Genomic DNA, 68,947 nt, shown 5'->3' with positions numbered 1-68,947 from the left:
CTCTGTCTGTCTCTCCCCCTGTCTGTCCCTCTGTCTTTCCCCCTCTCTGTCTCTCTGCTGTGCCCCAGGTCGTGGTGCATTTCTGAAGCCAGGTGGTTCCTCTCCTCAGGGAAGCCACCAGGCTGGGCAGGAGCCCCCTCCCTCCCCACCTGTGCCCACCTGAGCCTCCAGTTCTGCCTCCCAGGGCTTCTGGTGCTGAGTGTGAGGTGTGCCCTCCCTGAGGGCAGGATCACCCCCCTGTGCTGCTCTGGGTCCCCACACCAGCTCGGCTGCTCACCAGGGGGCCCTCGGACCCAGGCTCAGCCACGTGGCTGCCCAGGAGCACACAGCCCTCTCTGTCCCGGAAGCCACACACCCATGCCCTATGACCTCCCTTTGCTGAGCTCCGGAGCTCCAGGTGGGGGCCAGGCAGGGCCTGGAGGGAAGCAGGCCCACTTCTCTGGGGGGAGCCCGGGCCCTTGTAAAGGAGCCACCATGCAGGGCACTGTGCACCCAGCTGAGCCCCTGTACCCCTGGCCTGGGCCACCTGACTATTCCCAGTGACCGGCCCAGGTGCACTGTGGGCACCAGGCACCCGGATCAGCAGGTTCTGGGCAAGGAGGACCATCCCTGCACCCGTGCGCACGTGTGTGCGTGTCTGTTTATGTGTGTGCATGCATCTCCATGACCTTGGCCCAACCTGAGCCCGCCTGGAAAAGGCAGCTATTATGTGTGTGTGTGTGTCTCTTCCCAAACATGCATGAACTTGGCCCTGAGCCCACCTGGAAATGTCAGCTATGGAAGCCTGTGTGTATGTGTGTCTGACTGTGTGTGTGCCCGCACCTGCATGACCTTGGCCCTGAGCCTGGCTAGAAAGGACAGCTATTCTGCCTGATAGAAGGGGCATAAGGAGGAGGAGGGGAAGAGAAACAGCCACAGGCAGCTGCCAGCCCCGGCTCCCGGATGGCTCCCGGATGGCTCCCGCCCCATAAATACCCACACGCAGAGGCAGGGCCCCCGATCAGGCACACGCACCATGGGGCGCCCTGAGCTGGCTGTCCTAGGCCTCGCCTGCTGCTTGGCAGGAGTGAGCGCAGCAGCAAAGGTAAGTGAGAGCCCAGCGGAAGCGGCAGGAGACCTTCCGCACCCCTAACCCGGCCTGGGACCTGGGATGGCTCCGCGGAGGGGCAGGCAGGTGGGCGCTGGCACAGAGAGCCCCCGAGAGCCCACAGCCAGCCCAGCGCTTCCCTGGCCCTTCCCCTGCACTCCTGCCTTCGCGCTCACAGGCTGGCGCCGCGCAGCTGACAGCCAGGACGCCCAGGAACTCGAATGTCAGGACCACGAGGAAGGGCTGGCCAGGCGCTCCAGGGCACACAGGGTCCCTTACCCAACACAAACAAGGCGCCTGTCCCACAGTCCCAGAGTCACTGGGCCCTCAGGGCTGATCTGCGCATCTGCCTGGGCCTCCAGGGCCCTCGGCTCGCCCTCTGCCCGGGGGTGGCCATGGCCCGGCTCAGAAGGGCGCTGGGCCCTGAGCAGGCCGGCATTTTCCCCATCACAGCCCCAGCGTCGGAACAGGAGTCTGGACCTCGGTCTGGTTCAACCCGGAGCTGCACCTTGGTCTGGCCCCTCGAGGGGGAGTCGGGAGGCTCAGGGCACCTACAGGATCCCGTCCTTCAGGGCCCTGCCAGGGGTGAGGGTGAGGCTTCCACAGGAACCCACAGCTCCAGGCAGGCGTGACTAGGGCCCCTCTTGGAGGCTGTCTGGACCCCTAGAGCCTGCTGGGGTCGCCACCCCCCGCTGGCCCACCTCGCCTGCGCCCCTGAGCCTGCCCTCTCCCCAGCTGGGCGTGGTGCACACGGAAGGGGGCTTCGTGGAGGGCGTCAACAAGAAGCTCGGCCTCTTGGGCATCGGCGGCCGCTCTGTGGACGTCTTCAAGGGCATCCCCTACGCCGCCCCGCCCAAGGCCCTGGAGAACCCCCAGCGGCACCCCGGCTGGCAAGGTGGGAGTAGGTGGGTGGGGGCTGAGCTGGCCCTGTGCCTGGGGTGGCAATGGGGTCACCATTCTCACGTCCGCCCCTCTGGTCACCCACAGGGACCCTCAAGGCCAAGGACTTCAAGCAGAAATGCCTGCAAGTCACTCTCACCCAACTGAACACCCAGGGCTCTGAGGACTGCCTCTACCTCAACATCTGGGTCCCCCAGGGCCGGAAGGAAGGTGCATCCCACCAAATGCCCTCCAGGTCCCCAAACCTGCAGAAAGCCACTGTTAGCTAGACGTCCGGCCCTTCCCACCCCTTGGGTGTGTGGGGGCTCCAGAGCTGAAATTCCCTGAAACAAGCACCCAGAGGGGATGGGGGGGGCAGCTGGGGTCACCAGGCCTGCTTCCTGCCTCAGTTTCCCAGAACCTGCCTGTCATGATCTGGATCTTCGGAGGAGCCTTCATCTTTGGGTCCGGCCAAGGGTTAAACTTCTTCAGTGACTACCAGTATGAAGGAGAGGAGATGGCCACGCGAGGCAATGTCATCGTGGTCACCTTCAACTACCGCATCGGGCCTCTGGGCTTCCTCAGCACTGGGGACGCCCACCTGCCAGGTGTGCCTGGTGTCTGGGGCCGGGGGTGAGGGAGCTGCTGGGAGGGCCCTTCAGCAATGCTTTCTCGCAACAACTCTTGACAGTTTCCCAGAAAGACCCAGAATTCTACTGGCAGTGCAGGAAGCTGGGGATGGACAGTGAGACACAGGAGCCCATCGGCAGGTGTAGGGAGAGAAGAGGCTGCCTGCCAGCCAGGCAGGGACCCAGAAAGACCAGGGAGCAGGGAAAGAGACCCAGGGAGACCAGGGAGCAGGGACAGGGACCAGGGAGACCAAGGAGCAGGGACAGGGACCAGGGAGACCAGGGAGCGGGATAGGGACCCAGGGAGACCAGGGAGCAGGGACAGGGACCAGGGAGACCAGGTAGCGGGATAGGGACCCAGGGAGACCAGGGAGCAGGGACAGGGACCAGGGAGACCAGGTAGCTGGGACAGGGACCAGGGAGATGGGACAGGGACCAGGGAGACCAGGGAGCAGGGACAGGGATCCAGGGACCAGGGAGCGGGGAGAGGGGCCCAAGGAGACCAGGGAGCGGGGAGAGGGGCCCCGAAAGAGGCAGAAGATGAGACACTGAAGTGGTGACTTGGAGGACTCAGAGCCGTAGGACAGACAGACAACAAGAGGGACGGTGTCAACGAGAGGGATGAGCAGCCTGGCCCTCCTGCAGCTGGTCCCCTGCCTGAGCCCCACACCCCCTCCAGCACCTCATTCCACAGCCTCCTGGGACCCGAGTATGTGCCATCCTGGGGCTTGACAGGGGTCTCCACATGGAGGAAGCTCTCCCCCCACCCCAGTCCCTCATGGGCTCCCCCACCCGCCCCAGGTAACTACGGCCTTCGGGACCAGCACATGGCCATCGCGTGGGTGAAGAGGAACATAGCGGCCTTCGGGGGGGACCCCAACAACATCAGCATCTTTGGGGAATCAGCTGGAGGTGCCAGTGTCTCTCTGCAGGTCCGGGGACCCCAGGAGGGTGGGCCTTCATCCCACGGTGATGGGGGGATCAAAGGAGGGGGGGGCTGACAGGAACTGGGGGAGCTGATGGGAAGTGGGGGGAGCTGACGGGGTGCTGGGGTAGCTTTTTGGTGCTGGGGGACCTGATGGGGGCTGTGGGGACAGCATGAAGCTAACAGACTGGCTATCGCTACTCGAGCCCGGGTAGGCAGGTGAGGCGAGGCCATGGTGACAGGACCTCTGTGTGTCGCAGATCCTCTCTCCCTACAACAAGGGCCTCATCCGGCGAGCCATCAGCCAGAGTGGCGTGGCGCTGGCCCCCTGGGGCATCCAGGAGGACCCTCTGTCCTGGGCCAAGCAGGTAAAGGGGCGTTGTGGACGGCGGGGGAGGAACGGGAGGGTTATATCCTTTCCATGCCCTGTCCCAGTCCCCATGGCCATTGGCATTGCTCTGGCCTCACCCACCTGTCTCCTCCCCAAATCCCTAGATCGCCAAGAAGGTGGGCTGCCCCCTGGACGATACCGCCAGGATGGCCGAGTGTCTGAAGGTCACCGACCCCCGGGCTCTGACCCTGGCCTATAAGATACCCCTGGTGGGCTTGGAGTGTGAGTCGGGGCTCCACATGGGGGGATGGCCATGCTCCCAAAGAAGTGAGGATTGAGGGGCTGCTGCCGGGCCCGTCACCTGCTCATGGCGTCCCTGGGAGCCCGGTGCCGCCAGGGCCCTTGTTGCCTCCGTGGCCTCGACTGGCTGTGCCGCAGGCGCCATCCCTCCCTCTGATCCTCCCTGGGTCCTGACCCCTTTGGGAAGCTGGTTCACCTTGTCCCCCAACAATGGGCAGAAACAGTCATTTGCACCCACTCTTAGGGAGCTCAGGTGCAGTGGCTGTCAGCGGGACGGTGTGGCCCAGGGAGCCCGTGGCAGTCTGCACACAGTCCAGGCTGCCACCCTGGGGAGAGGGGACATCGGGCGGGCGGGGCCAGGGAAGCTGCTCCACACGCGCAGGGCAGCCCAGGACATGGAATGATCCAGGCCCCATGTCAGGGGACAGGCTGAGGACCCTGGTCTGGATCAGAGGAGAAAGGGGCTGCCCCTGTTTTTGGGGCCTGGGCAGAGGCTCTGGAAGGTGCGAGGACCCCTGTTCTGCATGCAGACCCCTTCCTGTTCTACCTGGGCCTCCTGCCTGTCGTGGATGGAGACTTCATGCCCGACGACCCCATCAACCTTTTCGCCAACGCGGCCGACATCGACTACATCGCTGGCACCAACAACATGGACGGCCACCTCTTTGCCAGCATTGACCTGCCGGCCATCAACGTGGACATACTGACGGTCACCGGGTGAGTAGTGCGCAGGCCAGGGCAGTCCTCGAAGGCCTCTTGGGGAGGCATCAGCTGAGGGAGGAGGCCAGGAGGTGTAGCGGGCCATGTGCCAGGGTGGAAGGATGCTTCCTGCTCGCTTGTTCAGTGCTGGCTTATCCCTGCAGGGAGGACATATTCAAGCTGGTCAGCCAAGTCACCATGGGCAAGGGACCCAGAGGTGCCAACGCCACCTTTGACTTCTACACGGCGTCCTGGGCCCAGGACTCCTCCCAGGAGGCCAAGAAGAAGACGGTGGTGGACTTGGAGACCGACCTTGGCTTCCTGATGCCCACGAAGATGGCCGTGGCCCAGCACAGAGCCAACGCTAAGTGAGGACCGGGAAAGGGGAGGCCCACCTGGGTCACCCACCTACCCAGCAAGGCCTCTTGAGGGGCGGCTCAGGGAGTCAGGGAGCCCCAGGAAAGCCATTATAGGGTCCCAGTGGTGCCTGCACCATCTGCCTTGCCCAGGCCTGATGAGACTGGAGAAGGCCCCTCCTCACCTCCCAGCTCAGGGGCCTTTACAGAACCCTCCTCCTGTTATTGGGAAACCCCTGGTGGGGCTCAGGCTGCCTGTCCCTGTGTCCTATAAGGAAGGCCGGTGGAATCCTATGAGGCCTTTATTGAGAAGGCCAGCCAACCAAGAAGACAGGGCGCTTACAAGCATTCAAATCCTGTCTTCCGGAAAGATGCAGGGGACAGGACTATAAAGGGGAGGGGGCTGGGGAGCTACATGAAGCCCTAAGTGTCCACAGACTTCAGTGATTATAGTCATCACACGAGATTATGTGGATGAGATGATGTGGATGACATGATGTTTTCACTCCTGGTGTGTCTGTCTGTCCCTGCTTATCGGGTCTGCTTGCTGGATTCACACCCAAGTAACCTCCTCATTGCTTTGCACAGGCCTTCAAAGGAAATTTAAGAAAACTTAACCCCTATTCACATCAGTGTACGTGTTCTAAGACTGAAAATGATAGGGTTACTTTTCAGATTAAGTCAGGTGCTCTATCCACCGGGTTGTAAGTCCCCCATTCACTCAGCCCACAGGCCTCCCCTGCAGTGTCTGCAGCCTCCCCGCAGCCCCCAGGCTGAGGGGGACAGAACATGGGGTGATGCTCTCTGTTGTGGTTTTGGAGTTGGCCAACATTCAAAACAACTCTGGCCTGCGGCCACCTGGTCAACCTCCAGTGAAAATGAAAAGGAAGTTAGGGATGCTTCCTCGGAAGGGAGAGAAAATGATGCCAGGAAGTATAGGCAGAAAGCTTGTCGCAACTACAGGCACTTGAGCTCTTCATGGGGCGGCACAGCTCTGTTCCCGACGAAGACACAAATTCATCTGCAGAGAAAAGGAGGGAAGACGCCTTGATAGGCTTTGTGGAGGGAAGAGTGAATGCACCTGAAATCCCAGAACCACAACCCCACGGCCTTCCCTCCCGGGTGCAGGCACCCAGGTCCCTCCTGAGTCCGGGGATTTCCTGGCCCCGCCCTGCTCTCCCCATGGCCTCCCTCCAGGGCCCAGCTCTGGGTGGGCAGCCCAGGTGAGCTCCCTGCCAACCTGGGCCATGTCCGTCCTCAGGAGTGCCCGAACCTACACCTACCTGTTCTCCCACCCTACTCGCATTCCGTTGTTACCCAACTGGGTGGGCGCGGACCACACCACTGACCTCCAGTACGTGTTTGGAAAGCCCTTCGACAACCCCCTGATCTACCGGCCCCAAGACAGGACTGTCTCCCAGACCATGATCGCCTACTGGACCAACTTTGCCAGGACTGGGTAAGGCGGGTGAGGCTGGGCTGGGCCTCCTGCCACCTGGGCCCCACATGCCTGTCACCTGTCCTACCCTTGATTTCCCTGAGCTTCAGTACCCCCCTCTGTGTGTGAGGATAGAGCTACTGGTTGGGCGCAGAACACGTACATGCCCAGCCAGTGCCCAGGACACAGTGAGGTGCCCTGGTGGTTCGGGTCAGCACGGAGGCCTCCCGTGAGCCCTCAGACCCCACACAACCTTTCTCTCATGTGCAGGGACCCCAACAAGGGCCACTCGGCTGTGCCCACCCAGTGGGATCCCTACACCGAGGAAAATGGCAACTACCTGGAGATTAACAAGAAGATGGACGGCCAGTCCCTGAAACAGCACCTGAGGAGCAGCTACCTACAGTACTGGACCCACACCTACCAGGCCCTGCCCACCGTGACCGGAGACGGGGTTGCCCCCCTGCTTCCCTCCAACGACTCTAATGCCCTTCCCGTGCCTCCCATGGACGACTCTGTGACCGCCCCATGAGCCCCCCACAAGTGACTCTGAGGGGGTTCAGATGCCCCCAGCCATTGGCGTCTAACTTACTTGCCCAACAGGCCACAGGTGAACCCCAGGGAACCCACCTCCCGCACCAGCTCTTCCTGAATAAAGCCGTTCTCTCTCTGGCAACCAGCCTGCCCTCATGGACGATCCACCCGCCTGGTCTCTGACCCTTTCTGGATCCAGAAGTGGGTTGCCCCCCTCATTTAAGAGGAGGAGAGAGGGTCAGCTCTGAGTGGGGAGCGGGCCCCATGAGCAGTTGCCTCTGGACCAGTGGGCACAGCCTTGGCCACGTCCTCGGGGTGTGGGGAGCGGGCTCTGTGTAATGGGATCTGGGATTGGCTTGGGAGAGACACTGATTCGTCTTGAGCTGGATCCCAGGCAGAGACAGTAACGCATCCCACTGGGCTCAGAGCAGAGGGTACCAGGGCTGGGCCGTGGGTGCCCCCCGCTGGGCCAGAGTGCTGCCCGCTGGCACTGGCAGAGGACGGAGGGGAGCGGGAGGCAGAGGTGAGACGCAGGGCCATGGCCATCCCAGCAAGGTCTGGGACTGGGCACCGCCTGCACCGAGGCTCCCCCTCCTGACCTCACATGGCCCGGGCGGTGGGCATTGTGGACACCCCGTTGTAGACAGTGACTGTGAGAAATGCTCACCTGTCCCAACTCTAATACACTCCGGGCTCACCGGTTTCCTGACACGTCCACTAGGTCCTCCCATTGGGCCCTTTAAGAAAATTGGGCTGAGCCTTTTCTAGTTGCCCCCCCTCCCCCTGTCTAGCTGAGGCCGGTGCCTAGAGAGTCTCCACCATGATGCTGACCCACGCCCACGGGTCCTTGGTCTCACATCCTATCCCTCCCCCTCCCTTCTCTGTGCCTGGGGAGATTCAGCCACCGCTCCCATCAGAAGCTGACCATGCTGGCCATTTCCTACAGTGCCAGGGCTCCAGGAGGGGCCACGTGCCCAGGCCCTCACAGTGAGGACTCACGCCCAGGTCTGAGACTCCAAAGCTCACCGAGTCAGCTCAGAGCGGGCGTGAGGGCTCAGAGGAGAGAAGGTTCCTCTTTAGGGGCGGGGTGTATGGCGGGGGCAGCTTCATGGGATCAACCATCCATCCTTATTGATGCACACGGTCCAGTGTTTCCCTGGCCGGGCGGTGGGTACAGCGGGCAGTGTTGGTGCTATTCCTCCCCACCCTCCCTGCCCCTTCCTTCCGCCTCCCCCACCAGAGGTTCGATCGCCCACCTCCCCATGGCAGGACCACAGCACAGACCTGGACAACGAGGGCAGCCAGCCAGGGGCTGCGGGCTCTCAGGGCTCCAACCCATCTACCCTCAGGACAGTGAGTCTAAACTGGTGACTGCCCGAGACGGGTCCTCAGACCTCACAGCCCTGGGTTCATCTAGGCCAGAGGGGAGCCAGGGGGCAGGAATCAGCACGTTTATCCTGCAAACCCACACTCACCTGGGACTCCTCAGACCACGTGCCGGCAGAGCGAGGGGGGTGGTCCAGGGCCTGGTCCTGGGAGAAATGAAGCCTGAGAAGAGCTGCAGCTCCTGGTTCCCAGGGCCCAGCTGTCGCCTTCAATAAGCTGCATCACAAATCCTTCCCTGTGGCTGGCTCTGCACGGCCAGGGGTGAACCTGAGGGGGGTGGGAGCAGGGAAGGATTAAAGAAAACAAACAAGAGAATTAAGCTGGGGCTAGGTGGGACACTGCTCTCTGATGGAGAGACAGTGCCACAGCCTGCAAGCCGAGTCTTTATATTATACTCAGCCTAGATGCCCAGTGCACAAAATTCGTGCTCGGGGTGTGTGTGGGAGTGTCCCTCAGCCCAGCCTGCACCCTCTCCAAACTGGGATCAGGCCTAAATGGGCAGTCTGACATCCCTCTCACAATCCAGGACTGCTGACTCCCAACTGCTCGCCTGCCAGCCTTCCTGATTGCCACTAACCACTTCTGCCTGCCAGCCTGATCACCCCCTAACCACTCCCCTGCCAGCCTGATTGATGCCTAACTGCTCCCCTGCCAGCCTGTTTGCCCCTAACTGCCGTCCCCTGCAGGCCTGGTCACCCCTAAGTGCCATTCCCTGCAGACCTGGTCCCCCCCAACTGCTCTCCAATGCAGGCCTGGGTCCCCCCCCCCCATCTGCCCTTCCCTGCATGCTCGATCACCCCCAACTTCCCTCCTCTGCCGGCCTGGTCCCTCCCAACTGCCCTACCCTGCTGGCCATCTTGTGGTGGCCATCTTATGTCCACATGGGGGCAGGATCTTTGACCACATGGGGGCAGACATCTTGTGTGTTGGAGTGATGGTCAATCTGCATATTACTCTTTTATTAAATAGGATAGAGGCCTGGTGCATGGGTGGGGGCCTGCCGGTTTGCCCTGAAGGATGTCCCTGATCAGGGTGGGGGTTCCCTTGGGGCATGGGGCGGCCTGGGTGAGGGGCCTGTGCTGGTTTGCTGGCCAGACACGACCCCTGGCAACCCAAGCGGAGGCGCTGGTATCTCGGGTTTATTTATCTTCTACAATTGAAACTTTGTAGCCTGAAGAGGAGCCAAGCCTTCTGCTTGCTCCGTGGCAGCAGCCATTTCTGTTGGGGTTTATGTGTCTTCTATAATTGAAACTTAGTAGCCTTAAGCGGAGTCCTGGGCAGGCCATGGTGTGCGGAAAGCTTGGCTTCCTCCATTGCCAGGGGCAACCCTAGCTTCCTGCTCTTTCCAGCTCCGTGGCTGCCGCCATTTCTGTTTGGATTTGTTTACCTTGTATAATTGAAACATTGTAGCCTTTAGTGGAGGCCTAGGCCAGCAAGGGCAGGTGGAAAGCTTGGCTTCCTCCATTGCCTGGGAAACCCAAGCCTCCTTCCTGCTCTCTGTGGCTGTAGCCATCTTGGTTGGGTTTATTTGCATATTCACTCCTGATTGGCTTGTGGGTGTGGCTTATAGATGTAGCAGAGTGATGGTTAATTTGCATATTACTCTTTTATTAGGATAGGTTCCATGAGGAAAAGTGTTCAAGATGCTTACATTGTTCTCTCGGATTTCAAATCTACTGAATTACATGAACCTGAACTCCAGCAAGCTTTGTTTTTTTGTTTTGTTTTTTAAATATATTTTATTGATTTTTTACAGAGAGAAAGGGAAAGAGATAGAGAGTCAGAAACATCGATAGGCTGCCTCCTGCACACCCCCCACTGAGGATGTGCCCGAAATCAAGGTACATGCCCTTAACCAGAATCGAACCTGGGACCCTTCAGTCCGCAGGCCGATGCTCTATCCACCGAGCCAAACCGGTTTCGGCCAGCAAGCTTTGTTTTTACAGCACTTGCTGCACCTCTTGCAGCCTACCTCTCTTAGGCACATGGGAACACAGGTTCGGACCATGAAATCAAGCTTACAACCATAAACTTTGGCTATAATTGTGCTGGGAGGGCTTTGCCCTCCAAGATTGGACTTGCACGTGGCTTTGCCATGAGAGAACCTACCCTCTCATTAGTCTGAGGCTGGAACCTATCCAAATCCTGTAGCCACTCTCCACACTTCCCCAGACACAACGCCACCTGAGAGGCCTTCCCAGGACAGGGTTCCCGGGGGAGTCCAATCTGTAAAGGAAGGCCCAGCCCCTGGATCACAGAATTTGAAGTCCCCCGATAGAGGCCACTGGCCAGGACTTCCCACCTCGCCTTCCCAGTGGCAGACTCTGATCTGTCCACAATCCCCCACTTAGTGCTGGTGGGTTTCCATCTGAAGTTGAAATCCACGAATTCCTCCTTGTGGGGAGCAGAAACCACAAGCCCAGCCACACTCCCCTCTTCCTCCAAAGGCAGGCAGCCCGTCCTGGGTCAGGAGTTGGTCCTTCCAGCTGTTTTTAAAAATCAGGGTAAAATTTAAATCACATAAAACACGACAGTTTAACGATGCATGAGCTCAATTCAGTGATATTTATTGCAGTCACACTGTTGTGCAACCATCACCACTATCTGGTTCCAAATCATTGCACCACTCCAGACACTGTGTAAGCACTCCTCAGTATCTCCCCTCCCCCAATGCTGCTATTCTATTCAACCTCCTGCCTCAGTCAATTTGCCTATTCTAAACATTTTTTCTTTATTATTGATTTTCTTTTTTAGAGAGGGAGGGAGAGAGTGAAACATGGATCTGATAATTACATAGAACGGCTGCCTCCTGCACGCCCCCCACTGGGGACTGAGGCTCCACGTGCAGTATTGGGAATGGAAAGGGTGACCTGTTGGTGCAGGGAAGACGCTCAACCTATTGAACCACCCCAGCCAGGCTGTTTTCTTTACTTTGAACTTGTATTGCTGAGAGTATTGCAGACTTCTGCCATTTCCCCTCTCTGCCCCTCTCCACCCACCTCCCACCCCAGCCCTGTCTCTCCCCTGTCTATTGTCTAAGATTATATGCCTATAAGTTCTGATTCATCTCTTCCTTCCCTCCACCTTCACTCCCAGATCTGTCCTTCTGTTCCATGCTCCATATCTATAGATCTGTTTATTCGTCAGTTTATTTGGTTCATTGGATTCCACATGAGTGAGATCATGTGATACTTGTCTTTCTCCCACTGGCTTATTTCGCTCAGCATGGTACTCTCCAGGTCCCTCCCGGCTGTCTCAATGGGTCAGCGTTCCTTCTTTTTACTGCTATTTAGTAATCCCTGGTGGAAATGTACCATAGCTTTCTATCCACTCGTCTACTGATGGGCACTCAGGCTGTTTCCAGATCGTGGCTATTGTACACAACGCTGCTAGGAACACAGGGGCGCACACATTCATTCTGATTGGTGCCTAAGGATTCTTAGGATAGTCCCAGAAGGGGGATCGCTGGGTCAAAGAGCAGTTGGGTATTCAATTTGTTGAGGCAGCTCCGTACTGTTCCCCACAGTGGTCGCACCAGCCCCCATCCCACCAGCAGGGCACGAGGGTTTCCTCTTCTCCACACCCCGTCACCCTTGTTCTTTGTTGATTTGCTGACGGTGGCCCTCCAGGCGGTGCGAGCTGATTGACATGTGGTTGTCATTGGCATCTCTCTGCTCATCGGTGGCCTCATTGGCCATGTGCACAACCTCAGGATTGCTTCCTGCAGAACAGGCTCTCAGAACGGGACTAGCTGCCAGAGGCCTGTTAACAAACGCACCCTCAAGGCCTTTGCTCCCCGGTCCTCACCCTCACGGCCCGGCCTGCCCGGCTCCTACTGCTCACTGTCCTGCCGCCTCCCCACACCATCCCAGGAGACCTTGGCTCGGGGTCAGTGGGCAGCCAGCTTGGCTGGTGTCTGTGGGTCCATGTGGTGCTAGGGCGGCCCCCTGCCGTGACGTCAGCCGGGCTGTGGCCTCCTGGTAGCGAAGGGCTGAGGGGCCCAGATGAGGGGGTGCTGGCCGGGGAGGGCTCTGCTGTCCCCGGGACTTGAACGCACCCCCAGCCCTGGAGAGGGCAATGCTGCCAACGCCACAAAGGCAGGAACCCCGGGCTTTGTCCCTGGAGCTTCCTCCGGTTCCCGAGTGAGACACGCTCCCCGAGCCACACGCGCCCTCTGCTCTCACACACTCCGCTCAGCTCTCCCTCCCTCTGCCTCTCCGCGTCCCCATTATCTCTGTCTCTCCTCTGTCTCTCCCCATCCCCATTATCTCTGTCTCTCGGCGTCCCCATTATCTCTGTCTCTCCTCTGTCTGTCTCTCCCTCTGTCAGTCCCTCCCTCTGTCTGTCTGTCCCTCTGTCTGTCCCCCTCTCTATCTCTCTGCTGTGCCCCAGGTCGTGGTGCTTTTCTGAAGCCAGGCGCTTCCTCTTCCTCAGCGAAGCCACCAGGCTGGGTGGGAGCCCCCTCCCCCCCCCCACCTGTGCCCACCTGAGCCTCCAGTCCTGCCTCCCAGGGCTGCTGGTGCTGAGTGTGAGGTGTGCCCTCCCTGAGGGCAGGATCACCCCCCTGTGCTGCTCTGGGACCCCACACCCAGCTCGGCCGCTCACCAGTGGGCCCTCGGACCCAGGCTCGGCCACGTGGCTGCCCAGGAGCACACAGCCCTCTCTGTCCCGGAAGCCACACGCCCATGCCCTATGACCTCCCTTTGCTGAGCTCCGGAGCTCCAGGTGGGGGCCAGGCAGGGCCTGGAGGGAAGCAGGCCCACTTCTCTGGGGGGAGCCCGGGCCCTTGTAAAGGAGCCACCATGCAGGGCACTGTGCACCCAGCTGAGCCCCTGTACCCCTGGCCTGGGCCACCTGACTATTCCCAGTGACCGGCCCAGGTGCACTGTGGGCACCAGGCACCCGGATCAGCAGGTCCTGGGAAAGGCAGTCCATCCCAGCACCCATGCACACGTGTGTATGCGTGTGTGTATGTGCGTGTGTGTGTGTGTGTGTGTGTGTGTGTGTGTGCACATCTGTGACCTTGGCCCAGCCTGAGCCCACCTAGAAACAGCGCTATGCATGCGTGTTGTGTGTGAGTGTGTGTGCCCACCCATGCATGACCTTGGCTCTGAGCCTGGCTGGGAACAGCAGTTATCCTGGCTCCGGGAATACTGCCTGGAGGAAGGGGTAGAGGGAGGAGGAGGGGAAGGGACCCAGCCACAGGCAGCTGCCAGCCCTGGCTTACGGATGGCTCCAACCCCATAAATACCCATGGGCTGGAGGCAGGGCCACCCCGAGGCAGGGCCACCCCGAGGCAGGCCACGCACCATGGGGCACCCAGAGCTGGCTGTCCTAGGCCTCGCCTGCTGCTTGGCAGGAGTGAGCGCAGCAAAGGTAAGCGAGAGCCCAGCGGACACGGCAGGGGCCCCTCTGCTCCCCTAACCGGCCTGGGACCTGGGAAGGCTCCGCGGAGGGGCAGGCAGGTGGGCGCTGGCACAGAGAGCCCCCGAGAGCCCACAGCCAGCCCAGCGCTTCCCTGGCCCTTCCCCTGCGCTCCTGCCTTCGCGCTCACAGGCTGGCGCCGCGCAGCTGACAGCCAGGACGCCCAGGAACGAGAATGTCAGGACCACGAGGAAGGGCTGGCCAGGCGCTCCAGGGCACAAAGGTGCCCTTACCCCAACACAAACAAGGCCCCTGTCCCCGCAGCCCCAGAGTCACTGGGCCCTCAGGGCTGATCTGCGCATCTGCCTGGGCTCCAGGGCCCTCGGCTCGCCCTCTGCCCGGGGGTGGCCATGGCCCGGCTCAGGAGGGCGCTGGGCTCTGAGCAGGCCGGCAGTTTGCCCATCACAGCCCCAGCGTCGGAACAGGAGTCTCGACCTCGGTTAGTTAAACTCTGAGAACGGCCCCGGAGAGGAGGCGACACTCACCTGCTTGCCAGTGGCTGGGCCCCTCCAGGGGGAGTCGGGAGCCTCGGGGCACCTACAGGATCCCTTCCCTCAGGGCCCTGCCAGGGGTGAGGCAGGGCTTCCACAGGAACCCACAGCTCCTGGCAGGCGTGACTAGGGCCCCACCTGGAGGCTGTCTGGACCCCTAGAGCCTGCTGGGGTCTCCGCACCCCCAGGGCCCGCCCCGCCTGCGCCCCTGAGCCTGCCCTCTCCCCAGCTGGGCGTGGTGCACACGGAAGGGGGCCTCGTGGAGGGCGTCAACAAGAAGCTCGGCCTCTTGGGCATCGGCGGCCGCTCTGTGGACGTCTTCAAGGGCATCCCCTTCGCCGCCCCGCCCAAGGCCCTGGAGAACCCCCAGCGGCACCCCGGCTGGTAAGGTGGGAGTGGGTGGGTGGGGGCTGGGCTGGCCCTGTGCCTGGGGTGGTGGGTGGGGCCACCATCCTGGTGCTGTTGCAGAATTTACAACATGAAAAAATATGCAGGAGTACCAGAGGCTCAGGAAAAACCCATTTATTTCCAGACGTTTCACATGGACCAGTGTAGTGACTCAGGGGCGTCTGTTTCTCTCCAAATCCTGAGGCCTGCCCCCCCAATATGGAGAAAGCTTTCCTTTAAACCCCTTTGGTTTCTTTGTGCCCCAAATATGGATCATACATCTGGACCTTTTGCAGACTTTACAAAAAGCCCCATGTGCTGGGATGGGGGCAGTGGGACCACATCCAAGGCCAGGCCTGGTGCCAGCACTGATAACTCCGTCTGGGATGGTTTATGGCCTAAGATGGGAGTAGTATTTTGGGTAAACAGGTCTTGCAGGACCAGATAATTAAAGGGGCAGTGACTAGATTGAGATTGCTAGCCCCCCAAAAATCTCATTTTCCCCATCAACGCCAGCCCCTCTGGTCACCCACAGGGACCTTGAAGGCCAAGGACTTCAAGAAGCAATGCCTGCAAATCACTGACACCCAGGACGACACCGAGGGTTCCGAGGACTGCCTCTATCTCAACATCTGGGTCCCCCAGGGCCAGAAGGAAGGTGCATCCCCAGCCCCGTGCCCTCCAGGTCCCTGAACCTGCAGAAAGCAGGGTGTGTGGGCTCCAGAGCTGAAATTCCCTGAAATCAGCACCCAGAGGGGATCAGAAGGTGAGAGCTGGCATCACCGGGCCTGTCTCCTGCCTCAGTTTCCCAGAACCTGCCTGTCATGATCTGGATCTTCGGAGGAGCCTTCCTCATGGGCTCTGCCCAGGAATTCAGCTTCTTCAATAGCTACAAGTATGACGGGGGGGAGATCACCACGCGGGGCAACGTCATCGTGGTCACCTTCAACTACCGCCTCGGGCCGCTGGGCTTCCTCAGCACTGGGGACGCCCACCTGCCAGGTGTGCCGGGCGCCTGGAGCCGGGGGTGAGGGAGCTGGTGGGGGGGCCCTTCAGGACCGCTTTCTCCCAACAACTCCTGACAGTCTCCCAGAAAGACCCAGAATTCTACTGGCAGCGCAGAAAGCTGGGGATGGACAGTGAGACACAGGAGCCCATCGGCAGGTGCAGCGAGAGAAGAGGCTGCCTGCCAGCCAGGCAGGGACCCAGGGAGACCAGGGAGCAGGGACAGGGACCCAGGGAGAGCAGGGAGCGGGGACAGGGACCCATGGAGACAAAGAAGTGGAAATAGGGACCCAGGGAGATGAGGGAGCGGGGACAGGGACCCGGGGAGACCAGGAAGTGGGGACAGGGACCCAGAGAGACCAGGGAGCAGGGACAGGGACCCAAGGAGACCAGGGAGCAGGGACAGGGACCCAGGGAGAGCAGGGACAGGGTCCCAGGGAGCAGGGACAGGGACCCAGGGAGACCAGAGAGCAGGGACAGGGACCCAGGGAGATCAGGGAGCAGGGACAAGGTCCCAGGGAGCAGGGACAGGGACCCAGGGAGACCAGGGAGTGGGGACAGGGTCCCAGGGAGCAGGGACAGGGACCCAGGGAGACCAGGGAGCGAGGACAGGGACCCAGGGAGACCAGGGAGTGGGGTCAGGGACCCAGGGAGATCACAGAGCGGGGACAGGGACCCAGGGAGATGAGGGAGCGGGGACAGGTTCCCAGGGATACCAGGGAGCGAGGTTAGGAACCCAAGGATACCAGGGAGCAGGAACAGGGACCCAGGGAGACGAGGGAGCAGGGACAGGGTCCCAGGGAGCAGGGACAGGGACCCAGGGAGACCAGGGAGTGGGGACAGGACCCAGGGAGACCAGAGAGCAGGGACAGGGTCCCAGGGAGCAGGGACAGGGACCCAGGGAGACCAGGGAGCAGGGACAGGGACCCAGGGAGATCAGGGAGCAGGGACAAGGTCCCAGGGAGCGGGGACAGGGACCCAGGGAGACCAGGGATCAGGGACAGGGACCCAGAGAGACCAGGGAGCGGGGACAGGGACCAGGGAGACCAGGGAGTGGGGACAGGGACCAGGGAGACCAGGGAGCGGGGAGAGGGGCCCAGAAAGAGACAGAAGATGAGACACTGAAGTGGTGACTTGGAGGACTCAGAGCCGTAGGACAGACAGACAACAAGAGGGACGGTGTTAGAGAGAGAGATGAGCAGCCTGGCCCTCCTGCTGCTGGTCCCCTGCCTGAGCCCACACCCCCTCCAGCACCTCATTCCACAGCCTCCTGGGACCCACCATGAGCCATCCTGGGGCTTGACAGGGGTCTCCACATGGAGGAAGCTCTCCCCCCACCCCAGTCCCTCATGGGCTCCCCCATCCGCCCCAGGTAACTACGGCCTTCGGGACCAGCACATGGCCATCGCGTGGGTGAAGAGGAACATTGCGGCCTTTGGGGGGGACCCCAACAACATCACCATCTTTGGGGAATCAGCCGGAGGTGCCAGCGTCTCTCTGCAGGTCTGGGGACTCTGGGAGGGCAGGCCTTCCTCCCATGGTGTTGGGGAGAACAAAGCAAGGAGATGATGGCGGCTGGGGGTGCTAAGCTGATGGGAATTGGGCAAAGCTGATAGGGGTGAGGGGGAGCTGATGGAGGCTGGGGGAGCTGATGGAGGCTGGAGGAGCTGATGAGAGTTGGAGTAGTTGATGGTGGCTGGGGAAGCTGATGGGAACTGGGGAGCTCATAGGGGCTGGGGGGAGCTAATGGGAACGGGGGAGTTGATGGGGCTGGCGGAGCTGATGGGAACTGGGGGAGCTGCTGGGGGTTGGAGGAGCTGATGGGGGCTGGGGGAGGTAATGGGGGATGGAGGAGTTGATGTTGGCTGGGGGAGCTGTGGGGGCTGTGGGGAACAGCATCATGCTGACAGTCTAGCTGTGCTTAGTGGAGCCTGGGTGGGCAGGTGAGGCGAGGCCATGGTGACAGGACCTCTGTGTGTCGCAGACCCTCTCTCCCTACAACAAGGGCCTCATCCGGCGAGCCATCAGCCAGAGCGGCGAGGCGCTGGCCCCCTGGGCCATCCAGAAGGACCCTCTCTCCTGGGCCAATAGGGTAAAGGGGAGCAGCGGTGGCGGAGGGGCTCGGTTACCTCCTTTCCATGCCCTGTCCCAGTCTCTATGGCCAACTGCCCTGCACTGGCCTCACCCACCTGTCTCCCCCCAAACCCCCAGATCGCCAAGAAGGTGGGCTGCCCCCTGGACGATACCGCCAGGATGGCCAAGTGTCTGAAGGTCACCGACCCCCGGGCTCTGACACTGGCCTATAAGATACCCCTGGTGGGCCAGGAGTGTGAGTGGGGGTTCCACATGGGGGGACGGCCATGCTCCCAAAGAAGTGAGGATTGAGGGGCTGCTGCCTGGCCCGTCACCCACTCATGGCGTCCCTGGGAGCCGGGTCCGCCAGGGCCCTCGAGGCCTCCGTGGCCTCGACTGGCTGTGCCGCAGGCTCCATCCCTCCCTCTGATCCTCCCTGGGTCCTGACCCCTTTGGGAAGCTGGTGCACCTTGTCCCCCAACAATGGGCAGAAACGGTCATTTGCACCCACTCTTAGGGAGCTCAGGCGCAGTGGCTGTCAGCGGGACGGTGTGGCCCAGGGAGCCCGTGGCAGTCTGCACACAGTCCGGGCTGCCACCCTGGGGAGAGGGGACATCGGGCGGACGGGGCCAGGGAAGCTGCTCCACACGCGCAGGGCAGCCCAGGACATGGAATGATCCGGGCCCCATGTCAGGGGACAGGCTGAGGACCCTGGTCTGGATCTGAGGAGGCAGGGGTGTCCCCGGGCCTTGGGCCTGGAAAGTGGCTCTGGAAGGTGCGAGGACCCCTGCACTCCACTCAGACCCCTTCCTGTACTACCTGGGCCTCCTGCCTGTCGTGGATGGAGACTTCATCCCCGACGACCCCATCAACCTTTTCGCCAACGCGGCCGACATCGACTACATCGCTGGCACCAGCAATATGGACGGCTACCACTTTGCCAGCATTGACCTGCCGGCCATCAACGTGGACATACTGACCGTCACGGGGTGCGTGGGGCACAGGACCAGGGCGTTTCCCGGAGGCCTATTGGGGAGGCATCAGCTGGAGAAGGAGGTTGGCAGGAGTAGGGGGCCATCTGCAGGGCCCTGGCAGGGAGTGGTGTAGATGCCTCCCACTGGCCAGATACAGGGTCCAGTGCCAACTTGTCCCTGCAGGGAGGACTTCTTCAAGCTGGTCAGTGGGTTCACCTTCTCCAAGGGGCCCAGAGGTGCCAACGCGACCTTTGACTTCTACACGGCGTCCTGGGCCCAAGACTCCTCCCAGGAGGCCAAGAAGAAGACGGTGGTGGACTTGGAGACCGACATTGGCTTCCTGATGCCCACGAAGATGGCCATGGCCCAGCACAGAGCCAATGCCAAGTGAGGGCCAGGGCAGGGGAGACCCACCTGGGTCACGCACCTGCCCAGCGAGGCCTCTCGAGGGGGCAGCGCAGGGAGTCAGGGAGCCCCAGGAAAGCCGTGATGGGGTCCCACTGGTGTCTGCACCATCTGCCTTGCCCAGGCCTGGAGAAGGCCCCTCCTCCTCTCCCAGCTCAGGGGCCTTTACAGAGCCCTCCTCCTGCTACTGGGAAACCCCTGGTGGGGCTTGGGCTGCCTGTTCTGTGTCCAATAACGAAGGCCGGGTGGAACCATATGAGGCTTTTATTGAGAAGGCCAGCCAACCAAGAAGACAGGGCGCTTAGAAGCATTCAAATCCTGTGTTCCAGCAGGTGCAGGGAACAGGACATAAAGGGGAGGGAGCTGGGGTGCTACGTGCAGCCCTGGGGGTCCACAGACCTCAGCGATTACAGTCATCACACGAGATGATTTGGATGAGATGATGTGGAGGAGATGATGTTTTGACTCCTGGTGGGTCTGTCTGTCCCTGCTTATCGGTTCTGCTTGCTGGATTCACAGCTAAGTCACCTACTCATTGCTTTGCACAGGCCTTCAAAGGAAACTTAAGAAAACTTAACGCCTATTCACATCAGTATACATGTTCTAAGACTGAAAATGATAGGGTTACTTTTCAGATTAAGTCAGGTGCTCTATCCACCGGGTTGTAAGTCCCCCATTCACTCAGCCCACAGGCCTCCCCTGCAGTGTCTGCAGCCTCCCCGCAGCCCCCAGGCTGAGGGGGACAGAACACAGGCTGATGCTCTCTGATGTGGGTTTGGAGTTGGCCAACATTCAAAACAACTCTGGCCTGCGGCTACCTGGTCAACCTCCAGTGAAAATGAAAAGGAAGTTAGGGATGCTTCCTCGGAAGGGAGAGAAAACGATGCCCAGGAAGTGTAGGCAGAAAGCTTGTCGCAACTACAGGAACTTGAGCTCTTCATGGGGTGGCACAGCTATGTTCCCGACGAAGAAACAAATTCATCTGCAGAGAAAACGGAGAAAGATGCCTCCATAGGCTTTGTGGAGCAAAGAGTGAATGCACCTGAAATCCCAGAACCACAACCCCCGGCCTTCCCTTCCGGGTGCAGGGACCCAGGTCCCTCCTGAGTCTGGGGATTTGCCGGCCCCGCCCTGCTCTCCCCATGGCCTCCCTCCAGGGCCCAGCACTGGGTGGGCAGCCCAGGTGAGCTCTCTGCCAACCTGGGCCGTGTCCCTCCCCTCCTCAGGAGTGCCCAGACCTACACCTACCTGTTCTCCCACCCCTCTCGCAATCCGTTGTTACCCAGCTGGGTGGGCGCAGACCACACCACTGACCTCCAGTACGTGTTTGGGAAGCCCTTCAACAACCCCCTGGGCTACCGGCCCCAAGACAGGACTGTCTCTCGGATTATGATCGCCTACTGGACTAACTTTGCCAGGACTGGGTAAGGCGGGGTGAGGCTGGGCCGGTCTACTGCCACCTGGGCCCCACATGACTGTCCCCTGTCCTACACTTGACCTCCCTGAGCCCCAGTACCCCCCTCTGTGTGTGAGGATAGAGCTACTGGTTGGGCGCAGAACACGTACATGCCCAGCCAGTGCCCAGGACACAGTGAGGTGCCTGGTGGTTCGGGTCAGCATGGAGGCCTCCCGTGAGCCCTCAGACCCCACGCAGCCTTTCTCTCATCTGCAGGGACCCCAACAAGGGCCACTCGGCTGTGCCCACCCAGTGGGATCCCTACACCCAGGAAAATGGCAACTACCTGGAGATTAACAAGAAGATGGACGGCCAGTCCCTGAAACAGCACCTGAGGAGCAGCTACCTGCAGTACTGGACCCAGACCTACCAGGCCCTGCCCACCGTGACCGGAGACGGGTCCACTCCCCTGCCCCCCTCTGACGACACTGAGGCCATCCCATGCCTCCATCGGACAACTCTGCGGCCGCCCCTTGGACTCTCCACTGGTGACTCTGAGGGGGCTCAGATGCCCACAGCCATGGGCTTCTAATGTCCTTGTCCAAGAGGCCACAGGTGGGACCCAGGGAGCCCACCTCCTGCCCCAGGTCTTCCTGAATAAAGCCGCATCTCTCTGGCAACCCTCTTTGCCCTCATACCGCAACCTCCCGCCCAGGTTCTGCCCGTGTCTGGCTCCGGAAGTGGGGTGCCACCCTCATTTCAGAGGAGGAAAGAGGGTCAGAGAGGGGTCAGCCCTGAGTATGAAGCAGGCCCTGTGGGCAGTTGCCTCTGGACCAGTGGGCCCAGCCTCGGCCACATCCTTGGAGTGCAGGGAGCAGGCTCTGTGTAACGGGGTCTGGGAATGGCCCGGGAGAGAAACGCATTCGCCTCCAGCTGGATCCCAGGCAGAAACAGTAACGCATCCCGCTGGGCTCAGAGCAGAGGGTACCAGGGCTGGGCCGTGGGTGCCCCCGGCAGGGCCAGGGTGCTGCGTGCTCACTCTGGCAGAGGTTGGAGGGGAGCAGGAGGCAGAGGTGAGACTCAGGGCCATGGCCACCCCAGCAAGGTCTGGGATGGGGCACCACTTGTACCGAGGGCTCCCCATCCTGACCTCACATGGCCCGGGCGGTGGGCATTGTGGACACCCCATTATAGACAGTGACTGTGAGAAATGCTCACCTGTACCAACTCAAATGAAAGACTTGGAGACAGAAGTACGGTGAAAGGAGACCTTGAATGCTCTCTCGAGAGCTGGTGTGCGCCCAGCTGTACTGGCACCCCAGGGGGGAGGAACACAGCCCATTTATTCAGCCCCTCCTCTGGCTCCTCAGTGGCTGAGTACTCTGGGCTCACCCGTTTCCTGACAGGTCGACTAGGTCCTCCCATTGGGCCCTTTAAGAAAATTGGCCTGAGGCCTTTTCTAGTTGCCCCCCCTCTCCCTGTCTAGCTGAGTCTGGTGCCTCGAGGGTGTCCATCATAATGCTGACCCACGCCCACAGGTCCTTGGTCTCACATCCTCTCCCTCCCCCTCCCTTCTCTGTGCCTGGGGAGATTCAGCCACCGCTCCCATCAGAAGCTGACCATGATGGCCATTTCCTACAGTGCCAAGGCTCCAGGAGGGGCCACATGCCCCAGGACCTCACAGCGAGGACTCACGCCCAGGTCTTAGACTCCAAAGCTCACCGTGTCAGCTCAGAGCGGGCGTAAGGGCTCAGAGGAGAGAGGGTTCCTCATTGGGGGTGGGGTATGTCAGGGGCAGCTCCAGGGGACCAGCCGGCCACCGTGATGCACACAGTCCAGTGTTTCCCTGGCCGGGCGGTGGGTACAGCGGGCAGTGTTGATGCTGTTTTCCCCATCCTCCCTTCCCCATCCTCCCACCTCCCCCACCAGAGGTTCCCATCGCCCACCTCCCCATGGCAGGACCACAGCACAGACCTGGACAACGAGGGCAGCCAGCCAGGGGCTGCGGGCTCTCAGGGCTCCAGCCCGTCTACCCTCAGGACAGTGAGTCTAAACTGGTGACTGCCCGAGACGGGTCCTCAGACCTCACAGCCCTGGGTTCATCTGGGCCAGAGGGGAGCCAGGGGGCAGGAATCAGCACGTTTATCCTGCAAACCCACACTCACCTGGGACTCCTCAGACCACGTGCCAGCAGAGCGAGGGGGTGGTCCAGCGCCTGGTCCTGGGAGAAATGAACCCTGAGAAGAACTGCAGCTCCTGGTTCCCAGGGCCCAGCTGTCGCCTTCAATAAGCTGCATCACAAATTCTTTCCTGTGGCTGGCTCTGCACGGCCAGGGGTAAACCTGAAGGGGGGCAGTGAAGGATTAAAGAAAACAGACAAGAGAATAAAGCTGGGGCTAGGTGGGACGCTGCTCTCAGATGGAGAGACAGTGCCACAGCCTGCAAGCCAGATTCCACCAGGCAAAGTGCCCAAGATGTTTACAATGTTCTCTCGGATTTCAAATCTACTCAATTACATGCACCTGAACTCTATCAAGCTTTATTTTTGCAGCCTACCTCACTTAGCCATGTGGGTCCACAGGTTCGGACCATAAGGTCAGGCTTACAACCATAACCTTTATCTATAATTGTGCTAGGAAGTTTTTGCCCTCCAAACTGGGACTTGCACCTGGCTTTGCCACAAGAGAAACTGCCCTCTCATTTTCCGAGGCTTGAACCTATCCAAACACTGTAGCCACTCTCCACACTTCCCCAGACACAACGCCTCCAGAGAGGACTTCCCAGGACAGGGTTCCCGGAGGGTTCCAATCGGTAAAGGAAGGTCCGGCCCCTGGAACACAGAATGCGAAGTCCCCCGACAGAGGCCACTGGCCAGAACTCCCCGCCTCGCCTTCCCAGTGGCAGGCTTTGATCTGTCCACAATCCCCCACTAGTCTTGGTGGGTTCCGGTCTGAACTTGAAATCCACAAATTCCTCCTCGTGGGGAGCAGAAACCATAAGCCCAGCCACACTCCCCTCTTCCTCCAGAGGCAGGCAGCCCCGTCTTGGGTCAGGAGATGGTCCTTGCAACTGTTTTTAAAAATCAGGGTAAAATTTAAATCACATAAAACATGATAGGTTAACGATGCATGAGCTCAATTGATATTAATTGCAGTCACACTGTTGTGCAACCATCACCACTATCTGGTTCCAAATCATTGCATCACTCCAAACAGAAACTGTCTATGTACGCCGATGAGCTCCCGTACGTGTTTGGGAAGCCCTTCGACAAGCCCCTGGGCTACCGGGCCCAAGACAGGACTGTCCCCCACTGGGGACTGAGGCTCCATGTGCAGCATTGGGAATGGAAAGGGTGACCTGTTGGTACAGGGAAGACAATCAACCTATTGAACCACCCCGGCCGGGCTGTTTTCTTTACTTTGAACTTGTATTATTGAGAGTTTTGCAGATTTCTGCCATTTCCCCTCTCTACCCCTCTCCATCCACATCCCACCCCAATCCTTTCTCTCCCCTGTCTATAGTCTAGGAATATATGCCTATAAGTTCTGGATTCATCTCTTCCCGCCCCCCCTCCACCTTCAGTCTGAGATCTGTCCTTCTGTTCCATGCTCCATGTCTATGGATCTGTTTATTCGTCAGTTTATTTGGTTCATAAGATTCCACATGAGTGAGATCATGTGATACTTGTCTTTCTCCCACTGGCTTATTTCGCTCAGCATGGTACTCTCCAGGTCCCTCCCGGCTGTCTCAAAGGGTCAGAGTTCCTTCTTTTTACTGCTATTTAGTAATCCCTGGTGGAAATGTATCACAGCTTTTTATCCACTCGTCTACTGATGGGCACTCAGGCTGTTAACAAACGAACCCCGCAAGCCTTTTGCTCCTGGTCCTCACCCTCGCAGCCCGGCCTGCCCGGCTCCTGCTGCCCACTGTCCTGCCGCCTCCCCACTCCATCCCAGGAGACCTGGGCTCTGGGTCAGTGGGCAGCCGGCTTGGCCGGTGTCTGTGGATCCATGTGGTGCTGGGGCAGCCCCAGGCGTGACGTCAGCCAGGCTGTGGCCTGCGGACAAGCACCGGCTCCTGGTAGCGAAGGGCTAAGGGGCCCAGATGAGGGGGCGCTGGCCGGGGAGGGCTGTGCCGTCCCCGGACCCTGAACGCACCCCCAGCCCAGGAGAGGGCAGTGCTGCCAACGCCACAAAGGCAGGAACCCCAGGCTTTGTCCCTGGAGCTTCCTCTGGTTCCCGAGTGAGACACGCTCCCCGAGCCACACGCGCCCTTCTGCTCTCACTCACTCCGCTCAGTTCTCCCTCCCTCTGCCTCTCCGCGTCCCCATTATCTCTGTCTCTCCCTCTGTCTGCCTCTCCCTCTGTCTGTCTCTCCCTCTGTCTGTCCCCCTCTCTGTCTCTCTGCTGTGCCCCAGGTCGTGGTGCATTTCTGAAGCCAGGCGCTTCCTCTTCCTCAGCGAAGCCACCAGGCTGTGCGGGAGCCCCCTCCTCAGGAGTGCCCGGACCTACACCTACCTGTTCTCCCACCCCTCTCTCAATCCGTTCTACCCTAGCTGGGTGGGCGCCGACCACGCTGATGAGCTCCCGTACGTGTTTGGGAAGCCCTTCGACAACCCCCTGGGCTACCGGGTCCAAGACAGGACTGTCTCCCGGGCCATGATCGCCTACTGGACCAACTTTGCCAGGACTGGGTAAGGCGGGTGAGGCTGGGCGCGGGCCTCCAGCCCCCTGACCCCACATGCCTGTCCCCTGTCCTACACTTGACCTCCCTGAGCCCCAGTACCCCCTTCTGTGTGTGAGGATAGAGCTACTGGTTGGGCACAGAACATGTACATGCCCAGCCAGTGCCCAGGACACAGTGAGGTGCCCTGGTGGTTCAGATCAGCATGGAGGCCTCTCGTGAGCCCTCAGACCCCACGCAGCCTTTCTCTCATCTGCAGGGACCCCAACAAGGGCCACTCGGCTGTGCCCACCCAGTGGGATCCCTACACCCAGGAAAACGGCACTACCTGGAGATTAACAAGAAGATGGACGGCCAGTCCCTGAAACAGCACCTGAGGAGCAGCTACCTGCAGTACTGGACCCAGACCTACCAGGCCCTGCCCACCGTGACCGGAGACGGGGCCACCCCCCTGCCACCCTCCGACGACACTGAGGCCGTTCCCTGAGCTCATGCCCACGGGTCCTTTGTCTCCAATCCTTGTCCCTCCCCCTCCCTTCTCTGTGCCTGGGGAGATTCAGCCACTGCTCCCATCAGAAGCTGACCATGCTGGCCATTTCCTACAGTGCCAGGGCTCTAGGAGGGGCCACGTGCCCCAAGCCCTCACAGCGAGGACTCACACCCAGGTCTGAGACTCCAAAGCTCACCGTGTCAGCTCAGAGCGGGCGTGAGGGCTCAGAGGAGAGAAGGTTCCTCATTGGGGGCGGGGTGTATGGTGGGGGCAGCTCCAGGACCAGCTGGCCACCCTGATGCACATGGTCCCATGTTTCCCTGGCCGGGCGGTGGGTACAGCGGGCAGTGTTGGTGCTGTTCCTCCCCGCCCTCCCTGCCCCATCCTCCCACCTCCCCCACCAGAGGTTCCCATTGCCCACCTCCCCATGGCAGAACCACAGCACAGACCTGGACAACGAGGGCAGCCAGCCAGGGGCTGTGGTCTCTCAGGGCTGCAGCCCGTCTACCCTCAGGACAGTGAGTCTAAACTGGTGACTGCCCGAGACGGGTCCTCAGAACTCACAGCCCTGGGTTCATCTGGGCCAGAGGGGAGCCAGGGGGCAGAAATCAGCACGTTTATCCTGCAAACCCACACTCACCTGGGACTCCTCAGACTATGTGCTGGCAGAGCAACGGGGGCAGTCCAACTCCTGGTCCTGGGTGTAATGAACCCTGTGAAGAGCTTCAGCTCTGGATCCCAGGGCCCAGCTTTTGCCTTAAATAAGCTGCATCACAAATCCTTCCCTGTGGCTGGATCAGCACAGCCAGGGGTGAACCTGAGGTGGGGCGGAGAAGGATTAAAGAAGACAGACAGAATAAAGCTGGGGCTAGGTGGGACGCTGCTCTCAGAAGGAGAGACAGTGCCACAGCCTGCAAGCCAAGTCTTTATTTTATAGCCAGATTCCATGAGGCAAGTTCTCAAGATGTTTACATTGTTCTCTCCGATTTCAAATCTATTCAATTACATGCACCTGAACTCTATCAAGCTTTGTTTTTGCAGCACTTGCTGCACCTCCACAGCCTACATCACTTAGCCAGGTGGGACCACAGTTTCAGACCATATGGTCAGGCTTACAACCATAACCTTTGGCTATAATAGTGCTGGGAGGGCTTTGCCCTCCAAGCTGGGACTTGCACGTGGCTTTGCCACGAGAGAACCTGCCCTCTCATTCGTCCGAGGCTTGAACCTGTCCAAACACTGTAGCCGCTCTCCACACTTCCAAAGACACAACACCTCCAGAGAGGCCCTACCAGAACAGGGTTCCCGAAGGGTTCCAATCCGTAAAGGAAGGCCTGGCCCCTGGAGAACAGAATGCGAAGTCCCCCGACAGAGGCCACTGGCCAGGACTCCCCGCCTCGCCTTCCCAGTGGCAGGCTCTGATCTGTCCACAATCCCCCACTTAGTGCTGGTGGGTTCCCATCTGAACTTGAAATCCACGAATTCCTCCTCGTGGGCAGCAGAAACCACAAGCCCAGCCACGCTCCCCTCTTCCTCCAAAGGCAGGCAGCCCGACCTGGATCAGGAGTTGATCCTTGCAACTGTTTTTAAAAATCAGGGTAAAATTTAAATCACATAAAACACGACAGTTTAACGATGCATGAGCTCAATTCAGTGATATTTATTGCAGTCACACTGTTGTGCAACCATCACCACTATCTGGCTCCAAATCATTGCACCACTCCAAACAGACACTGTGTGTGCACTGCTCAGTATCTCTCCTCCCCCAACTGCTGCTATTCTATTCAACCTCCTGCCTAAGTCAATTTGCCTATTCTAAACATTTTTCCTTTATTATTGATTTTCTTTTTTAGAGAGGGAGGGAGAGAGCGAAACATGGATCTGATAATTACACGGAACGGCTTCCTCCTTCACGCCCCCCACTGGGGACTGAGGCTCCACGTGCAGTATTGGGAATGGAAAGGGTGACCTGATGGTGCAGGGAAGATGCTCAACCTATTGAACCACCCCAGCCGGGCTGTTTTCTTTACTTTGAACTTGTATTGTTGAGAGTATTGCAGACTTCTGCCATTTCTCCTCTCTGCCCCTCTCCACCCACCTCCCACCCCAGCCCTGTCTCTCTTCTGTCTATTGTCTATGAATATATGCCTATAAGTTCTGATTCATCTCTTCCTTCCCTCCACCTTCACTCCCAGATCTGTCCTTCTGTTCCATGCTCCATATCTATAGATCTGTTTATTCGTCAGTTTATTTGGTTCATTAGATTCCACATGAGTGAGATCATGTGATACTTGTCTTTCTCCCACTGGCTTATTTCGCTCAGCATGGAACTCTCCAGGTCCCTCCCAGCTGTCTCAATGGGTCAGCGTTCCTTCTTTTTACTGCTATTTAGTAATCCCTGGTGGAAATGTACCACAGCTTTCTATCCACTTGTCTGCTGATGGGCACTCGGGCTGTTTCCAGATCGTGGCTATTGTACACAACGCTGCTAGGAACACAGGGGTGCACACATTCACTCTGATTGGTACCTAAGGATCCTTAGGATAGTCCCAAAGTGGGATCGCTGGGTCAAACTGAATCATCTATCTTATATAACAACTGGTGTTTGAAATGTTAACCCTGCTATTTGGCTTCTGTAAATGCTTGCTTGCTTAAATAATAAGGAAAATAAGACTACTCCCACTTCAGAGAGGCCATTAAACCTTCCCCGGACGAAGTTATCAGAGTTGGCACCAGGCCAGGCCTTTGTTTGAGGTCTCAAGGCCCCAGCATATATGGGCTCTTTAAGAACTTGCAAAGGGGGCAGGAAACACCCCATATTTGGGAGACAAAGAAGGTTAAACATATAAATAGGGAAAGTTCCTCCATGTTGGGGCTCAGAATTTGAGAGACATTTTCCTCTGGGCCCCCGCATAATAAAAATAATAATAATAAACGAAACTCTATCTCTCTAAGCATTGCTTGGTTCTTCTCTGGTTTTCTGTAACAAAATGGCAGTTCGGTATTCAATTTTTTGAGGCAGTTTCGGACTGTTCCCCACAGTGGCCACACCAGCCCCCATCCCACCAGCAGGACACGAGGGTTCCCTCTTCTCCACACCCCGCCAGCCCTTGTTCTTTGTTGATTTGCTGACGGTGGCCCGCCAGGCGGTGCGAGCTGATTGACATGTGGTTGTCATTGGCATCTCTCTGCTCATCGGTGGCCTCATTGGCCATGTGCACAACCTCAGGATTGCTTCCTGCAGAACAGGCTCTCAGAACGGGACTAGCTGCCAGAGGCCTGTTAACAAACGCACCCTCAAGCCCTTTGCTCCCCGGTCCTCACCCTCCCGGCCCTGCCTGCCCGGCTCCTGCTGCCCACTGTCCTGCCGCCTCCCCACTCCATCCCAGGAGACCTGGGCTCTGGGTCAGTGGGCAGCCAGCTTGGCCGGTGTCTGTGGGTCCATGTGGTGCTGGGGCAGCCCCAGGCGTGACGTCAGCCGGGCTGTGGCCTCCTGGAAGCGAAGGGCTGAGGGGCCCAGATGAGGGGTCGCTGGTAAGGGAGGACTGTGCTGTCCCCGGGCCCTGAACGCACCCCCAGCCCTGGAGAGGGCAGTGCTGCCAACGCCACAAAGGCAGGAACCCCAGGCTTTGTCCCTGGAGCTTCCTCTGGTTCCCGAGTGAGACACGCTCCCCGAGCCACACGCCATTCTGCTCTCACTCACTCCGCTCAGCTCTCCCTCCCTCTGCCTCTCCGCGTCCCCATTATCTCTGTCTCTCCTCTGTCTCTCCGCGTCCCCATTATCTGTCTCTCCCCTGTCCCTCCCTCTGTCTGTCTCTCCCTCTGTCTGTCCCTCCCTCTGTCTGTCTCTCCCTCTGTCTGTCCCTTCCTCTCTCTGTCTCTCCCTCTGTCTGTCTCTCCTTCTGTCTCTCCCTCTGTCTCTCCCTCTGTCTGTCTCTCCCTCTGTCCCTCCCTCTGTCTGTCCCCCTCTCTGTCTGTCTCTCCCTCTGTCTGTCTCTCCTCTGTCTGTCTCTCCGCGTCCCCATTATCTCTGTCTCTCCTCTGTCTCTCCGCGTCCCCATTATCTGTCTCTCCCCTGTCCCTCCCTCTGTCTGTCTCTCCCTCTGTCTGTCTCCCCCTCTGTCTCTCCCTCTGTCTGTCTCCCTCTCTGTCGCTCCCTCTGTCTGTCCCACCCTCTGTCTGTCCCTCTGTCTGTCTCCCTCTGTCTGTCTCCCCCTCTGTCTGTCCCCCTCTCTGTCTCTCTGCTGTGCCCCAGGTCGTGGTGCATTTCTGAAGACAGGCGCTTCCTCTTCCTCAGGGAAGCCACCAGGCTGGGTGGGAGCCCCCTCCCTCCCCACCTGTGCCCACCTGAGCCTCCAGTCCTGCCTCCCAGGGCTGCTGGTGCTGAGTGTGAGGTGTGCCCTCCCTGAGGGCAGGATCACTCCCCTGTGCTGCTCTGGGTCCCCACACCCAGCTCAGCTGCTCACCAGTGGGCCCTCGGACCCAGGCTCAGCCACGTGGCTGCCCAGGAGCACACACCCTCTCTGTCCCGGAAGCCACACGCCCATGCCCTATGACCTCCCTTTGCTGAGCTCCGGAACTCCAGGTGGGGGCCAGGCAGGGCCTGGAGGGAAGCAGGCCCACTTCTATGGGGGGAGCCCGGGCCCTTGTAAAGGAGCCACCATGCAGGGCACTGTGCACCCAGCTGAGCCCCTGTACCCCTGGCCTGGGCCACCTGACTATTCCCAGTGACAGGCCCAGGTGCACTGTGGGCACCAGGCACCCGGATCAGCAGGTCCTGGGCAAGGAGGACCATGCCTGCACCCGTGCACACGTGCATGCGTGTGTGAGTGTGTGTGCATGTGTGTGCACATATCTCCCCGACTTGTCCCAGCCTGAGCCAGCCTGGAAAAGGCAGCTATGCATGCGTTTGTGTATCTGAGTATCTGTGTGTGTGTGTGTCTGAGTGTGTGTGCCCACACAGGCATGACCTTGGCCCTGAGCCTGGATGGAAGTGGCAGTTATCCTGGCCACAGGTATACTGCCTGGAGGAAGGGGCAGAGAGAGGAGGAGGGGAAGGGAAGCAGTCACAGTCTGCTGCCAGCCCCGGCTCCCGGATGTCTCCCGGATGGCTCCCGCCCCATAAATACCCATGCGCAGAAGCAGGGCCCCCGATCAGGCACACGCACCATGGGGCGCCCTGAGCTGGCTGTCCTAGGCCTCGCCTGCTGCTTGGCAGGAGTGAGCGCAGCAAAGGTAAGCGAGAGCCCAGCGGACACGGCTGGGCCCGCTGCTCCCCTAACCCGGCCTGGGACCTGGGACGGCTCCGCGGAGGGGCAGGCAGGTGGGCGCTGGCACAGAGAGCCCCCGAGAGCCCACAGCCAGCCCAGCGCTTCCCTGGCCCTTCCCCTGCGCTCCTGCCTTCGCGCTCACAGGCTGGCGCCTCGCAGCTGACAGCCAGGAAGCCCAGGAACGCGAATGTCAGGACCACGAGGAAGGGCTGGCCAGGCGCTCCAGGGTACACAGGGGCCCTTTCACCAACACAAACAAGGCGCCTGTCCCGCAGCCCCAGAGTCACTGAGCCCTCAGGGCTGATCTGAGCATCTGCCTGGGCTCCAGGGCCCTGGGCTCGCCCTCGGCCCGGGGGTGGCCATGGCCCGGCTCAGGAGGGCGCTGGGCTCTGAGCAGGCCGGCAGTTTGCCCATCACAGCCCCAGCGTCGGAACAGGAGTGTGGACCTCGGTCTGGTTCAACCCGGAGCCCCGAGCCCGCCCCCGTAAAGGGGGTGACACCCACCTGCTTGCCAGTGGCTGGGCCCCTCCAGGGGGAGTCGGGAGCTTCGGGGCACCTACAGGATCCCGTCCTTCAGGGCCCTACCAGGGGTGAGGCAGGGCTTCCACAGGAACCCACAGCTCCTGGCAGGCGTGACTAGGGGCCCCACCTGGAGGCTGTCTGGACCCCTAGAGCCTGCTGGGGTTGCCCCACCCCACTGGCCGGCCCAGCCTGTGCCCCTGAGCCTGCCCTCTCCCCAGCTGGGCGTGGTGCACACGGAAGGGGGCTTCGTGGAGGGCGTCAACAAGAAGCTCGGCCTCTTGGGCATTGGCGGCCGCTCTGTGGATGTCTTCAAGGGCATCCCCTTCGCCGTCCCGCCCAAGGCCCTGGAGAACCCCCAGCGGCACCCCGGCTGGCAAGGTGGGAGTGGGTGGGTGGGTGCTGGGCTGGCCCTGTGCCTGGGGTGGCGGTGGGGTCACCATCCTCACACCAGCCCCTCTGGTCACCCACAGGGACCCTGAAGGCCACGGACTTCAAGCAGCGATGCCTGCAAGTCACTCTCACCCAACTGAACACCAGGGGCTCCGAGGACTGCCTCTACCTCAACATCTGGGTCCCCCAGGGCCAGAAGGAAGGTGCATCCTTCACCTCATGGCCCCCAGATCCCCGAACCTGCAGAAAGCGCCCAGTTAGCCAGAGGCCCCGCCCTGCCCTGCCCCTTGGGTGTGGGTGTGTGTGTGGGGGGGGGGGGCTCCAGAGCTGAAATACCCTGAAACAAGCACCCAGAGGAGATGAGGGGGCAGCTGGTGTCACCGGGGCTGCTTCCTGCCTCAGTTTCCCAGAACCTGCCTGTCATGATCTGGATCTACAGAGGAGGCTTTCATGGGGTCCACCCAAGAGTTAAACTTCTTCAATAACTACGAGTTTCAAGGGGAGGAGCTCGCCACGAGGGGCAACGTCATCGTGGTCACCTTCAAGTACCTCCTCGGGTCGCTGGTCTTCCTCAGCACTGGGGACGCCCACCTGCCAGGTGTGCCGGGCGCCTGGGGCCGGGGGTGAGGGAGCTGGTGGGGGGGCTCTTCAGCACCGCTTTCTCCCAACAACTCCTGACCGTCTCCCAGAAAGACCCAGAATTCTACTGGCAGCGCAGGAAGCTGGGGATGGACAGTGAGACACAGGAGCTCATCGGCAGGTGTAGCGAGAAAAGAGGCTGCCTGCCAGCCAGGCAGGGACCAAGGGAGACCAGGGAGCAGTGACAGGGACCAGGGAGACCAGGGAGCGGGGACAGGGACCCAGGGAGACCAGGGAGACCAGGGAGTGGGGACAGGGACCCAGGGAGACCAGGGATCAGGGACAGGGACCCAGGGAGACCAGGGAGCGGGGACAGGGACCCAGGGAGAGACAGAAGATGAGACACTGAAGTGGTGACTCAGGGGACTCAGAGCCGTAGGACAGACAGACAGACAAGAGGGACGGTGTCAGCGAGAGAGATGAGCAGCCTGGCCCTCCTGCTCCTGGTCCCCTACCTGAGCCCCACACCCCCTCCAGCACCTCATTCCACAGCCTCCTGGGACCCACCATGAGCCATCCTGGGGCTTGACAGGGGTCTCCACATGGAGGAAGCTCTACCCCACCCCAGTCCCTCATGGACTCCTCCACCCGACCCAGGTAACTACGCCTTCAGGACCAGCACATGGCCATCGTGTGGGTGAAGAGGAATATTGCAGCCTTCGGGGGGGACCCCAACAACATCAGCATATTTGGGGAATCAGCTGGCGGTGTCAGCGTCTCTCTGCAGGTCTGGGGTCGCTGGGATGGAGGACCTTCCTCCCACGGTGATGGGGGGGAGCAGTGTGGGGGCTGACTGGGCTGGGGGAGCTGATGGGGATGTGGGGAGCTTTTGGGAGCCGGGGAAAGCTGATGGGAACTGGGGAAGCTGACAAGAGTGAAGGGGAGCTGGTGGGAACTGGGGGTGCTGATGGGAACTCGGGCAGCTGATGGGGGCCTAGGGAATGATGGGAACTGGGAGGAGCTGAGGGGGCTGTGGGGACAGCATGAAGCTGACAGTCTGGTTGTCCTTGGTGGAGCCCGGGTGGCAGGACAGGCGAGGCCATGGTGACAGGACCTCTGTGTGTCGCAGACCCTCTCTCCCTACAGCAAAGACCTCATCCGGCGAGCCATCAGCCAGAGCGGCGTGACGCTGGTCCCCTGGGCCATCCAGAAGGACCCTCTGTCCTGGGCCAAGGGGGTAAAGGGGAGCTGTTGGGGGCTCGGGGTTGGGTAACTTCCTTTCCATTCCCTGCCCTAGTCCCCATGGCCGTCTCGCCCCGAACCCCGGATCGCCAAAGAGGTGGGCTGCCCCCTGGACGATACCGCCAGGATGGCCTAGTGTCTGAAGGTCACCGACCCCCGGGCGCTGACGCTGGCCTATAAGATACCCCTGGTGGGCAAGGAGTGTGAGTGGGGCTCCACATGGGGGGACGGCCATGCTCCCAAAGAAGTGAGGATTGAGGGGCTGCTGTCGGGCCTATCACCCGCTCATGGCATCCCTGCGAGCCCGGTGCCGCCAGGGCCCTTGTTGCCTCCGTGGCCTCGACTGGCTGTGCCGTGGGCGCCATCCCTCCCTCTGATCCTCCCTGGGTCCTGACCCCTTTGGGAAGCTGGTGCACCTTGTTCCCCAACAATGGGCAGAAACGGTCATTTGCACCCACTCTTAAGGAGCTCAGGCGCAGTGGCTGTCAGCGGGACGGTGTGGCCCAGGGAGCCCGTGGCAGTCTGCACACAGTCCGGGCTGCCACCCTGGGGAGAGGGGACATCGGGCGGACGGGGCCAGGGAAGCTGCTCCACACGCGCAGGGCAGCCCAGGACATAGAATGGTCCGGGCCCCATGTCAGGGGACAGGCTGAGGACCCTGGTCTGGATCCGAGGAGGCAGGGGCTGCCCCTGGCTTTGGGGTCTGGCAGGCGGCTCTGGAAGGTGCGAGGACCCCTGCTCTCCACACAGACCCCTACCTGTACTATGTGCACATCCGGCCAGTCATGGATGGAGACTTCATCCCTGATGACCCCATCAACCTTTTCGCCAACGCGGCCGACATCGACTACATCGCTGGCACCAGCAATATGGATGGCCACATCTTTGCCAGCATTGACCTGCCGGCCATCAACATGGACAACCAGACCGTCACAGGGTGCATGGGGCACAGGACCAGGGCGGTGCCCGTGGGCCTCTTGGGGAGGCATCAGCTGGAGAAGGAGGTTGGCAGGAGTAGGGGGCCATCTGCAGGCCACTGACGGGGTGTGTGTAGGGGGGATGCCTCCCGCTGCCCAGGTCCAGGGTCCAGTGCCAGCTTGTTCCTGCAGGGAGGACTTCTTCAAGCTATTCAGGAGGCTCACCTTGGCCAAGGGCCCCAGAGGTGCCAACGCCACCTTTGACCTCTACACGGCGTCCTGGGCCCAGGACTCCTCCCAGGAGTCCAAGAAGAAGACGGTGGTGGACTTCGAGACCAACGTCCTCTTCCTGATGCCCACAAAATTGGCCGTGGTCCAGCACAGAGCCAGCGCCAAGTGAGGGCCGGGCGGGGGAGGCCCACCTGGGTCACGCACCTGCCCAGTAAGGACTTCCAGGGGAAGAGCTCAGGTGTTCGGGGAGGCCCAGGAGAGCCGTGATGGGGTCCCATCGGTGCCAGCACCATCTGCCTTGCCCAGGCCTGGAAAAGGACCCTCCTCACCTCCCAGCTCAGGGGCCTTTACAGAGCCCTCCTCCTGCTACTGGGAAACCCCCGGATGGGCTCAGGCTGCCTGTCCCTGTGTCCAGTAACGAAGGCCGGTGGAACCATATGAGGCGTTTACAGGGAAGGCCAGCCAACCAAGAAGACAGGGCGCTTACAAGCATTCAAATCCTGTCTTCCAGGAAGGTGCAGGGGACAGGACTATAAAGGGGAGGGGGCTGGGTGCTATGTGCAGCTCTGGGGGTCTGCAGGCCTCAGATATTTTAGTCATCACACAAGATGATGTGGATGAGATGATGTGGATGAGGTGATATGGATGAGATGATGTGGATGAGATGATGTGGATGAGGTGATGTGGATGAGATGTGGATGAGATGATGTGGATGAGATGATGTGGATGAGGTGATGTGCATGAGATGTGGATGAGATGATGTGGATGAGATGATGTGGATAAGATGATGTGGATGAGATGATATGGTGGAGATGATGTGGATGAGATGATGTGGATGAGATAATGTGGATGAGATGATATGGTGGAGATGATGTGGATGAGATGATGTGGATGAGATGATATGGTGGAGATGATGTGGATGAGATGATGTGGATGAGATAATGTGGATGAGCTGATGTGGATGAGATGATGTGGATGAGATGATGTGGAGGAGATGATGTGGAGGAGATGATATGGTGGAGATGATGTGGATAAGATGATGTGGATGAGATGTGGATGAGATGATGTGGATGAGATGATGTGGAGGAGATGATGTGGAGGAGATGATGTGGAGGAGATGATGTGGATGAGATGATGTGGATGAGATAATGTGGATGAGATGATGTGGATGACATGATATGGTGGAGATGATGTGGATGAGATGATGTGGATGAGATAATGTGGAGCAGATGATGTGGAGGAGATGATGTGGAGGAGATGATGTGGATGAGATGATGTGGATGAGATGATGTGGATGAGATGAAGATGAGATGATGTGGAGGAGATGATGTGGAGGAGATGATATGGTGGAGATGACGTGGAGGAGATGACGTGGAGGAGATGATGTGGAGCAGATGATGTGGAGGAGATGATGTGGAGGAGATGATGTGGATGAGATGATGTGGATGAGATGATGTGGATGAGATGATGTGGATGAGATAATGTGGATGAGCTGATGTGGATGAGATGATGTGGATGAGATGACGTGGAGGAGATGATGTGGAGCAGATGATGTGGAGGAGATGATGTGGAGGAGATGATGTGGATGAGATGATGTGGAGGAGATGACGTGGAGGAGATGACGTGGAGGAGATGATGTGGAGGAGATGATGTGGAGGAGATGATGTGGAGGAGATGATGTGGATGAGATGATGTGGAGGAGATGACGTGGAGGAGATGACGTGGAGGAGATGATGTGGAGGAGATGATGTGGATGAGATGAAGATGAGATGATGTGGAGGAGATGATGTGGATGAGATGATGTGGAGGAGATGATGTGGATGAGATAATGTGGATGAGATGATATGGTGGAAATGATGTGGATGAGATGATGTGGATGAGATGATATGGTGGAGATGATGTGGATGAGATGATGTGGATGAGATAATGTGGATGAGCTGATGTGGATGAGATGATGTGGATGAGATGACGTGGAGGAGATGATGTGGAGCAGATGATGTGGAGGAGATGATGTGGAGGAGATGATGTGGATGAGATGATGTGGAGGAGATGACGTGGAGGAGATGACGTGGAGGAGATGATGTGGAGGAGATGATGTGGATGAGATGAAGATGAGATGATGTGGAGGAGATGATGTGGATGAGATGATGTGGAGGAGATGATGTGGGTGAGATGATGTTTTGACTCCTGGTGGGTCCGTCTGTCCTGCTTGTTGGTTCTGCTTGCTAGATTCACGGCTGAGTCACCTCCTTCATTGCTTTGCACAGGCCTTCAAAGGAAACTTAAGAAAACTTAACCCCTATTCACATCAGTATACGCGTTCTAAGACTGAAAATGATAGGGTTACTTTTCAGATCAATTCAGGTGCTCTATCCATCAGGTTGTAAGTCCCCCATTCACTCAGCCCACAGGCCTCCCCTGCAGTGTCTGCAGCCTCCCCGCAGCCCCCAGGCTGAGGGGGACAGAACATGGGGTGATGCTGTCTGTTGTGGGTTTGGAGTTGGCCAACATTCAAATCAACTCTGGCCTGCGGCCACCTCGTAAACCTCCAGTGAAAATGAAAAGGAAGTTAGGGATGCTTCCTCGGAAGGGAGAGAAAACGATGCCCAGGAAGTGTAGGCAGAAAGCTTGTCGCAACTACAGGAACTTGAGCTCTTCATGGGGCCGCACAGCTCTGTTCCCGACGAAGACACAAATTCATCTGCAGAGAAAAGGAGGGAAGATGCCTCGATAGGCTTTGTGGAGGGAAGTGTGAATGCACCTGAAATCCCAGAACCACAACCCCCGGCCTTCCCTTCTGGGTGCAGGGACCCAGGTCCCTCCTGAGTCCAGGGATTTCCCGGCCCCGCCCTGATCTCCCCATGGCCTCCATCCAGGGCCCAGCTCTGGGTGGGCAGCCCAGGTGACCTCTCTACCAACCTGGGCCGTGTCCCTCCCCTCATCAGGAGTGCCTGGACCTTCACCTACCTGTTCTCCCACCCTTCTCTCAATGTGTTCTACCCCAGCTCGGTGGGCGCCGACCACGCCAATGAGTTCCCGTACGTGTTTGCGAAGCCCTTCGACAACCCCCTGGGCTACTGGGCCCAAGACAGGACTGTCGCCCAGGCCATGATCGCCTACTGGACCAACTTTGCCAGGACTGAGTAAGGCAGGTGAGGCTGGGTCTGGCCTCCAGCCCCCTGACCCCACATGCCTGTCCCCTGTCCTACACTTAACCTCCATGAGCCTCAGTACCCCCTCTGTGTGTGAGGATAGAGCTACTGGTTGGGCGCAGAACATGTACATGCTCAGCCAGTGCCCAGAAATCAGTGAGGTGCCCTGGTGGTTCGGGTCAACATGGAGGCCTCCCGTGAGCCCTCAGACCCCACGTAGCCTTTCTCTCATCTGCAGGGACCCCAACAAGGGCCACTCGGCTGTGCCCACCCAGTGGGATCCCTACACCCAGGAAAACGGAAACTACCTGGAGATTAACAAGAAGATGGACGGCCAGTCCCTGAAACAGCACCTGAGGAGCAGCTACCTGCAGTACTGGACCCAGACCTACCAGGCCCTGCCCACCGTGACCGGAGACGGGGCGGCACCCCTGCCCTCCTTGGACAACTCTGAGGCCGTTCCCTGAGCTCATGCCCACGGGTCCTTTGTCTCCAATCCTTGTCCCTCCCCCTCCCTTCTCTGTGCCTGGGGAGATTCAGCCACCGCTCCCATCAGAAGCTGACCATGCTGGCCATTTCCTACAGTGCCAGGGCTCCAGGAGGGGCCACGTGCCCCAGGCCCTCACAGCGAGGACTCACGCCCAGGTCTGAGACGCCAAAGCTCACCGAGTCAGCTCAGAGCGGGCATGAGGGCTCAGAGGAGAGAAGGTTCCTCATTGTGGGGGAGTGTATGGTGGGGGCAGTTCCAGGGACCACTCGGCCACCCTGATGCACACGGTCCCGTGTTTCCCTGGCCGGGCGGTGGGTACAGCGGGCAGTGTTGGTGCTGTTCCTCCCCAGCCTCCCCGCCCCATCCTCCCACCTCCCCCACCAGAGGTTCCCATCGCCCACCTCCCCATGGCAGAACCACAGCACAGACCTGGACAATGAGGGCAGCCAGCCAGGCGGTGCGGGCTCTCAGGGCTGCAGCCCGTCTACCCTCAGGACAGTGAGTCTAAGCTGGTAACTACCCAAGATGGGGACCTCAGACCTCACAGCCCTGGGTTCATCTGGGCCAGAGGGGAGCCAGGGGGCAGAAATCAGCACGTTTATCCTACAAACCCACACTCACCTGGGACTCCTCAGACTACGTGCTGGCAGAGCAACAGGGGCAGTCCAACTCCTGGTCCTGGGTGTAATGAACCCTGTGAAGAGCTTCAGCTCTGGATCGCAGGGCCCAGCTTTTGCCTTCAATAAGCTGCATCACAAATCCTTCCCTGTGGCTGGATCAGGACGGCCAGGTGTGAACCTGAGGTGGGGCTGAGAAGGATTAAAGAAGACAGACAGAATACAGCTGGGGCTAGGTGGGACGCTGCTCTCAGATGGAGAGACAGTGCCACAGTCTGCAAGCCAAGTCTTTATTTTATACTCAGATTCCATGAGGCAAAGTTCTCAAGATGTTTACATTGTTCTCTCCGATTTCAAATCTATTCAATTACATGCACCTGAACTCTATCAAGCTTTGTTTTTGCAAGACTTGCTGCACCTCCACAGCCTACATCACTTAGCCACATGGGACCACACATTCAGAACATAAGGTCAGGCTTACAACCATAACCTTTGGCTATAATTGTGCTGGGAGGGCTTTGCCCTCCAAGCTGGGACTTGCACGTGACTTTGCCACAAGAGAACCTGCCCTCTCATTAGTCCGACGCTTGAACCTATCCAAACACTGTAGCCGCTCTCCACACTTCCCCAGACACAACACCTCCAGAGAGGCCCTCCCAGGACAGGGTTCCCGAAGGGTTCCATTCGGTAAAGGAAGGCCCGGCCCCTGGAGAACAGAATGCGAAGTCCCCCGACAGAGGCCACTGGCCAGGACTCCCCGCCTCGCCTTCCCAGTGGCAGGCTCTGATCTGTCCACAATCCCCCACTTAGTGCTGGTGGGTTCCCATCTGAACTTGAAATCCACGAATTCCTCCCCATGGGCAGCAGAAACCACAAGCCCAGCCACACTCCCCTCTTCCTCCAGAGGCAGGCAGACCGTCCTGGGTCAGGAGTTGGTCCTTGCAACTGTTTTTAAAAATCAGGGTAAGATTTAAATCACATAAAACACGATAGTTTAACGATGCATGAGCTCAATTCAGTGATATTTATTGCAGTCATACTGTTGTGCAACCATCACCACTATCTGGTTCCAAATCATTGCACATCTCCAAAAAGACACTGTGTGTGCACTCCTCAGTATCTCCCCTCCCCCAACCGCTGCTATTCCATTCAACCTCCTGCCTCAGTCAATTTGCCTATTCTAAACATTTTTTCTTTATTATTAATTTTCCTTTTTAGAGAAGGAGGGAGAGAGCGAAACAAGGATCTGATAATTACACGGAACGGCTGCCTCCTGCACGCACCCCACTGGGGACTGAGGCTCCACGTGCAGTATTGGGAATGGAAAGGGTGACCTGATGGTGTAGGGAAGACACTCAACCTATTGAACCATCCCGGCCGGGCTGTTTTCTTTACTTTGAACTTGTATTGCTGAGAGTATTGCAGACTTCTGCCATTTCCCCTCTCTGCCCCTCTCCACCCACCTCCCACCCCAGCCCTGTCTCTCTCCTGTCTATTGTCTATGAATATATGCCTATAAGTTCTGGATTCATCTCTTCCCGACCTCCCTCCACCTTCACTCCCAGATCTGTCCTTCTGTTCCATGCGTCCATGTGTATGGATCTGTTTATTCGTCAGTTTATTTGGTTCATAAGATTCCACATGAGTGGTATCATGTGATACTTGTCTTCCTCCCACTGGCTTATTTTCGCTCAGCGTGGTATTCTCCAGGTCCCTCCCGGCTGTCTCAAAGGGTCAGAGTTCCTTCTTTTTACTGCTATTTAGTAATCCCTGGTGGAAATGTACCACAGCTTTTTATCCACTCGTCTACTGATGGGCACTCGGGCTGTTAACAAACGAACCCTCAAGCCTTTTGCTCCCGGTCCTCACCCTCGCGGCCGGCCTGTCCGGCTCCTGCTGCCCACTGTCCTGCCGCCTCCCCACTCCATCCCAGGAGACCTGGGCTCTGGGTCAGTGGGCAGCCGGCTTGGCCGGTGTCTGTGGATCCATGTGGTGCTGGGGCAGCCCCAGGCGTGACGTCAGCCGGGCTGTGGCCTGCGGACAATCACCGGCTCCGGGTAGCGAAGGGCTGAGGGGCCCAGATGAGGGGGCGCTGGCCGGGGAGGGCTGTGTTGTCCCCGGGCCCTGAACGCACCCCCAGCCCTGGAGAGGGCAGTGCTGCCAACGCCACAAAGGCAGGAACCCCGGGCTTTGTCCCTGGAGCTTCCTCTGGTTCCCGAGTGAAACACGCTCCCCGAGCCACATGCCCTTCTGCTCTCACTCACTCCGCTCAGCTCTCCCTCCCTCTGCCTCTCCGCGTCCCCATTATCTCTGTCTCTCCTCTGACTCTCCGCGTCCCCATTATCTCCGTCTGTCCTCCCTCTGTCTGTCTCTCCCTCTCTCTGTCTCTCCCTCTGTCTGTCGCTCCCTCTGTCTGTCTATCCCTCTGTCTGTCTGTCGCTCCCTCTGTCTGTCCCTCTGTCTGTCTGTCTGTCCCTCTGTCTGTCCCCCTCTCTGTCCCTCTGCTGTTCCCCAGGTCGTGGTGCATTTCTGAAGCCAGGCGCTTCCTCTTCCTCAGCGAAGCCACCAGGCTGGGCAGGAGCCTCCTCCCTCCCCACCTGTGCCCACCTGAGCCTCCAGTCCTGCCTCCCAGGGCTGCTGGTGCTGAGTGTGAGGTGTGCCCTCCCTGAGGGCAGGATCACTCCCCTGTGCTGCTCTGGGTCCCCACACCCAGCTCAGCTGCTCACCAGTGGGCCCTCGGACCCAGGCTCAGCCACGTGGCTGCCCAGGAGCACACAGCCCTCTCTGTCCCGGAAGCCACACGCCCATGCCCTATAACCTCCCTTTGCTGAGCTCCGGAGCTCAAGGTGGGGGCCAGGCAGGGCCAGGAGGGAAACAGGCCCACTTCTCTGGGGGGAGCCCGGGCCCTTGTGAAGGAGCCACCATGCAGGGCACTGTGCACCCAGCTGAGCCCCTGTACCCCTGGCCTGGGCCACCTGACTATTCCCAGTGACCGGCCCAGGTGCACTGTGGGCACCAGGCACCCGGATATGCAGGTCCTGGGCAAGGCAGTCCATACCTGCACCCATGCACACGTGCATGGGTGTGTGAGTGTGTGTGCATGTGTGTGCACACATCTCCATGACTTGGACCCGCCTGAGCCCACCTGTAAAAACAGCTATGCATGTGTGTGTGTGTGTGTGTGTGTGTGTCTGAGTGTGTGTGTACTCACACAAGCATGACCTTGGCCCTGAGCCTGGCTGGGAACAGTAGCTATCCTGGCCACAGGTATACTGCCTGGAGGAAGGGGCAGAGGGAGGAGGAGGGAAAGGGAACCAGCCACAGGCAGCTGCCAGCCCCGGCTCCCGGATGTCTCCCGGATGCCTCCCTCCACATAAATACCCACACGCAGAGGCAGGGCCACCCCGAGGCAAGCCAGGCACCATGGGGCCCCCGGAGCTGGCTATCTTAGGCCTCGCCTGCTGCTTGGCAGGAGTGAGTGCAGCAAAGGTAAGCGAGAGCCCAGCGGACACGGCAGGGGCCCGTATGCTCCCCTAACCCGGCCTGGGACCTGGGAGGGCTCCGCGGAGGGGCAGGCAGGTGGGCGCTGGCACAGAGAGCCCCCGAGAGCCCACAGCCAGCCCAGCGCTTCCCTGGCCCTTCCCCTGCGCTCCTGCCTTCGCGCTCACAGGCTGGCGCCGCGCAGCTGGCAGCCAGGACGCCCAGGAACTCGAATGTCAGGAACACGAGGAAGGGCTGGCCAGGCGCTCCAGGGCACACGGGGCCCTTACCCCAACACATCAAGGTGCCTGTCCCCGCAGCCCCAGAGTCACTGGGCCCTCAGAGCTGATCTGCGCATCTGCCTGGGCCTCCAGGGCCCTGGGCTCGCCCTCTGCCCGGGGGTGACCATGGCCCGGCTCAGGAGGGCGCTGGGCCCTGAGCAGGCGGGCAGGTTGCCCATCACAGCCCCGGCGTCGGAACAGGAGTCTCGACCTCGGTTAGTTAAACTCTGAGAATGGCCCCCGAGAGGGGGCAACACCCACCTGCTTGCCAGTGGCTGGGCCCCTCCAGGGGGAGTCTGGAGGCTCAGGGCACCTACAGGATTCCTTCCCTCAGGGCCCTGCCAGGGGTGAGGGCAGGGCTTCCACAGGAACCCACAGCTCCAGGCAGGCGTGACTGGGGGCCCCACCTGGAGGCTGTCTGGACCCCTAGAGCCTGCTGGGGTCACTGCACCCCCAGGGCCCGCCCCGCCTGCGCCCCTGAGCCTGCCCTCTCCCCAGCTGGGCGTGGTGCACACGGAAGGGGGCTTCGTGGAGGGCGTCAACAAGAAGCTCGGCCTCTTGGGCATCGGCGGCCGCTCTGTGGACGTCTTCAAGGGCATCCCCTTCGCCGCCCCGCCCAAGGCCCTGGAGAACCCCCAGCGGCACCCCGGCTGGCAAGGTGGGAGTGGGTGGGTGGGTGCTGGGCTGGCCCTGTGCCTGGGGTGGCGGTGGGGTCACCATCCTCACACCAGCCCCTCTGGTCACCCACAGGGACCCTGAAGGCCAAGGACTTCAAGCAGCGATGCCTGCAAGTCACTGACACTCAGGAGAACACCAGGGGCTCCGAGGACTGCCTCTACCTCAACATCTGGGTCCCCCAGGGCCACAAGGAAGGTGCATCACCCACCCCATTCCCTCCAGGGCCCCGAACCTGCAGAAAGCGCCCAGGCAGCCAGAGGCCCCGCCCTGCCCTGCCCCTTGGGTGTGGGTGTGTGGGGGGACTCCAGAGCTGAAATTCCCTGAAACAAGCACCCAGAGGGGATGGGGGGACAGCTGGGGTCACCGGGGCTGCTTCCTGCCTCAGTTTCCCAGAACCTGCCTGTCATGATCTGGATCTACGGAGGAGGCTTCCTCATGGGGTCCACCCAAGAGTTAAACTTCTTCAATAACTACAAGTTTGAAGGGGAGGAGATCGCCACGCGGGGCAACGTCATCGTGGTCACCTTCAACTACCGCCTTGGGCCGCTGGGCTTCCTCAGCACTGGGGACGCCCACCTGCCAGGTGTGCCGGGCGCCTGGGGCCGGGGTGAGGGAGGTGGCGGGGGGGCCCTTCAGCACCGCTTTCTCGCAACAACTCCGGACAGTCTCCCAGAAAGACCCAGAATTCTACTGGCAGCGCAGGAGCCCATCGGCAGGTGTAGCGAGAAAAGAGGCTGCCTGCCAGCCAGGCAGGGACCAAGGGAGACCAGGGAGCAGGGACAGGGACGAAGGGAGACCAGGGAGCAGGGACAGGGACCCAGGGAAACCAGGGAGCGGGGACAGGGACCAGGGAGACCAGGGAACGGGGACAGGGACCCAGGGAAACCAGGGAGCGGGGACAGGGACCCAGGGAGACCAGGGAGACCAGGGAGACCAGGGAGCGGGGACAGGGACCAGGGAGACCAGGGAGCGGGGACAGGGACCCAGGGAGACCAGGGAGCGGGGACAGGGACCCAGGGAGACCAGGGAGCGGGGACAGGGACCAGGGAGACCAGGGAACGGGGACAGGGACCCAGGGAGACCAGGGAGACCAGGGAGCGAGGACAGGGACCAGGGAGACCAGGGAACGGGGACAGGGACCCAGGGAGACCAGGGAGCGGGGACAGGGACACAGGGAGACCAGGGAGCGGGGACAGGGACCAGGGAGAGACAGAAGATGAGACACTGAGGTGGTGACTCAGGGGACACAGAGCCATAGGACAAGAGGGATGGTGTCACTGAGATGAGCAGCCTGGCCCTCCTGCTGCTGGTCCCCTGCCTGAGCCCCACACCCCCTCCAGCACCTCATTCCACAGCCTCCTGGGACCCACCATGTGCCATCCTGGGGCTTGACAGGGGTCTCCACATGGAGGAAGCTCTCCCCCACCCCAGTCCCTCATGGGCTCCCCCACCCGCCCCAGGTAACTACGGCCTTCGGGACCAGCACATGGCCATCGCGTGGGTGAAGAGGAACATTGCGGCCTTTGGGGGGGACCCCAACAACATCACCATCTTTGGGGAATCAGCCGGAGGTGCCAGCGTCTCTCTGCAGGTCTGGGGTCGCTGGGATGGAGGACCTTCCTCCCACGGTGATGGGGGGGAGCAGTGTGGGGGCTGACTGGGCTGGGGGAGCTGATGGGGATGTGGGGAGCTTTTGGGAGCCGGGGAAAGCTGATGGGAACTGGGGAAGCTGACAAGAGTGAAGGGGAGCTGGTGGGAACTGGGGGAGCTGATGGGAACTCGGGCAGCTGATGGGGGCCTAGGGAATGATGGGAACTGGGAGGAGCTGAGGGGGCTGTGGGGACAGCATGAAGCTGACAGTCTGGTTGTCCTTGGTGGAGCCCGGGTGGCAGGACAGGCGAGGCCATGGTGACAGGACCTCTGTGTGTCGCAGACCCTCTCTCCCTACAGCCAGGACCTCATCCGGCGAGCCATCAGCGAGAGCGGCGTGGCGCTGGCCCCCTGGGCCATCCAGAAGGACCCTCTGTCCTGGGCCAAGGGGGTAAAGGGGAGCTGTTGGGGGCTCGGGACTCCGGTTACCTCCTTTCCATGCCCTGTCCCGGTCCCCATGGCCGTCTCCTCCCCACCCCCAGATCGCCAAGAAGGTGGGCTGCCCCCTGGACGATACCGCCAGGATGGCCGAGTGTCTGAAGGTCACCGACCCCCGGGCTCTGACACTAGCCTATAAGATACCCCGCTTGGGCCTAGAGTGTGAGTGGGGATCCACATGGGGGGACGGCCATGCTCCCAAAGGAGTGAGGATTGAGGGGCTGCTGTCGGGCCTGTCACCTGCTCATGGCATCCCTGGGAGCCCGGTGCCGCCAGGGCCCTTGTTGCCTCCGTGGCCTCGACTGGCTGTGCCGCGGGCGCCATCCCTCCCTCTGATCCTCCCTGGGTCCTGACCCCTTTGGGAAGCTGGTGCACCTTGTCCCCCAACAATGGGCAGAAACGGTCATTTGCACCCACTCTTAGGGAGCTCAGGCGCAGTGGCTGTCAGCGGGACGGTGTGGCCCAGGGAGCCCGTGGCAGTCTGCACACAGTCCGGGCTGCCACCCTGGGGAGAGGGGACATCGGGCGGACGGGGCCAGGGAAGCTGCTCCACACGCGCAGGGCAGCCCAGGACATAGAATGATCCGGGCCCCATGTCAGGGGACAGGCTGAGGACCCTGGTCTGGATCCGAGGAGAAAGGGGCTGCCCCCGGGTCTGGGTGCTGGAAAGTGGCTCTGGAAGGTGCGAGGACCCCTGCTCTCCACGCAGACGCCTACATGCAGTACTTCGGCCTCCTGCCTGTCGTGGATGGAGACTTCATCCCTGACGACCCCATCAACCTTTTCGCCAACGCGGCCGACATCGACTACATCGCTGGCACCAACAACATGGACGGCCACAAATTTGCCAGCGTTGACCTGCCAGCCATCAACGTCGACAACCAGACCGTCACCGGGTGAGTAGGGCGCAGGCCCAGGACGGTTCCCATAGGCCTACTGGGGAGGCATCAGCTGGAGAAGGAGGTTGGCAGGAGTAGGGGTCCATCTGCATGACCCGGGCAGGGGGCCGGGGGGATGCCTCCCACAGCCAGGGTCCAGGGTCCAGGGTCCAGTGCCGGCTTGTCCCTGCAGGGAGGACTTCTTCAAGCTGGTCAGCCAAGTCACCATGGCCAAGGGACCCAGAGGTGCCAACGCCACCTTTGACTTCTACACGGCGGCCTGGGCCCAGGACTCCTCCCAGGAGGCCAAGAAGAAGACGGTGGTGGACTTTGAGACCGACGTCTTCTTCCTGATGCCCACGAAGATGGCCGTGGCCCAGCACAGAGCCAGCGCCAAGTGAGGGCCAGGGCAGGGGAGGCCCAAGTGGGTCACGCACCTGCCCAGCGAGGCCTCCCCAGGGGGCGGTTTCCTGGGAGAGCCGTGATTGGGTCCCAGCGGTGCCTGCACCATCTGCCTTGCCCAGGCCTGAGGAGACTGGAGAAGGCCCCTCCTCACCTCCCAGCTCAGGGGCCTTTACAGAGCCCTCCTCCTGCTACTGGGAAACCCCGGTTGGGCTCAGGCTGCCTGTCCCTGTGTCCTATAAGGAAGGCCGGGTGGAACCATATGAGGCATTTATTGAGAAGGCCGGCCAACCAAGAAGACAGGGCGCTTACAAGCATTCAAATCCTGTCCTCCAGTAAGGTGCTGGGGACAGAACTATAAAGGCAAAGGGGCTGGGGAGCTACGTGCAGCCCTGGGTGTCCCCAGACCTCAGCTATTATAGTCATCACACGAGATGATGTGGATGAGATGCTGTGGATGAGACGCTGTGGATGAGACGCTGTGGATGAGATGATGTGGAGGAGATGATGTGGATGAGATGCTGTGGATGAGATGCTGTGGATGAGATGATGTGGATGAGTAGATGTGGATGAGTAGATGTGGATGAGATGATGTTTTCACTCCTGGTGGGTCTGTCTTTCCCTGCTTGTCAGTTCTGCTTGCTGGATTCTCAGCTGAGTCACCTCCTTCATTGCTTGGCACAGGCCTTCAAAGGTAACTTAAGAAAACTTAACCCCCTATTCACATCAGTGTACGTGTTCTAAGACTGAAAATGATAGGGTTACTTTTCAGATTAAGTCAGGTGCTCTATCCACCGGGTTGTAAGTCCCCCATTCACTCAGCCCACAGGCCTCCCCTGCAGTGTCTGCAGCCTCCCCGCAGCCCCCAGGCAGAGGGGGACAGAACACGGGGTGTTGCTGTCTGTTGTGGGTTTGGAGTTGGCCAACATTCAAAACAACTTTCGCCTGCGGCCTCCTGGTAAACCTCCAGTGAAAACAAAAAGTAAGTTAGGAATGTTTACACTGAAGGGAGAGATTATGATACCATCTGATGAGGAACACAAATTCATCTGCAGAGAAAAGGGAGGAAGATGCCTCGATAGGCTTTGTGGAGGGAAGAATGAATGCACCTGAAATCCCAGAACCACAACCCCACGGCCTTCCCTTCTGGGTGCAGATACCAAGGTCCCACCTGAGCCTGAGTCCGGGGATTTCCTGGCCCCGCCCTGCTCTCCCCATGGCCTCCCTCCAGGGTCCAGCTCTGGGTGGGTAGCCCAGGTGACCTCTCTGCCAACCTGGGCCGTGTCCCTCCCTCCTCAGGAGTGCCCGGACCTACACCTACCTGTTCTCCCACCCTACTCGCAATCCGTTGTTACCCAGCTGGGTGGGCGCCGACCACACCGATGAGCTCCCGTACGTGTTTGGGAAGCCCTTTGCCAACCCCCTGGGCTACCGGCCCCAAGACAGGACTGTCTCCCGGGCCATGATCGCCTACTGGACCAACTTTGCCAGGACTGGGTAAGGCGGGTGAGGCTGGCCAGTTTCCTGCCACCTGGGCCCCACAGGCCTGTCCCCTGTCCTACACTTGACCTCCCTGAGCCTCAGTACCCCGCTCTGTGTGTAAGGATAGAGCTACTGGTTGGGCGCAGAACACGTACATGCCCAGCCAGTGCCCAGGACACAGTGAGGTGCCCTGGTGGTTCAGGTCAGCATGGAGGCCTCCCGTGAGCCCTCAGACCCCACACAGCCTTTCTCTCATCTGCAGGGACCCCAACAAGGGCCACTCGGCTGTGCCCACCCAGTGGGATCCCTACACCCAGGAAAACGGCAACTACCTGGAGATTAACAAGAAGATGGACGGCCAGTCCCTGAAACAGCACCTGAGGAGCAGCTACCTGCAGTACTGGACCCAGACCTACCAGGCCCTGCCCACCGTGACCGGAGACGGGGCTGCCCCCCTGCCCCCCTCAGACGACTCTGAGGCCGTTCCAGTGTCCCCCTAGGACGACACTGAGGCCATTCCCTGAGCCCCCACTGGTGACTCTGAGTGGTTCAGATGCCCACAGCCATTGGCTGCTAATGTCCTTGCCCAAGAGGCCACAGGTGGACCCCAGGGAGCCCACCTCCGGCCCAGCTCTTCCTGAATAAAGCCGCATCTCTCTGGCAACCCGCTTTGCCCTCATTACCTCAGCTGCCTGCCTAGTCTCTGCCCGTGTCCGGCTCCGGAAGTGGGTGCTTCCTCATTTAACAGGAGTAGAGAGGGTCAGAGAAGGGTCAGCCCTGAGTGGGGAGCGGGCCCCGTGGGCAGTTGCCTCTGGACACCCCGTTGTAGACAGTGACTGTGAGAAATGCTCACCTGTCCCAACTCTAATGACACTCGGAGACAGAAGTGCGGTGAAAGGAGACCTGAATGCGCTCCCCAAAGCGGGTGTCCCCCCAGCTGTACTCACACCCCCGGGGCGGGAACACAGCCCATTTATCCGGTCCCTCCTCCAGCTCCTCATTGGCTGAGTACTCCCGACTCATCTGTTTCCTGGCACGTAAACTAGGTCCTCCCATTGGGCCCTTTAAAATAATTGGACTGAGGCCTTTTTTAGTTGACCCCCCTTCCCCCTGTCTAGCTGAGGCCGGTACCTCGAGGGTCTCCACCATGATGCTGGCCCACGCCCACGGGTCCTTGGTCTCACATCCTATCCCTCCCCCTCCCTTCTCTGTGCCTGGGGAGATTCAGCCACCGCTCCCATCAGAAGCTGACCATGCTGGCCATTTCCTACAGTGCCAAGGCTCCAGGAGGGGCCACGTGCCCCAGGCCCTCAAGGCGAGGACTCACAGCCAAGGTCTGAGACTCCAAAGCTCACCGTGTCAGCTCAGAGCGGGCGTGAGGGCTCAGAGGAGAGAGGGTTCCTTATTGGGGGAGGGGAGGTTATGGTGGGGGCAGCTCCAGGGACCAGCCGGCCACCCTGATGCACACGGTCCCGTGTTTCCCTGGCCGGGCAGTGGGTACAGCGGGCAGTGTTGGTGCTCTTCCTTCCCGCCCTCCCTGCCCCATCCTCCCACCTCCCCCACCAGAGGTTCCCATCACCCACCTCCCCATGGCAGCACCACAGCACAGACCTGGACAACGAGGGCAGCCAGCCAGGGGCTGCGGGCTCTCAGGGCTCCCGCCCGTCTACCCTCAGGACAATGAGTCTAAACTGTGACTGCCCGAGACAGGACCTCAGACCTCACAGCCCTGGGTTCCTCTGGGCCAGTGGGGAGCCAGGGGGCAGGAATCAGCACGTTTATCCTGCAAACCCACACTCACCTGGGACTCCTCAGACCACGTGCCAGTAGAGCGAGGGGGCGGTCCAGGGCCTGGTCCTGGGAGAAATGAACCCTGTGAAGAGCTGCAGCTCCTGGTTCCCAGGGCCCAGCTGTCGCCTTCAATAAGCTGCATCACAAATCCTTCCCTGTGGCTGGCACAGCACGGCCAGGGGTGAACCTGAAGCGGGCAGTGAAGGATTAAAGAAAACAGACAAGAGAATAAAGCTGGGGCAAGGTGGGACACTGCTCTCAGATGGAGAGACTGTGCCACAGCCTGCAAGGCCAGTCTTTATTTAATAGCCAGATTCCACCAGGCAAAGTGCTCAAGGTATTTACAAAAGTCTCTGGGATTTCAAATCTACTCAATTACATGCACCTGAACTCTATCAAGGTTTGTTTTTGCAGCCTACCTCACTTAGACACGGGGGACCACAGGTTTGGACCATAAGGTCAGGCTTACAACCATAACCTTTATCTATAATTGTGTTGAGAGGGCTTTGCCCTCCAAGCTGGGACTTGCACTTGGCTGAAGTGCAAGTCCATGAGAGAACCTGCCCTCTCATTAGTCCGCGGCTTGAACCTATCCAAATGCTGTAGCCGCTCTCCACACTTCCCGAGACACAACGCCGCCTGAGAGGCCTTCCCAGGACAGGGTTCCCTGAAGCGGGGGCGGGGGGGGGGGGGGGTGGGTCCAATCGGTAAAGGAAGGCCCGGCCCCTGGATCACAGAATGTGAAGTCCCCCGACAGAGGCCACTGGCCAGGACTCCCCGCCTCGCCTTCCCAGTGGCAGGCTCTGATCTGTCCACAATCCCCCACTTAGTGCTGGTGGGTTCCCATCTGAACTTGAAATCCACGAATTCCTCCCCATGGGCAGCAGAAACCACAAGCCCAGCCACACTCCCCTCTTCCTCCAAAGGCAGGCAGCCCGTCCTGGGTCAGGAGTTGGTCCTTGCAACTGTTTTTAAAAATCAGGGTAAAATTTAAATCACATAAAACACGATAGTTTAACGATGCATGAGCTCAATTTGGTGATATTTATTGCAGTCACACTGTTGTGCAACCATCACCACTATCTGGTTCCAAATCATTGCACCACTCCAAACAGACACTGTGTGTGCACTGCTCAGTATCTCTCCTCCCCCAACTGCTGCTGTTCTATTCAACTTCCTGCCTCAGTCAATTTGCCTATTCTAAACATTTTTGCTTTATTATTGATTTTCTTTTTTTAGAGAGGGAGGGAGAGAGCAGAACATGGATCTTATAATTACACGGAATGGCTGCCTCCTGCACACACCCCCCCCCCCCCCCCCCACTGGGGACTGAGGCTCCATGTGCAGTATTGGGAATGGAAAGGGTGACCTGATGGTGCAGGGAAAGACTCTCAACCTATTGAACCATCCCGGCCGGGCTGTTTTCTTTACTTTGAACTTGTAGTCTTGAGAGTTTTGCAGACTTCTGCCATTTCCCCTCTCTACCCCTCTCCACCCACCTCCCACCCCAATCCTTTCTCTCCCCTGTCTATAGTCTAGGAATATATGCCTATAAGTTCTGGATTCATCTCTTCCCGCCTCCCTCCACATTCCTTCTGAGATCTGTCCTCCTGTTCCATGCTCCATGTCTATGGATCTGTTTATTCGTCAGTTTATTTGGTTCAATGGATTCTACATGAGTGAGATCATGTGATACTTGTCTTTCTCCCACTGGCTTATTTCACTCAGCATGGTACTCTCCAGGTCCCTCCCGGCTGTCTCAAAGGGTCACAGTTCCCTCTTTTTACTGCTATTTAGTAATCCCTGGTGGACATGTACCACAGCTTTCTATCCACTCGTCTACTGATGGGCACTCGGGCTGTTAACAAACGCACCCTCAAGCCCTTTGCTCCCTGGTCCTCACCCTCCCGGCCCGGCCTGCCCGGCTCCTGCTGCCCACTGTCCTGCCACCTCCCCACTCCATCCCAGGAGACCTGGGCTCTGGGTCAGTGGGCAGCCAGCTTGGCCGGTGTCTGTGGGTCCAAGTGGTGCTGGGGCAGCCCCAGGCGTGACGTCAGCCGGGCTGTGGCCTGCAGACAAGCACCGGCTCCGGGTAGCGAAGGGCTGAGGGGCCCAGATGAGGGGGCGCTGGCCGGGGAGGGCTGTGCTGTCCCCGGGCCCTGAACGCACCCCCAGCCCAGGAGAGGGCTGTGCTGCCAACGCCACAAAGGCAGGAACCCCAGGCTTTGTCCCTGGAGCTTCCTCTGGTTCCCAAGTGAGACACGCTCCCTGAGCTACACGCCCTTCTGCTCTCACTCACTCCGCTCAGCTCTCCCTCCCTCTGCCTCTCCGCGTCCCCATTATCTCTGTCTCTCCTCTGTCCCTCCCCATCCCCATTATCTCTGTCTCTCCTCTGCCTCTCCGCGTCCCCATTATCTCTGTCTCTCCTCTGACTCTCCGCGTCCCCATTATCTCTGTCTCTCCTCTGACTCTCCGCGTCCCCATTATCTCTGTCTCTCCTCTGCCTCTGCGTCCCCATTATCTCTGTCTCTCCTCTGTCTTTCCGCGTCCCCATTATCTCTGTCTCTCCCTCTGTCTGTCTCCCCCTCTCTCTGTCTCTCCCTCTGTCTGTCCCCCTCTCTGTCTGTCTCTCCCTCTGTCTGTCTCTCTCTGTCTCTCCCTCTGTCTCTCCCTCTGTCTGTCCCTCTGCCTGTCTCTCCCTCTGTCTGTCCCTCTGTCTGTCCCCCTCTCTGTCTCTCTGCTGTGCCCCAGGTCGTGGTGCATTTCTGAAGCCAGGTGCTTCCTCTTCCTCAGCGAAGCCACCAGGCTGGGCGGGAGCCCCCTCCCTCCCCACCTGTGCCCACCTGAGCCTCCAGTCCTGCCTCCTAGGGCTGCTGGTGCTGAGTGTGAGGTGTGCCCTCCCTGAGGGCAGGATCACTCCCCTGTGCTGCTCTGGGTCCCCACACCCAGCTCGGCCGCTCACCAGTGGGCCCTCGGGCCCAGTTTCAGCCACGTGGCTGCCCAGGAGCACACAGCCCTTTCTGTCCCGGAAGCCACACGCCCATGCCCTATGACCTCCCTTTGCTGAGCTCCGGAGCTCCAGGTAGGGGCCAGGCAGGGCCTGGAGGGAAGCAGGCCCACTTCTATGGGGGGAGCCCGGGCCCTTGTAAAGGAGCCACCATGCAGGGCACTGTGCACCCAGCTGAGCCCCTGTACCCCTGGCCTGGGCCACCTGACTATTCCCAGTGACCGGCCCAGGTGCACTGTGGGCACCAGGCACCCGGATCAGCAGGTCCTGGGCAAGAAGGACCATTCCTGCACCCGTGCGCACGAGTGTGCGTGTGTGTGTGTGTGCGTGTGTGTGTATGTGTGCGTGTGTGTGTGTGTGTGTATGTGTGTGTGTGTGTGTCTGAGTGTGTGTGCGCCCACACATGCATGACCTTGGCCCTGAGCCTGGCTGGGAACAGTAGCTATCCTGGCCACAGGTATACTGCCTGGAGGAAGGGGCAGAGGGAGGAGGAGGGGAAGCTGAACCAGTCAGTCTGCTGCCAGCCCCGGCTCCCGGATGTCTCCCGGATGGCTCCCGCCCCATAAATACCCACATCCAGAGGCAGGGCCACCCCGAGGCAGGCCAAGCACCATGGGGCCCCCGGAGCTGGCTGTCCTAGGCCTCGCCTGCTGCTTGGCAGGAGTGAGTGCAGCAAAGGTAAGCGAGAGCCCAGCGGACACGGCTGGGCCCGCTGCTCCCCTAACCTGCCTGGGACCTGGGAGGGCTCCGCGGAGGGGCAGGCAGGTGGGCGCTGGCACAGAGAGCCCCCGAGAGCCCACAGCCAGCCCAGCGCTTCCCTGGCCCTTCCCCTGCGCTCCTGCCTTCGCGCTCACAGGCTGGCACCGTGCAGCTGGCAGCCGACGCCCAGGAACGCGAATGTCAGGACCACGAGGAAGGGCTGGCCAGGCGCTCCAGGGCACACAGGGGGGGCCCTTACCCCAACACAAACAAGACGCCTGTCCCGCAGCCCCAGAGTCACTGGGCCCTCAGGGCTGATCTGCGCATCTGCCTGGGCCTCCAGGGCCCTGGGCTCTCCCTCTGCCCGGGGGTGGCCATGACCCGGCTCAGGAGGGCGCTGGGCCCTGAGCAGGCCGGCAGTTTGCCCATCACAGCCCCAGCGTCGGAACAGGAGTCTCGACCTCTGTTAGTTAAACTCTGAGAACGGCCCCAGAGAGGAGGCGACACTCACCTGCTTGCCAGTGGCTGGGCCCCTCCAGGGGGAGTCGGGAGCCTCGGGGCACCTACAGGATCCCTTCCCTCAGGGCCCTGCCAGGGGTGAGGCAGGGCTTCCACAGGAACCCACAGCTCCAGGCAGGCGTGACTGGGGGCCCCACCTGGAGGCTGTCTGGACCCCTAGAGCCTGCTGGGGTCACCGCACCCCCAGGGCCCGCCCCACCTGCGCCCCTGAGCCTGCCCTCTCCCCAGCTGGGCGTAGTGCACACGGAAGGGGGCTTCGTGGAGGGCGTCAACAAGAAGCTCGGCCTCTTGGGCATCGGCGGCCGCTCTGTGGACGTCTTCAAGGGCATCCCCTTCGCCGCCCCGCCCAAGGCCCTGGAGAACCCCCAGCGGCACCCCGGCTGGCAAGGTGGGAGTGGGTGGGTGGGGGCTTGGCTGGCCCTGTGCCTGGGGTGGTGGGTGGGGCCACCATCCTGGTGCTGTTGCAGAATTTACAACATGAAAAAATATACAGGAGTACCAGAGGCTCAGGAAAAACCCATTTATTTCCAGACGTTTCACATGGACCAGTGTAGTGACTCAGGGGCGTCTGTTTCTCTCCAAATCCTGAGGCCTGCCCCCCCAATATGGAGAAAGCTTTCCTTTAAACCCCTTTGGTTTTTTTGTGCCCCAAATATGGATCATACATCTGGACCTTTTGCAGACTTTACAAAAAGCCCCATGTGTTGGGATGGGGGCAGTGGGACCACATCCAAGGCCAGGCCTGGTGCCAGCACTGATAACTCCGTCTGGGATGGTTTATGGCCTAAGATGGGAGTAGTATTTTGGGTAAACAGGTCTTGCAGGACCAGATAATTAAAGGAGCAGTGACTAGATTGAGATTGCTAGCCCCCCAAAAATCTCATTTTCCCCATCAACGCCAGCCCCTCTGGTCACCCACAGGGACCCTGAAGGCCAAGGACTTCAAGAAGCAATGCCTGCAAATCACTGACACCCAGGACGACACCGAGGGTTCTGAGGACTGCCTCTATCTCAACATCTGGGTCCCCCAGGGCCAGAAGGAAGGTGCATCCCCAGCCCCGTGCCCTCCAGGTCCCCGAACCTGCAGAAAGCACCCAGCCCCTTGGGTGTGTGGGCTCCAGAGCTGAAATTCCCTGAAATCAGCACCCAGAGGGGATCAGAAGGTGAGAGCTGGCATCACCGGCCTGTCTCCTGCCTCAGTTTCCCAGAACCTGCCTGTCATGATCTGGATCTACGGAGGATCCTTCCTCATGGGCTCTGCCCAGGAATTCAGCTTCTTCAATAACTACAAGTATGACGGGGGGGGAGATCACCACGCGGGGCAACGTCATCGTGGTCACCTTCAACTACCGCCTCGGGCCGCTGGGCTTCCTCAGCACTGGGGACGCCCACCTGCCAGGTGTGCCGGGCGCCTGGGGCCGGGGGTGAGGGAGCTGGTGGTGGGGCCCTTCAGGACCGCTTTCTCCCAACAACTCCTGACAGTCTCCCAGAAAGACCCAGAATTCTGCTGGCAGCTCAGGAAGCTGGGGATGGACAGTGAGACTCAAGAGCTCATCGGCAGGTGTAGCGAGAGAAGAGGCTGCCTGCCAGCCAGGCAGGGACCCAGGGAGAGCAGGGAGCAGGGACAGGGACCCATGGAGACAAAGAAGTGGAAATAGGGACCCAGGGAGATGAGGGAGCGGGGACAGGGACCCGAGGAGATCAGGAAGTGGGGACAGGGACCCAGAGAGACCAGGGAGCAGGGACAGGGACCCAAGGAGACCAGGGAGCAGGGACAGGGACCCAGGGAGACCAGGGAGCAGGGACAGGGTCCCAGGGAGCAGGGACAGGGACCCAGGGAGACCAGGGAGCAGGGACAGGGACCCAGGGAGATCAGGGAGCAGGGACAAGGTCCCAGGGAGCAGGGACAGGGACCCAGGGAGACCAGGGAGTGGGGACTGGGTCCCAGGGAGCAGGGACAGGGACCCAGGAAGACCAGGGAGCGAGGACAGGGACCCAGGGAGATCAGAGAGCGGGGACAGGGACCCAGGGAGATGAGGGAGCAGGGACAGGGTCCCAGGGAGCAGGGACAGGGACCCAGGGAGACCAGGGAGCAGGAACAGGAACCCAGGGAGACGAGGGAGCAGGGACAGGGTCCCAGGGAGCAGGGACAGGGACCCAGGGAGACCAGGGAGCAGTGACAGGGACCCAGGGAGACCAGGGAGCAGGGACAGGGACCCAGGGAGACGAGGGAGCAGGGACAGGGTCCCAGGGAGCAGGGACAGGGACCCAGGGAGACCAGGGAGTGGGGACAGGACCCAGGGAGACCAGGGAGCAGGGACGGGGTCCCAGGGAGCAGGGACAGGGACCCAGGGAGACCAGGGAGCAGGGACAGGGACCCAGGGAGATCAGGGAGCAGGGACAAGGTCCCAGGGAGCAGGGACAGGGACCCAGGGAGACCAGGGATCAGGGACAGGGACCCAGGGAGACCAGGGAGCGGGGACAGGGACCAGGAAGACCAGGGAGCGGGGACAGGGACCAGGGAGACCAGGGAGCGGGGAGAGGGGCCCAGAAAAAGACAGAAGATGAGACACTGAAGTGGTGACTTGGAGGACTCAGAGCCGTAGGACAGACAGACAACAAGAGGGACGGTGTCAGAGAGAGAGATGAGCAGCCTGGCCCTCCTGCTGCTGGTCCCCTGCCTGAGCCCACACCCCCTCCAGCACCTCATTCCACAGCCTCCTGGGACCCACCATGAGCCATCCTGGGGCTTGACAGGGGTCTCCACATGGAGGAAGCTCTCCCCCCACCCCAGTCCCTCATGGGCTCCCCCACCCGCCCCAGGTAACTACGGCCTTCGGGACCAGCACATGGCCATCGCGTGGGTGAAGAGGAACATTGCGGCCTTTGGGGGGGACCCCAACAACATCACCATCTTTGGGGAATCAGCCGGAGGTGCCAGCGTCTCTCTGCAGGTCTGGGGACTCTGGGAGGGCAGGCCTTCCTCCCATGGTGTTGGGGAGAACAAAGCAAGGAGATGATGGCGGCTGGGGGTGCTAAGCTGATGGGAATTGGGCAAAGCTGATAGGGGTGAGGGGGAGCTGATGGAGGCTGGGGGAGCTGATGGAGGCTGGGGGAGCTGATGAGAGTTGGAGTAGTTGATGGTGGCTGGGGAAGCTGATGGGAACTGGGGAGCTCATAGGGGCTGGGGGGAGCTAATGGGAACGGGGGAGTTGATGGGGCTGGCGGAGCTGATGGGAACTGGGGGAGCTGCTGGGGGTTGGAGGAGCTGATGGGGGCTGGGGGAGGTAATGGGGGATGGAGGAGTTGATGTTGGCTGGGGGAGCTGTGGGGGCTGTGGGGAACAGCATCATGCTGACAGTCTAGCTGTGCTTAGTGGAGCCTGGGTGGGCAGGAGAGGCGAGGCCATGGTGACAGGACCTCTGTGTGTCGCAGACCCTCTCTCCCTACAACAAGGGCCTCATCCGGCGAGCCATCAGCCAGAGCGGCGAGGCGCTGGCCCCCTGGGCCATCCAGAAGGACCCTCTCTCCTGGGCCAATAGGGTAAAGGGGAGCAGCGGTGGCGGAGGGGCTCGGTTACCTCTTTTCCATGCCCTGTCCCAGTCTCTATGGCCAACTGCCCCGCACTGGCCTCACCCACCTGTCTCACCCCCAAACCCCCAGATCGCCAAGAAGGTGGGCTGCCCCCTGGACGATACCGCCAGGATGGCCAAGTATCTGAAGGTCACCGACCACCGGGCTCTGACACTGGCCTATAAGATACCCCTGGTGGGCAACGAGTGTGAGTGGGACTCCACATGGGGGGACGGCCATGCTCCCAAAGAAGTGAGGATTGAGGGGCTGCTGCCTGGCCCGTCACCTGCTCATGGTGTCCCTGGGAGCCCGGTGCCGCCAAGGCCCTTGTTGCCTCCGTGGCCTCGACTGGCTGTGCCGTGGGCGCCATCCCTCCCTCTGATCCTCCCTGGGTCCTGACCCCTTTGGGAAGCTGGTGCACCTTGTCCCCCAACAATGGGCAGAAACGGTCATTTGCACCCACTCTTAGGGAGCTCAGGCGCAGTGGCTGTCAGCGGGACGGTGTGGCCCAGGGAGCCCGTGGCAGTCTGCACACAGTCCGGGCTGCCACCCTGGGGAGAGGGGACATCGGGCGGACGGGGCCAGGGAAGCTGCTCCACACGCGCAGGGCAGCCCAGGACATGGAATGATCCGGGCCCCATGTCAGGGGACAGGATGAGGACCCTGGTCTGGATCCAAGGAGGCAGGGGTGTCCCCGGGCCTTGGGCCTGGAAAGTGGCTCTGGAAGGTGCGAGGACCCCTGCACTCCACTCAGACCCCTTCCTGTACTACCTGGGCCTCCTGCCTGTCGTGGATGGAGACTTCATCCCCGACGACCCCATCAACCTTTTCGCCAACGCGGCCGACATCGACTACATCGCTGGCACCAGCAATATGGACGGCTACCACTTTGCCAGCATTGACCTGCCGGCCATCAACGTGGACATACTGACCGTCACGGGGTGCGTGGGGCACAGGACCAGGGCGTTTCCCGGAGGCCTATTGGGGAGGCATCAGCTGGAGAAGGAGGTTGGCAGGAGTAGGGGGCCATCTGCAGGGCCCTGGCAGGGAGTGGTGTAGATGCCTCCCACTGGCCAGATACAGGGTCCAGTGCCAACTTGTCCCTGCAGGGAGGACTTCTTCAAGCTGGTCAGTGGGTTCACCTTCGCCAAGGGGCCCAGAGGTGCCAACGCGACCTTTGACTTCTACACGGCGTCCTGGGCCCAGGACTCCTCCCAGGAGGCCAAGAAGAAGACGGTGGTGGACTTGGAGACCGACATTGGCTTCCTGATGCCCACGAAGATGGCCGTGGCCCAGCACAGAGCCAGCGCCAAGTGAGGGCCAGGGCAGGGGAGACCCACCTGGGTCACGCACCTGCCCAGCGAGGCCTCTCGAGGGGGCAGCGCAGGGAGTCAGGGAGCCCCAGGAAAGCCGTGATGGGGTCCCACTGGTGCCTGCACCATCTGCCTTGCCCAGGCCTGGAGAAGGCCCCTCCTCCTCTCCCAGCTCAGGGGCCTTTACAGAGCCCTCCTCCTGCTACTGGGAAACCCGTGCTGGGGCTTGGGCTGCCTGTCCCTGTGTCCAATAACGAAGGCCGGGTGGAACCATATGAGGCTTTTATTGAGAAGGCCAGCCAACCAAGAAGACAGGGCGCTTACAAGCATTCAAATCCTGTGTTCCAGCAGGTGCAGGGAACAGGACATAAAGGGGAGGGAGCTGGGGTGCTACGTGCAGCCCTGGGGGTCCACAGACCTCAGCGATTACAGTCATCACACGAGATGATGTGGATGAGATGATGTGGAGGAGATGATGTTTTGACTCCTGGTGGGTCTGTCTGTCCCTGCTTATCGGTTCTGCTTGCTGGATTCACAGCTGAGTCACCTCCTCATTGCTTTGCACAGGCCTTCAAAGGAAACTTAAGAAAACTTAACGCCTATTCACATCAGTATACCTATTCTAACACTGAAAATGATAGGGTTACTTTTCAGATTAAGTCAGGTGCTCTATCCACCGGGTTGTAAGTCCCCCATTCACTCAGCCCACAGGCCTCCCCTGCAGTGTCTGCAGCCTCCCCGCAGCCCCCAGGCTGAGGGGGACAGACACAGGGGGATGCTCTCTGTTGTGGGTTTGGAGTTGGCCAACATTCAAAACAACTCTGGCCTGCAGCCACCTGGTCAACCTCCAGTGAAAATGACAAGGAAGTTAGGGATGCTTCCTCGGAAGGGAGAGAAAACGATGCCCAGGAAGTGTAGGCAGAAAGCTTGTCGCAACTACAGGAAGTTGAGCTCTTCATGGGGCGGCACAGCTATGTTCCCGACGAAGACACAAATTCATCTGCAGAGAAAAGGGAGGAAGACGCCTCAATAGGCTTTGTGGAGCAAAGAGTGAATGCACCTGAAATCCCAGAACCACAACCCCCGGCCTTCCCTTCTGGGTGCAGGGACCCAGGTCCCTCCTGAGTCTGGGGATTTGCCGGCCCCGCCCTGCTCTCCCCATGGCCTCCCTCCAGGGCCCAGCACTGGGTGGGCAGCCCAGGTGAGCTCTCTGCCAACCTGGGCCGTGTCCCTCCCCTCCTCAGGAGTGCCCAGACCTACACCTACCTGTTCTCCCACCCCTCTCGCAATCCGTTGTTACCCAGCTGGGTGGGCGCAGACCACACCACTGACCTCCAGTACGTGTTTGGGAAGCCCTTCAACAACCCCCTGGGCTACCGGCCCCAAGACAGGACTGTCTCCCGGACCATGATCGCCTACTGGACTAACTTTGCCAGGACTGGGTAAGGCGGGGTGAGGCTGGGCCGGTCTCCTGCCACCTGGGCCCCACATGACTGTCCCCTGTCCTACACTTGACCTCCCTGAGCCCCAGTACCCCCCTCTGTGTGTGAGGATAGAGCTACTGGTTGGGCGCAGAACACGTACATGCCCAGCCAGTGCCCAGGACACAGTGAGGTGTCCTGGTGGTTCGGGTCAGCATGGAGGCCTCCCGTGAGCCCTCAGACCCCACGCAGCCTTTCTCTCATCTGCAGGGACCCCAACAAGGGCCACTCGGCTGTGCCCACCCAGTGGGATCCCTACACCCAGGAAAACGGCAACTACCTGGAGATTAACAAGAAGATGGACGGCCAGTCCCTGAAACAGCACCTGAGGAGCAGCTACCTGCAGTACTGGACCCAGACCTACCAGGCCCTGCCCACCGTGACCGGAGACGGGTCCACTCCCCTGCCCCCCTCTGACGACACTGAGGCCATCCCATGCCTCCATCGGACAACGCTGCGGCCGCCCCTTGGACTCTCCACTGGTGACTCTGAGGGGGCTCAGATGCCCACAGCCATGGGCTTCTAATGTCCTTGTCCAAGAGGCCACAGGTGGGACCCAGGGAGCCCAACTCCTGCCCCAGATCTTCCTGAATAAAGCCGCATCTCTCTGGCAACCCTCTTTGCCCTCATGACCGCAACCTCCCGCCCAGGTTCTGCCCGTGTCTGGCTCCGGAAGTGGGGTGCCACCCTCATTTCAGAGGAGGAAAGAGGGTCAGAGAAGGGTCAGCCCTGAGTAGGGAGCGGGCCCTGTGGGCAGTTGCCTCTGGACCAGTGGGCCCAGCCTCGGCCACATCATCGGGATGCAGGGAGCAGGCTCTGTGTAACGGGGTCTGGGAATGGCCCGGGAGAGAAACGCATTCGCCTTGAGCTGGATCCCAGGCAGAAACAGTAACGCATCCCGCTGGGCTCAGAGCAGAGGGTACCAGGGCTGGGCCGTGGGTGCCCCCGGCAGGGCCAGGGTGCTGCCTGCTCACTCTGGCAGAGGACAAAGGGGAGCGGGAGGCAGAGGTGAGACTCAGGGCCATGGCCACCCCAGCAAGGTCTGGGATGGGGCACCACTTGTACCGAGGGCTCCCCATGCTGACATCACATGGCCCGGGCGGTGGGCATTGTGGACACCCCGTTGTAGACAGTGACTGTGAGAAATGCTCACCTGTACCAACTCAAATGAGGGACTTGGAAACAGAAGTACGGTGAAAGGAGACCTTGAATGCTCTCTCGAGAGCGGGTGTGCGCCCAGCTGTACTGGCACCCCAGGGGGGATGAACACAGCCCATTTATTCAGCCCCTCCTCCGGCTCCTCAGTGGCTGAGTACTCTGGGCTCACCCGTTTCCTGACAGGTCCACTAGGTCCTCCCATTGGGCCCTTTAAGAAAATTGGGCTAGGGCCTTTTCTAGTTGCCCCCCCTCTCCCTGTCTAGCTGAGTCTGGTGCCTCAAGGGTATCCATCATAATGCTGACCCACACCCACGGGTCCTTGGTCTCACATCCTCTCCCTCCCCCTCCCTTCTCTGTGCCTGGGGAGATTCAGCCACCGCTCCCATCAGAAGCTGACCATGATGGCCATTTCCTACAGTGCCAGGGCTCCCGGAGGGGCCACGTGCCCAGGCCCTCACAGGGAGGACTCACAGCCAAGGTCTGAGACTCCAAAGCTCACATTGTCAGCTCAGAGCAGGCGTGAGGGCTCAGAGGAGAGAGGGTTCCTCATTGAGGGTGGGGTATGTCAGGGGCAGCTTCAGGGGACCAGCCGGCCACCGTGATGCACACGGTCCCGTGTTTCCCTGGCCAGGCGGTGGGTACAGCGGGCAGTGTTGATGCTGTTTTCCCCATCCTCCCTGCCCCATCCTCCCACCTCCCCCACCTGAGGTTCCCATCGCCCACCTCCCCATGGCAGAACCACAGCACAGACCTGGACAACGAGGGCAGCCAGCCAGGGGCTGCGGGCTCTCAGGGCTCCAGCCCATCTACCCTCAGGACAATGAGTCTAAACTGGTGACTGCCGGAGACGGGTCCTCAGACCTCACAGCCCTGGGTTCATCTGGGCCAGAGGGGAGCCAGGGGGCAGGAATCAGCTCGTTTATCCTGCAAACCCACACTCACCTGGGACTCCTCAGACCACGTGCCAGCAGAGTAAGCAGGGCGGTCCAGCGCCTGGTCCTGGGTGAAAGGAACCCTGAGAAGAGCTGCAGCTCCTGGTTCCCAGGGCCCAGCTGTCGCCTTCAATAAGCTGCATCACAAATCCTTCCCTGTGGCTGGCTCTGCACGGCCAGGGGTGAACCTGAGGGAGGGGGCAGTGAAGGATTAAAGACAGACAAGAGAATAAAGCTGGGGTTAGGTGAGACACTGCTCTCAGTTGGAGAGACAGTGCCACAGCCTGCAAGCCAGATTCCACCAGGCAAAGTGCCCAAGATGTTTACAATGTTCTCTCGGATTTCAAATCTACTCAATTACATGCACCTGAACTCTATCAAGCTTTATTTTTGCAGCCTACCTCACTTAGCCATGTGGGTCCACAGGTTCGGACCATAAGGTCAGGCTTACAACCATAACCTTTATCTATAATTGTGCTAGGAAGTTTTTGCCCTCCAAGCTGGGACTTGCACCTGGCTCTGCCACAAGAGAACCTGCCCTCTCATTTTCCGAGGCTTGAACCTATCCAAACACTGTAGCCACTCTCCACACTTCCCCAGACACAACGCCTCCAGAGAGGACTTCCCAGGACAGGGTTCCCGGAGGGTTCCAATCGGTAAAGGAAGGTCTGGCCCCTGGAACACAGAATGCGAAGTCCCCCGACAGAGGCCACTGGCCAGGACTCCCCGCCTCGCCTTCCCAGTGGCAGGCTTTGATCTGTCCACAATCCCCCACTTAGTCCTGGTGGGTTCCGGTCTGAACTTGAAATCCACAAAATCCTCCTCGTGGGGAGCAGAAACCACAAGCCCAGCCACACTCCCCTCTTCCTCCAGAGGCAGGCAGCCCCGTCCTGGGTCAGGAGATGGTCCTTGCAACTGTTTTTAAAAATCAGAGTAAAATTTAAATCGCATAAAACATGATAGGTTAACGATGCAGGAGCTCAATTCAGTGATATTAATTGCAGTCACACTGTTGTGCAACCATCACCACTATCTGGTTCCAAATCATTGCACCACTCCAAACAGAAACTGTCTATGTACGCCGATGAGCTCCCGTACGTGTTTGGGAAGCCCTTCGATAACCCCCTGGGCTACCGGGCCCAAGACAGAACTGTCCCCCACTGGGGACTGAGGCTCCACGTGCAGTATTGGGAATGGAAAGGGTGACCTGTTGGTACAGGGAAGACGCTCAACCTATTGAACCACCCCGGCCGGGCTGTTTTCTTTACTTTGAACTTGTATTATTGAGAGTTTTGCAGATTTCTGCCATTTCCCCTCTCTGCCCCTCTCCACCCACCTCCCACCCCAATCCTTTCTCTCCCCTGTCTATAGTCTAGGAATATATGCCTATAAGTTCTGGATTCATCTCTTCCCGCCTCCCTCCACCTTCCTTCTGAGATCTGTCCTTCTGTTCCATGCTCCATGTCTATGGATCTGATTATTCATCAGTTTATTTGGTTCATTGGATTCCACATGAGTGAGATCATGTGATACTTGTCTTTCTCCCACTGGCTTATTTCGCTCAGCATGGTACTCTCCAGGTCCCTCCTGGCTGTCTCAAAGGGTCAGAGTTCCTTCTTTTTACTGCTATTTAGTAATCCCTGGTGGAAATGTACCACAGCTTTCTATCCACTTGTCTACTGATGGGCACTCAGGCTGTTAACAAACGCACCCTCAAGCCCTTTGCTCCCCGGTACTCACCCTCCCGGCCCGGCCTGCCCGGCTCCTGCTGCCCACTGTCATGCCGCCACCCCACTCCATCCCAGGAGACCTGGGCTCTGGGTCAGTGGGCAGCCAGCTTGGCCGGTGTCTGTGGATCAATGTGGGGCTGGGGCGGCCCGAGGCGTGACGTCAGCCGGGCTGTGGCCTCCTGGTAGCGAAGGGCTGAGGGGCCCAGATGAGGGGGCGCTGGTCGGGGAGGGCTGTGCTGTCCCCGGGCCCTGAACGCACCCCCAGGCCTGGAGAGGGCAGTGCTGCCAATGCCATAAAGGCAGGAACCCCGGGCTTTGTCCCTTGAGCTTCCTCTGGTTCCCGAGTGAGACACGCTCCCCGAGCCACACGCCCTTCTGCTCTCACTCACTCCACTCAGCTCTGCCTCCCTCTGCCTCTCCGCATCCCCATTATCTCTGTCTCTCCCTCTGTCTGTCTCTCCCTCTGTCTGTCCCCCTCTCTGTCTCTCTGCTGTGCTCCAGGTCGTGGTGCATTTCTGAAGCCAGGCTCTTCCTCTTCCTCAGCGAAGCCACCAGGCTGGGCGGGAGCCCCCTCCTCAGGAGTGCCCAGACCTACACCTACCTGTTCTCCCACCCCTCTCTCAATCCGTTCTACCCTAGCTGGGTGGGCGCCGACCACGCCGATGAGCTCCCGTACGTGTTTGGGAAGCCCTTCGACAACCCCCTGGGCTACCGGGTCCAAGACAGGACTGTCTCCCAGGCCATGATCGCCTACTGGACCAACTTAGCCAGGACTGGGTAAGGCGGGTGAGGCTGGGCCGGGCCTCCAGCCCCCTGACCCCACATGCCTGTCCCCTGTCCTACACTTGACCTCCCTGAGCCCCAGTACCCCCCTCTGTGAGTGAGGATAGAGCTACTGGTTGGGCACAGAACATGTACATGCCCAGCCAGTGTCCAGGACACAGTGAGGTGCCCTGGTGGTTCGGGTCAGCATGGAGGCCTCCCGTGAGCCCTCAGACCCCACGCAGCCTTTCTCTCATGTGCAGGGACCCCAACAAGGGCCACTCGGCTGTGCCCACCCAGTGGGATCCCTACACCCAGGAAAATGGCAACTACCTGGAGATTAACAAGAAGATGAACGGCCAGTCCCTGAAACAGCACCTGAGGAGCAGCTACCTGCAGTACTGGACCCACACCTACCAGGCCCTGCCCACCGTGACCGGAGACGGGGCCACCCCCCTGCCACCCTCCGACGACACTGAGGCCGTTCCCTGAGCTCATGCCCACGGGTCCTTTGTCTCCAATCCTTGTCCCTCCCCCTCCCTTCTCTGTGCCTGGGGAGATTCAGCCACCGCTCCCATCAGAAGCTGACCATGCTGGCCATTTCCTACAGTGCCAGGGCTCCAGGAGGGGCCACGTGCCCAGGCCCTCACAGCGAGGACTCACGCCCAGGTCTGAGACTCCAAAGCTCACCGAGTCAGCTCAGAGCAGGCGTGAGGGCTCAGAGGAGAGAAGGTTCCTGACTGATGCGCGGGGGTATGGGGGGGAGTGTATGGTGGGGGCAGCTCCAGGGACCACCCGGCCACCCTGATGCACATGGTCCCGTGTTTCCCTGGCCGGGCGGTGGGTACAGCGGGCAGTGTTGGGGCTGTTCCTCCCCGCCCTCCCTGCCCCATCCTCCCACCTCCCCCACCAGAGGTTCCCATCGCCCACGTCCCCATGGCAGCACCACAGCACAGACCTGGACAACGAGGGCAGCCAGCCAGGGGCTGCGGGCTCTCAGGGCTGCAGCCCGTCTACCCTCAGGACAGTGAGTCTAAACTGGTGACTGCCCAAGACGGGGACCTCAGACCTCACAGCCCTGGGTTCCTCTGGGCCAGAGGGGAGCCAGGGGGCAGAAATCAGCACGTTTATCCTACAAACCCACACTCACCTGGGACTCCTCAGACTATGTGCTGGCAGAGCAACGGGGGCAGTCCAACTCCTGGTCCTGGGTGTAATGAACCCCGTGAAGAGCTTCAGCTCTGGATCCCAGGGCCCAGCTTTTGCTTTAAATAAGCTGCATCACAAATCCTTCCCTGTGGCTGGATCAGCACGGCCAGGGGTGAACCTGAGGTGGGGCGGAGAAGGATTAAAGAAGACAGACAGAATAAAGCTGGGGCTAGGTGGGACGCTGCTCTCAGATGGAGAGACAGTGCCACAGCCTGCAAGCCAAGTCTTTATTTTATAGCCAGATTCCAGGAGGCAAAGTTCTCAAGATGTTTACATTGTTCTCTCCGATTTCAAATCTACTAAATTACATGCACCTGAACTCTATCAAGCTTTGTTTTTGCAGCACTTGCTGCACCTCCACAGCCTACATCACTTAGCCAGGTGGGACCACAGTTTCAAACCATATGGTCAAGCTTACAACCATAACCTTTGGCTATAATTGTGCTGGGAGGGCTTTGCCCTCCAAGCTGGGACTTGCACGTGGCTTTGCCACGAGAGAACCTGCCCTCTCATTAGTCCTAGGCTTGAACCTGTCCAAACACTGTAGCCGCTCTCCACACTTCCCCAGACACAACACCTCCAGAGAGGCCCTCCCAGTACAGGGTTCCCGAAGGGTTCCAATCGGTAAAGGAAGGCCTGGCCCCTGGAGAACAGAATGCGAAGTCCCCCGACAGAGGCCACTGGCCAGGACTCCCTGCCTCGCCTTCCCAGTGGCAGGCTCTGATCTGTCCACAATCCCCCACGTAGTGCTGGTGGGTTCCCATCTGAACTTGAAATCCACGAATTCCTCCCCATGGGCAGCAGAAACCACAAGCCCAGCCACACTCCCCTCTTCCTCCAAAGGCAGGCAGCCCGACCTGGGTCAGGAGTTGATCCTTGCAACTGTTTTTAAAAATCAGGGTAAAATTTAAATCACATAAAACACGACAGTTTAACGATGCATGAGCTCAATTCAGTGATATTTATTGCAGTCACACTGTTGTGCAACCATCACCACTATCTGGTTTCAAATCATTGCACCACTCCAAACAGAAACTGTGTGCACTGCTCAGTATCTCTCCTCCCCCAACTGCTGCTATTCTATTCAACTTCCTGTCTCAGTCAATTTGCCTATTCTAAACATTTTTCCTTTATTATTGATTTTCTTTTTTAGAGAGTGAGGGAGAGAGCGAAACACGGATCTGATAATTACACGGACCGGCTGTCTCCTGCACGCCCCCCACTGGGGACTGAGGCTCCATGTGCAGTATTGGGAATGGAAAGGGTGACCTGATGGTGCAGGGAAGATGCTCAACCTATTGAACCATCCCGGCCGGGCTGTTTTCTTTACTTTGAACTTGTATTGCTGCGAGTATTGCAGACTTCTGCCATTTCCCCTCTCTGCCCCTCTCCACCCACCTCCCACCCCAGCCCTGTCTCTCTTCTGTCTATTGTCTAAGATTATATGCCTATAAGTTCTGATTCATCTCTTCCTTCCCTCCACCTTCACTCCCAGATCTGTCCTTCTGTTCCATGCGTCCATGTCTATGAATCTGATTATTCATCAGTTTATTTGGTTCATTGGATTCTACATGAGTGGTATCATGTGATACTTGTCTTTCTCCCACTGGCTTATTTCGCTCAGCATGTTACTCTCCAGGTCCCTCCCAGCTGTCTCAAAGGGTCAGAGTTCCTTCTTTTTACTTCTATTTAGTAATCCCTGGTGGACATGTACCACAGCTTTCTATCCACTCGTCTACTGATGGGCACTGGGGCTGTTAAAAAACGCACTCTCAAGCACTTTGCTCCCGGTCCTCACCCTCGCGGCCCGGCCTGCCCGGCTCCTGCTGCCCACTGTCCTGCCGCCTCCCCACTCCATCCCAGGAGACCTGGGCTCTGGGTCAGTGGGCAGCCGGCTTGGCCGGTGTCTGTGGATCCATGTGGTGCTGGGGCAGCCCCAGGCGTGACGTCAGCCGGGCTGTGGCCTGCGGACAAGCACCGGCTCCTGGTAGCGAAGGGCTGAGGGGCCCAGATGAGGGGGCGCTGGCCGAGGAGGGCTGTGCTGTCCCCGGGCCCTGAACGCACCCCCAGCCCTGGAGAGGGCAGTGCTGCCAACGCCACAAAGGCAGGAACCCCGGGCTTTGTCCCTGGAGCTTCCTCTGGTTCCCGAGTGAGACACGCTCCCCGAGCCACACGCCCTTCT

The 68,947-nt window shown here is 59.8% G+C and overlaps 5 protein-coding genes across 5 annotated transcripts; all 5 read left to right on the top strand.

Annotated features, from left to right (window-relative positions):
* Window positions 1–1,015: 1,015 nt before the first annotated feature.
* LOC307111121 (bile salt-activated lipase-like) lies at window positions 1,016–7,231 on the top strand (the record flags this gene model as incomplete). The annotated part of the gene is given in 12 exon segments (XM_079790806.1): window positions 1,016–1,084; window positions 1,823–1,982; window positions 2,075–2,197; window positions 2,377–2,574; window positions 3,397–3,527; window positions 3,781–3,888; window positions 4,016–4,133; window positions 4,682–4,868; window positions 5,015–5,218; window positions 6,468–6,665; window positions 6,915–7,173; window positions 7,175–7,231. Coding segments are annotated over 12 exon segments (1,812 nt in total).
* A 6,622-nt stretch (window positions 7,232–13,853) lies between these two features.
* On the top strand, window positions 13,854–21,311 carry LOC307111120 (bile salt-activated lipase-like; the record flags this gene model as incomplete). Its single annotated transcript, XM_079790805.1, is given in 12 exon segments — window positions 13,854–13,940; window positions 14,709–14,864; window position 14,868; window positions 15,402–15,524; window positions 15,671–15,868; window positions 17,244–17,374; window positions 17,856–17,963; window positions 18,083–18,200; window positions 18,747–18,933; window positions 19,102–19,305; window positions 20,550–20,747; window positions 20,996–21,311. Coding segments are annotated over 12 exon segments (1,806 nt in total). The 5' UTR covers window positions 13,854–13,874.
* Window positions 21,312–31,001: 9,690 nt separating this feature from the next.
* Window positions 31,002–38,662, top strand: LOC307111119 (bile salt-activated lipase-like; the record flags this gene model as incomplete). Its single annotated transcript, XM_079790804.1, is given in 14 exon segments — window positions 31,002–31,127; window positions 31,903–32,062; window positions 32,155–32,277; window positions 32,477–32,522; window positions 32,524–32,672; window positions 33,311–33,316; window positions 33,319–33,440; window positions 33,783–33,890; window positions 33,981–34,028; window positions 34,032–34,098; window positions 34,646–34,832; window positions 35,005–35,208; window positions 37,989–38,186; window positions 38,434–38,662. Coding segments are annotated over 14 exon segments (1,713 nt in total). The 5' UTR covers window positions 31,002–31,061.
* A 4,059-nt stretch (window positions 38,663–42,721) lies between these two features.
* Window positions 42,722–49,232, top strand: LOC307111117 (bile salt-activated lipase-like; the record flags this gene model as incomplete). The annotated part of the gene is given in 13 exon segments (XM_079790800.1): window positions 42,722–42,791; window positions 43,562–43,721; window positions 43,814–43,936; window positions 44,127–44,324; window positions 45,202–45,332; window positions 45,675–45,782; window positions 45,874–45,991; window positions 46,539–46,725; window positions 46,901–47,104; window positions 48,409–48,606; window positions 48,854–49,088; window positions 49,092–49,112; window positions 49,116–49,232. Coding segments are annotated over 13 exon segments (1,866 nt in total). The 5' UTR covers window positions 42,722–42,725.
* A 4,769-nt stretch (window positions 49,233–54,001) lies between these two features.
* Window positions 54,002–61,500, top strand: LOC307111116 (bile salt-activated lipase-like; the record flags this gene model as incomplete). Its single annotated transcript, XM_079790799.1, is given in 12 exon segments — window positions 54,002–54,067; window positions 54,836–54,995; window positions 55,529–55,651; window positions 55,808–55,905; window positions 55,907–56,006; window positions 57,431–57,561; window positions 58,043–58,150; window positions 58,271–58,388; window positions 58,935–59,121; window positions 59,290–59,493; window positions 60,738–60,935; window positions 61,185–61,500. Coding segments are annotated over 12 exon segments (1,809 nt in total).
* Between the last annotated feature and the right edge of the window lie 7,447 nt (window positions 61,501–68,947).

Source organism: Cnephaeus nilssonii (genome assembly GCF_951640355.1).
Source record: "Cnephaeus nilssonii genome assembly, chromosome: 14".
Taxonomy (NCBI): domain Eukaryota; kingdom Metazoa; phylum Chordata; class Mammalia; order Chiroptera; family Vespertilionidae; genus Cnephaeus; species Cnephaeus nilssonii.
Note: the sequence above shows the minus strand (reverse complement) of the source record. Positions and strands in the feature narration are given on the sequence as shown.